General features: G+C 43.7%; 2 protein-coding genes across 4 annotated transcripts; both read left to right on the top strand.

Moving 5' to 3' along the window:
- Positions 1–18,764: 18,764 nt before the first annotated feature.
- ALG14 (ALG14 UDP-N-acetylglucosaminyltransferase subunit) lies at positions 18,765–46,050 on the top strand. Of its 3 annotated transcripts, none has more exons than XM_045028152.1 (5): positions 18,765–18,979; positions 23,621–23,772; positions 30,118–30,240; positions 43,521–43,553; positions 44,864–46,048. In XM_045028152.1, exons 1-5 carry the CDS (start codon positions 18,847–18,849, stop codon positions 45,092–45,094), a joined length of 672 nt encoding a protein of 223 aa, XP_044884087.1. In that variant the 5' UTR covers positions 18,765–18,846; the 3' UTR covers positions 45,095–46,048. The 3 variants fall into 3 exon arrangements, with proteins under 3 accessions (XP_044884087.1, XP_044884089.1, XP_044884090.1); XM_045028155.1 differs by lacking the exon at positions 18,765–18,979 and adding an exon at positions 19,285–19,418 and having other exon boundaries at positions 44,864–46,050; XM_045028154.1 differs by lacking the exon at positions 43,521–43,553 and having other exon boundaries at positions 44,864–46,044.
- LOC123376268 (10 kDa heat shock protein, mitochondrial-like) lies at positions 41,935–42,486 on the top strand. The gene has a single exon (XM_045028156.1). It carries the CDS (start codon positions 41,966–41,968, stop codon positions 42,272–42,274), a length of 309 nt encoding a protein of 102 aa, XP_044884091.1. The 5' UTR covers positions 41,935–41,965; the 3' UTR covers positions 42,275–42,486.
- Positions 46,051–58,811: the final 12,761 nt, after the last annotated feature.

Below are 58,811 nucleotides of genomic sequence, written 5' to 3'. Positions count from 1 at the left end.
CACCTTATAGACTAACAGACGTTTTGCAGCATGAGCTTTCGTGGGTGAATACCCACTTCTTCGGATGCAAGTCTTGCATCCGAAGAAGTGGGTATTCACCCACGAAAGCTCATGCTGCAAAACGTCTGTTAGTCTATAAGGTGCCACAGGATTCTTTGCTGCTTCTAGCATTGTCTACCTGACTGTTACTGTCAGTGGTATTATCTTTCCTCTTGTTGCCCATTCTCCCACCCTCTGTTGTTCCATTCTCCATTGCTGTATCCTCTTTTACTTGATTCCCCTCTACCCCCGTCAATATCAAAATCCAGCTTGGAAATTACATGAGCATCTCCCAACCATCTCCCCTGAATTCCTAGTTTAAAGCTTTTAGTCAGTTGTGTTACCTCCATCCCAGAAGTCTATTTCTCCCCCTATTCAGGTAAAGTCCATCCCACGAGAACAGTCCTCAGTCCATGAATGTTTTGGAGTAGTCAAACAGACCCTTCATTACAATGTCATTACCTCAGCCATCTGTTGATCATCATAATCTTGTTTCACCTTTGCTCTCCTCCTCTAGGGATAGGTAAAATATCACCTGAACCTCCATTTGTTTAAGCTAGGGTTGCCAGCTTTCTACTCGCAAAAAACGAACACCCTTGTCCCGCTCCCTGCCCCTCCCCTCTTCTGAGGCCCTGCCCAAGCCCCACCCCCTCAATAAGGCCCCGCCCCCACTCACTCCATCCCCCTCCCTCTGTTGCTCGCTCTCCCCGCTCTCACTCATTCACTCATTTTCACCAGGCTGGCTCAGGGGGCTGGGGTGCAGGAGGGGGGTGTAGGCTCTAGGGTAGGGCCAGAGATGTGGGGTTTAGGGTGCAGGAGGGGGCTCTGGGCTGGAGGGTAGTGCCAAGGGGTTTGGAGTATGGGAGGGGGCTGTGGGCTGAGGCAGGGGGTTGGGGTGCAGGGTGTATGTGAGGGCTCTGGCTGGGGGTGTAGGAGGGTGTTCCGGGCTGGGACCAAGGGGTTCGGAGTATGGGCGGGGGCTCCGGGATGAGGCAGGAGGTTGGAGTATGGGAGGGGGTATGGGCTCTGATCCACCTCCTGCACTCCGAATCCCGAATCCCCAGCCTGAATCCCCTGACCTTCTTTTCTCCATTTATCTCCTGCCCCATCTCTCTTTCCCCTACTTACTACTAAGGTTGCCATCTGCACTGGTAGGATTGTCTTAGTTATAAAAAGAACAGGAGTACTTGTGGCACCTTAGAGACTAACTAATTTATTTCAGCATAAGCTTTCATGGGCTACAGCTCACTTCTTTGGATGCATAGAGTGGAACACACAGACAGAAGATATTTATACATACAGAGAACATGAAAAGGTGGAAGTACCCATACTAACTGTAAGAGTCCAATCAATTGAGATGAGCTATCATCAGCAGGAGAAGAAAAAAACCTTTGAAGTGATAATAGAGATGACCCATAGAAGGTGTGAGGAGAACTTAACATGGGGAAATAGATTCAGTTAGTGTAATGACCCAACCATTCCCACTTCAAAGGCAATTAGTCTGCTGTCTTAATTGGGTTCAGCAAATTCCTGCTTGTTCTGGAACTGCCCCTGTTACCTTACCCAGGGAAAGGGGCCTGCTTAATCTGGGACTAATATATCTGCCTTCTATCACTCTTCTGTAGCCTTCTGGCCTGACCCTGTCATAGGGCATAATTGGTTATGTAATCCCCTGCTTGCTTGGAGTTACACTTTGTCCCTTCTAGTGGTGGCTAGGCCAGCTAGAGATTGATGAGCCTACTACAGCCCTGGCTAACAGGGATGTGGCTTTTAGCTCATGCAGTAGAGTCTAATGCCTTTAGCTCCAGAGGTCCCAGGTTTGATCCCACTGCCAATGCCTCTGTGTGGGTCAGCATTACAGTTATAAATATAGGATTTTAGAAACTTGGATTTGTATCTGTTAAAAACTAGTCACATTACAAAATTTTTGTGCTCTGTAACACTGAATGCTAGCAATTGATGTTGTTGAACCAGTAGAGCAAACTGTCTGATGCAATCCAAAACACACACACATACACACAAATTAAGCTTTCCACTCCCTTTCCTGTGATAATATGGAGAGAGGTTCAGAATAGACCATACACTGCTGTTGTAAAGTTAGTCAACTACAACAAAAACAGTCACTGGGAAAGTGAGAGGGGAAACAAGGAGCTATACAGGCCGGAACTGGCGGGGAGAGAAAGAGAGAGAGGGGGAAATATGATTGGGAAGGAGAGAGAAAAATCATAGGAACATAATAAAACATATTGACTGTCTACAGATATAAGAGCAATAATTAATTGTTCCTTGGGTACATGCTGTTCTCACCCTTCAGCTCAGCTCCACAAATTATTTTGCACTCAGACAATAGATACACATATACTAAAGTATTTAGTAGCAAATAGAGTCTGACTAATTGTGCAGCCTAAAGTTGGTAAATGGAAAACCGCTTGGATATAACTGAATACAAAATGTGCTATAACTATTAGTGTAATTAAACCTCTAGTATAAAAGTCTAGCTTTTTGCTTCTTTTTTAATGTCAGTGCTTCACTTTATACCTTTCATCTCTAATTATATTTTAAAATCTTATCATTTTAAAATCCCTTTTTTAAAAAGTGGATTTGTTCAGTGTTATAGAATCAAGTGCAAATACACATGTAATAAAAAATCAACAAAGAGTTTGCTAATGCTTTATAACTTGTTACAGATGACCTACTATGGATTTTTTTAATAATTGGACTGGTTTCCTTTTTTTGCTTTATAATATAGACCAGAATGTGTCCCTAGCATGTGTTTTTACCTAAGAAATATCATAGAAATGTAGGACTAGAAGGGACCTCGAGAGGTCATCTAATATTCTAGTTCATCCACCTCTCTCACTCCCTTGAGCAAGGCCAAGTATAGTTAGACCATCTCTGACAGATGTTTTGTCTAACGTGTTCTTTAAAACCTCCAGTGATGGGGATTCCACAACCTCCTTAGCTAAGTACTAGAATAGGTTACCAATCCTTATGGTTGGAGAATTTTTTCCCTAATATCCAACCTAAATTTCCCTGGTTGTAGATTAAGCAGATTACTTCTTGTCCTACCTTCAGTGGACACGGAGAACTTCAGGTAGGAGAAAAGCAGGCTTGTCAAGTCTGTCTTCTCTAGTTTTGCTGGAGGACCTCTCAGGATCTCAGAGGATTTACATTGTCATCTCTCACACATTAAATCAACAGAGTGGGGGCGCTGAATCATTAACAAAGAATCCTTCCTCCCAGTTGTTAGTCACTGATGCTTAATAGACATTGCCAAAACAGAGTTTAACAGTTACATAAAAATCCTCCACCTTCTTTTGGTGTAGACACATGCATAACTAGGTTGATGCAAACCAATTTTACATGGACCTAACTTTGTAGTGGAGACCAGACTTCGGCTGCTTAACATTCACTCACTTGACTTTTGTGATATTACCATTTCACTAGTTAGGACCTGAATTTCTAATGTTAAAGAAAAAATAATTAAACCCAACCACCAGCTTTCAGATTGTCTTTGTATAAAGAACAGAAAGGATACAAGCCCATTTTCCCTTTCCCTCTTTCTTGGCAGGTGGCCTTTAAGATTCTAAATCTACCATTGCCACATACAACTCATGAGAAAATTATTTTTTTAAAGAATTCAAGTTTACTGAAGCAGCCCAAATATCTTCCTGTACTTTTCAGACCACTTGTCCTCTACAATACTTATGTACAAAGTAAAGTTCCTGGGACCACTAATTCTATTGCAGCACCTCTTTTCCCAGGAATCCAGTATTGGCTCAGAAACAGTAATTTCCTAAATGGTATATTGCCCTTCACAGAGAAGTTTTACATTACTTGAAAAGAATCTAATAAGAAATCTTTTATTATACAGAAAAATATATTATCTATAGTTAATATATGGCTTAATATTAACATGAATCTGCTAAAAAGGAACACTCTCAAGTTAGTGTACAATAGTCAACCTACCATAAATCAGATCAATATATTTCAGCTTGAAATACAACAAAATCCAATGGAGCTAGCGAATATGACATTCCTAAGTATCTAAGAGGGTATTAGAAACAAAAGGTACTTCCACCTTTTCATGCTCTCTGTATGTATAAATATCTCCCGTCTATGTGTTCCATTCTATGTATCCGAAGAAGTGAGCTGTAGCCCATGAAAGCTTATGCTGAAATAAATATATTAGTCTCTAAGGTGCCACAAGTGCTCCTGTTCTTTTTAAAAGGTACACAGGCATTAATTGTTTCTTTCAACAGTTACTTATAATTTAATACACATTAAGCTCTCTCTTGTTCATACTTCTATAATGGAGGAACACTCAACAGTAGGTATTCAAAGCCCATTACAAGCAATCAACATTTAGCATGTTTCAGTTCCTTCAACAAAACTTTTCACTTACCAGTTAAACTGATATCAGTAAAAACTACCTCAAATTGTCCTAGGACTGTCAGGCAGTGGATCTGACCATTAGACAAGCAAAGTTATTTACAGCTCACTTTTTTTTTTCTCCTAGCAGGGTGAAAATACTTTCAGCATATTACATTTCTAGCTTTCCTCATTAGAGTCATAGGAAATTGTAAGTTGACTATGAAGAGGTTGAACTTGTCTCAATTTAATTTAACACTTACATACCAGTATAGTTTTACAGATAGATATTGAGTGTACTAGGAAGCTCTCTCAAGAAGTCGTCACATTTTGAAAAGACAACACTAGGTTTTCTTCTCCTGCTTTTTCCCCTCTTATCTTTGGACAACACTGCCTTAGGAGTGGGACATAAAACTAAGCCATCTTAGATCACAAGAGCATTTTTTCCATCCACTTGCTCTAAAGTGAACTGAATACATTAAGTATCACTTTCCTTAAAGACAATGCTGACTGACTTTAAGGTGGCAATGGTTTCTTTCTCCTAAATGAGAAGTTCAAAGCTAATTTCCTGCAGCCATGGCAGAGACTTTAATAGTTTAATAGACTTTAGGGTTCCTAAGGGTAGGGCACTTGGAGCTAGGGTTAGGGTAACTATGGGTAGGGTTTCCTGACCTAGGGTTACGGTTCCTATGGGTAGGACACTTTGAGCTAGGGTTAGGGTTCCTATGGGTAGGGCAGGTAGAGCTAGGGTTAGGGTTCCTTTGGGTAGGGCACTTGGAGCTAGACTTAGGGTTCGTATGGTTAGGGGTACCCGCCCTAGGGTTAGGGTTCCTAAGGGTACGGCACTTGGAGCTAGGGTTAGGATTCCGATTGGTAGGGCTTCCCACCCTACGGTTAGGGTCCCTGACGGTAAGGCACTTAGAGCTAGGGTTACGGTTCCTATGGGTAAGGCACTTGGAACTAGGGTTAGGGTTCCTATGGTTGGGCACTTGGAGCTAGGGTGAGGGTTCCTAGGGGTAGGGCTTCCCGCCCTATGATTAGGGTTCCTAAAGGTAGGGCACTTGGTGCTAGGGTTAGGGTTCCTTAGGGGAGGGCACTTGGAGCTAGGGTTAGAGTTCCTATGGGTAGGGCGCCCCGCCCTATGGTTAGGGTTCCTCTTAGTAGGGAACTTGGAGATCGGGTACGTTTCCTATAGGTAGAGCTTCCCGCCCTAGGGTTAGGGTCCCTAAGGGTAGGGCACTTGGAGCTAGGGTTAGGGTTCCTATGGGTCGGGCGCCCCACCCTAGGGTTAGGGATCCTAAGAGTAGGGCCCTTGGAGCTAGGGTTAGGGTTCCTAAGGGTAGGGCTCTTGGAGCTATGGTTAGGGTTCCTATGGGTAGGGCACTTGGAGCTAGGGTTAGGGATTGTATGGGTAGGGCTTTCCTCCGTAGGGTATGGGTTCCTAAGGGTAGGGCACTAGGAGCTAGGGTTATGGTTCCTATGGGTAGGGCTGCCCGCCCTATGGTTAGGGTTCCTGACGGTATGGCACTTGGTGATAGGGTTAGGATTCCTAAGGGTAGGTCGCTTGGAGCTAGGGTTAGAGTTCCTATGGGTAGGGCGCCCCGCCCTATGGTTAGGGTTCCAGACGGTATGGCACTTGGTGATAGGGTTAGGGTTCCTAAGGGTAGGTCGCTTGGAGCTAGGGTTAGAGTTCCTATGGGTAGGGCGCCCCGCCCTATGGTTAGGGTTCCTCTTGGTAGGACACTTGGAGCTAGGGTAGGTTTCTTATGGGTAGGGCTTCCCGCCCTAGGGTTAGGATTCCTAAGGGTAGGGCTCTTGGAGCTAAGCTTAGGGTTCCTATGGGTACGGCTTTCCGCCTTAGGGTTAGGGTTCCTAAGGGTAGGGCTCTTGGAGCTATGGTTAGGGTTCCTATGGGTAGGGCACCCCCGCTATATGGTTAGGGTTCCGATGGTTAGGGCACTTTGAGCTAGGGTTAGAGTTCCTATGGGTAGGTCTACGAGCCCTAGGATTTGAGTTCCTAAAGGTAGGGCACTTGGACCAAGGGTTAGGGTTCCTATAGGTAGGGCTTTCCTGCGTAGGGTTAGGGTTCCTAAGGGTAGGGCACGTGAAGCTAGGGATAGGGTTCCTATGGGTAGGGCGTCCTGCCCTAGAGTTAGAGTTCATAATGGTAGGGCACTTGGAGCTAGGGTTATGTTTCCTATGGGTAGGGCTTCCCACCCCATGGTTATGGTTCCTAAGGTTAGGGCACATGGAGCTAGGAATAGGGTTCCTATACGTAGGATTTCCCGCCCTAGGGTTAGGGTTCCTTAGGGGAGGGCACTTGGAGCTTGGGTTAGAGTTCCTATGGGTAGGGCGCCTCGCCCTATGGTTAGGGTTCCTCTTTGTAGGGAACTTGGAGATATGGTACGTTTCCTATAGGTAGAGCTTCCCGCCCTAGGGTTAGGGTCCCTAAGGGTAGGGCACTTGGAGCTAGGGTTAGGGTTCCTATGGTTACGGCTTTCTGCCCTATGGTTAGGGTTCCTAAGGGTAGGGTAGTTGAAGCTAGTGTTAGGGTTCGTATGAGTAGGGCTTCCCACCCTGGGGTTTCGGTTTCCATCGTTAGGACACTTGGAGCTATGGTTAGGTTTACTATGGTTAGGGCACCCTGCCCTAGGGTTAGGGTTCCTATGCGTAGGCCACTTGGAGCTAGGGTTAGGATTCCGATTGGCAGGGCTTCCCGTCCTACGGGGAGGGTTCCTGATGGTAGGGCACTTGGAGCTAGGGGTAGGGTTCCTATGGGTAGGGCACTTGGAAATAGGGTTAGGGTTCCTAAGGTTTGGCACTTGGAGCTAGGGTTAGGGTTCCTATGGGTAGGGCGCCCCGCCCTATGGTTAGGGTACCTCTTGATAGGACACTTGGAGCTCGGGTTAGGTTTCCTATGGGTAGGGCTTCCTGCCCTAGGGTTAGGGTTCCTAAGGGTATGGATCTTAGAGCTAAGATTAGGTTTCATATGGGTAGGGCACCCTGCTATATGGTTAGGGTTCCTATGCGTAGGGCACTTCGAGTTAGGGTTAGGGTTGCTGTGGGTAGGGCACCCCGCTCTAGAGTTAGGGTTCCGAAGGTTAGGGTACTTGGAGCTAGGGTTAGGGTTCCTATGGGTAGGTCTCCCAGCCCTAGGATTTGGGTTGCTAAGGGTAGGGCACTTGCAGCTATGGTTAGGGTTACTATGGTTAGGGCGCCCCTCCCTTTGGTTAGGGTTCCTATGAGTAGGGCATTTGGAGGTAGGGTTAGGGTTCCTAAGCACAGGGCACTTGGAGCTAGAGTTAGAGTTCGTATGGTTAGGGGTACCAGACCTAGGGTTAGGGTTCCTAAAGGTAGGGCACTTGGAGCTAGGGTTAGGATTCCGATTGGTAGGGATTCTCGCCCTACGATTAGGGTTCCTGACAGTAGGGCACTTGGAGCTAGGGTTACAGTTCCTATGGTTAGGCACTTGGAGCTAGGGTTAGGGTTCCTATGGGTAGGGCTTCCCTCCCTAGGGTTAGGGTTCCTAAGTGTAGGGCACTTGGAGCTAGGGTTAGGGTTCCTATGGGTAGGGCGCCCTGCCCGTTAGGGTTCCTATGGGTAGGGCGCCCTGCCCTAGGGTTTGGGTTCCTATGGGTAGAACACTTGGAGCTAGGGTTAGGGTTCCTATGGGTAGGGCTTCCCTCCCTAGGGTTACGGTTCCTAAGTGTAGGGCACTTGGACCTAGGTTTCGGGTTCCCATGGGTAGGGCATTTGGAGCTAGGGTTACGGTTCCTATGGTAGGGAACTTGGAACTAGGGCTAGGGTTCCTATGGTTGAGGACTTGAAGATAGGTTTACGGTTCCTATGGGTAGGGCTTCCTGCCCTATGGTTATGGTTCCTAAAGGTAGAGCACTTGGTGCTAGGATTAGGGTTCCTAAGGGTAGGGCGCCCCGCTCTATGGTTAGAGTTACTCTTGGTAGGATACCTGGAGCTACGGTAGGTTTCCTATGGGTAGGGCTTCCTGCCCTAGGGTAAGAGTTCATCTTGGTAGAGCACTTGGAGCAAGGTTTAGGGTTCCTATGTGTAGGGCTTCCTGCCCTAGGGTTAGGGTTGCTAAGGGTAGGGCACTTGGAGATAGGTTTAGGGTTCCTATGAGTAGGCCACTTGGACCTAGGTTTAGGGTTCCTATGGGTAGGGCACTTGAAGCTAGGGTAAGGGTTCCTATGGGTAAGGCTTCCCGCCCTAGTGGTAGGGTTCCTAATGGTAGGGCACTTGGACCTAGGTTTAGGGTTCCTATGGGTAGGGCACTTGAAGCTAGTGTTAGGGTTCCTATGGGTAGGGCATCCTGCTCTAGGGTTAGGGTTCCTGTGGTAAGGGCACTTGTACCTAGGGTTAGGGTTCCTATGCATAGGCTTTCCCGCCCTAGGATTACGGTTCCTAAGGGTAGGGCACTTGGAGGTAGGGTTAGGGTTCCTATGGGTAGGGCACCCCTCCCTAGCGTTTGGGTTGCTAAGGGTTGGGCACTTGGGGCTACGGTTAGGGTTCCTATGGTTAGGGCTTCCCGCCCTATAGTTAGGGTTCCTAAGGGTTGGGTAGTTGAAGCTAGTGTTAGGGTTCGTATGGGTAGGGATCCCCGGCCTGGGGTTTGGGTTCCCATCGTTAGCACACTTGGAGCTATGGTTAGGGTTACTATGGTTAGGGCGCCCCGCCCTAGGGTTACGGTTCCTATGGGTACGGCATTTGGAGCTAGGGTTAGGGTTCCTATGCGTAGGGCACTTGGAGCTAGACTTAGGGTTCGTATGGTTAGGGGTACCAGCCCTAGGGTTAGGGTTCCTGACAGTAGGGCACTTGGAGCTAGGGTTAGGGTTCCTATGGGTAGGGCTTCCCGCCCTATCGTTAGGGTTCCTAAAGGTAGGGCACTTGGTGCTAGGGTTAGGGTTCCTAAGGGTAGGGCACTTGGAGCTAGGGTTAGAGTTCCTATTGGTAGGGCGCCACGCCCTACAGTTAGGGTTCCTCTTGGTAGGACACTTGGAGCTAGAGTAGGTTTCCTATGGGTAGGGCTTCCCGCCCTAGGGTTAGGTTTCCTAAGGGTAGGGCACTTGGAGCTAGGGTTAGGGTTCCTATGGGTAGGGCGCCCTGCCCTAGGGTTAGGGTTCCTATGGGTAGAGCACTTGGAGCTAGGCTTAGGGTTCCTATGGGTACGGCTTCCCTCCCTAGGGTTAGGGTTGCTAAGTGTTGGGCACTTGCACATAGGTTTAGGGTTTCTATGGGTAGGGCACTTGAAGATAGGGTTAGGGTTCCTATGGTTAGGGCTTCCCGCCCTAGTGGTAGCGTTCCTAATGGTACGGCACTTAGAGCTAGGTTTAGAGTTCCTATGGGTACGGCACCCTGCTCAAGGGTTAGGGTTCCTATGGTTAGGGCACTTGTAGCTAGCATTAGGGTTCCTAAGTGTAGGGCACTTGGAGCTAGTGTCAGGGTTCCTATGGGTAGCGCGCCCTGCCCTAGGGTTAGGGTTACTATGGGTAGAGCACTTAGAGCTAGGGTTAGGGTTCCTATGTGTAGGGATTCCTGCCCTAGGGTTAGAGTTACTATGGGTAGGGCACCACTCCCTAGGATTTGGGTTGCTAAGAGTAGGGCACTTGGAGCTAGGGTTAGGTTTCCTATGGTTAGGGCTTCCCGCGCTATGGTTAGGGTTCCTAAGGGTAAGGTAGTTGAAGCTAGGGTTAGGGTTCCTATGGGTAGGTCTCCCAGCCGTAGGGTTAGTGTTCCTAAGCGTAGGGCACATGGAGCTAGGAATAGGGTTACTATGGTTAGGACTTCCCACCCTAGGGTTAGGGTTCCTAAGGGTAGGGCACTTGGAGCTTGGATAAGGGTTCCTATAGATAGGCCGCCCCGCCCTAAGGTTAGGGTCCCTAAGTGTATGGCACTTGGAGCTAGGGTTAGGGTTCCTGTGGGTAGGGCTTCCCTAGGGTTAGGGTTCTTATGGGTAGAGCAGTTGCAGGAAGGGTTAGGGTGTAGGGCTTCCTGCCCTAGGGTTACAGTTCCTAAGGGTAGGACACTTGGAGGTAGGGTTAGTGTTCCTATGAGTAGGCCACTTGGAGATAGAGTTAGGGTTCCTATGGGTAGGGCTTCCCTCCCTAGGGTTAGGGTTCCTAAGTGTAGGGCACTTGGACCTACGTTTAGGGTACCTATGGGTAGGGCACTTGTAGTTAGGGTTAGGGTTCCTATGGTTAGGGCACTTTTAGCTAGGGTTAGGGTTCCTATGGTTAGGGCACTTTTAGCTAGGGTTAGGGTTCCTATGTGTAGGGCATTTGGAGCTAGGGTTTGGGTTCCTATGGGTAGGCCACCCCTCCCTAGGATTTGGGTTGCTAATGGTAGGGCACTTGGAGCTAGGGTTAGGGTTCCTATGATTAGGGCTCCTAAGGGTAGGGTAGTTGAAGCTAGTGTTAGGGTTCCTATGGGTAGGGCTTCCCTCCCTAGGGTTAGGGTTCCTAAGTGTAGGGCACTTGGACCTACGTTTAGGGTACCTATGGGTAGGGCACTTGTAGTTAGGGTTAGGGTTCCTATGGTTAGGGCACTTTTAGCTAGGGTTAGGGTTCCTATGGTTAGGGCACTTTTAGCTAGGGTTAGGGTTCCTATGTGTAGGGCATTTGGAGCTAGGGTTTGGGTTCCTATGGGTAGGCCACCCCTCCCTAGGATTTGGGTTGCTAATGGTAGGGCACTTGGAGCTAGGGTTAGGGTTCCTATGATTAGGGCTCCTAAGGGTAGGGTAGTTGAAGCTAGTGTTAGGGTTCGTATGGGTCGGGCTTTCCGCCCTGAGGTTGGGTTCCCATCGTTAGGACACTTGGAACTATGGTGAGGGTTACTATGGTTAGGGCGCCCCGCCCTAGGGTTAGGATTCCTATGCGTAGGGCACTTGGAGCTAGAGTTAGGGTTCGTATGGTTAGGGGTACCCGCCCTAAGGTTAGAGTTGCTAAGGTTAGGACACTTGGAGCTAGGGTTAGGATTCCGATTGGTAGGGCTTCCCGCCCTACGGTTAGGGTTCCTGACGGTAGGGCACTTGGAGCTAGGGTTACGGTTCCTATGCGTAGGGCACTTGCAACTAGGGTTCCTGTGGTTAGGCACTTGGAGCTATGGTTAGGGTTCCTATGGGTAGGGCTTCCCGCCCTATGGTTAGGGTTCCTAAAGGTAGGACACTTGGTGCTAGGATTAGGATTCCTAAGGGTAGGGCACTTGGAGCTAGGGTAAGGGTTCCTATGGTTAGCCTTCCCGCCCTAGGGTTAGGGTTCCTAAATGTAGGGCACTTGGAGCTATGGTTAGGGTTCGTATGGGTAGGGCTTCCCACCCTATGGCTAGAGTTCCTAAGGGTAGGGCACTTGGAGCTAGGGTTAGGGTTCCGATTGGTAGGACTTCCCGCCCTACGGTTAGGATTCCTGACGGTAGGGCACTTGGAGCTAGGGTTACGGTTCCTATGCGTAGGGCACTTGCAACTAGGGTTCCTGTGGTTAGGCACTTGGAGCTATGGTTAGGGTTCCTATGGGTAGGGCTTCCCGCCCTATGGTTAGGGTTCCTAAAGGTAGGACACTTGGTGCTAGGATTAGGATTCCTAAGGGTAGGGCACTTGGAGCTAGGGTAAGGGTTCCTATGGTTAGCCTTCCCGCCCTAGGGTTAGGGTTCCTAAATGTAGGGCACTTGGAGCTATGGTTAGGGTTCGTATGGGTAGGGCTTCCCACCCTATGGCTTGAGTTCCTAAGGGTAGGGCACTTGGAGCTAGGGTTAGGGTTCCTATGGTAGGGCTTCCCGCCCTAGGGTTAGGGTTCCTAAAGGTAGGACACTTGGTGCTAGGATTAGGATTCCTAAGGGTAGGGCTTCCCGCCCTAGGGTAAGGGTTCCTAAGGGTAGGGCACTTGGAGCTAGGGTTAGGGGTCCTATGGGTAGGGCGCCCCACCCTAGGGTTAGGGTTCCTAAAGGTAGGCCACTTGGAGCTATGGTTAGAGTTCCTGTGGGTAGGGCTTCGTGCCTTAGGGTGAGGGATTCTTTGGGTAGGGCACCCCGCTCACCGATTAGGGTTCCTATTGTTAGGGCATATGGAGCTGGGGTTAGGGTTTCTACGGGTAGGGCACTTGGAACTAGGGTTAGGGTTGCTATGGGTAGGCCTTCCCGCCCTAGGGTTAGGGCTCCTAAGAGTAGGGGACTTGGAGTTAGGGTTAGGGTTTCTATGGGTAGGACTACCCACCCTAGGGTTAGGGTTCCTAAGGGTAGAGCACTTGGTGCTTGGGTTAGGGTTCCTATGGGTAGGGCGCCCTGCCCTAGGGTTAGGGTTCCTATGGGTAGAACACTTGGGGCTAGGGTAGGTTTCTTTTGGGTAGGGCTTCTCGCCCTAGGGTTCGGGTTCCTAAGGATAGGGCTCTTGGAGCTATGGTTAGGGTTCCTATGAGTAGGGCACCCCGCTATATGGTTAGGCTTCCTATGGGTAGGGCAGTTGGAGCTAGGGTTAGGTTTCCTATGTGTAGGGCACCCCGCTTTAGGGTTAGGGTTCCGATGGGTAGGGCTCCCTCCCCTAGGGTTAGGGTTCCTAAGGGTAGAGCACTTGGTGCTTGGGTTAGGGTTCCTATGGGTAGGGCGCCCCGCCCTAGGGTTAGGGTTCCTATGGGTAGAACACTTGGGGCTAGGGTAGGTTTCTTTTGGGTAGGGCTTCCCGCCCTAGGGTTCGGGTTCCTAAGGATAGGGCTCTTGGAGCTATGGTTAGGGTTCCTATGAGTAGGGCACCCCGCTATATGGTTAGGCTTCCTATGGGTAGGACAGTTGGAGCTAGGGTTAGGTTTCCTATGTGTAGGGCACCCCGCTTTAGGGTTAGGGTTCCGATGGGTAGGGCTCCCTCCCCTAGGGTTAGGGTTCCTAAGGGTAGAGCACTTGGTGCTTGGGTTAGGGTTCCTATGGGTAGGGCGCCCCGCCCTAGGGTTAGGGTTCCTATGGGTAGAACACTTGGGGCTAGGGTAGGTTTCTTTTGGGTAGGGCTTCCCGCCCTAGGGTTCAGGTTCCTAAGGATAGGGCTCTTGGAGCTATGGTTAGGGTTCCTATGACTAGGGCACCCCGCTATATGGTTAGGCTTCCTATGGGTAGGGCAGTTGGAGCTAGGGTTAGGTTTCCTATGTGTAGGGCACCCCGCTTTAGGGTTAGGGTTCCGATGGGTAGGGCTCCCTCCCCTAGGGTTAGGGTTCCTAAGGGTAGAGCACTTGGTGCTTGGGTTAGGGTTCCTATGGGTAGGTCTCCCAGCCCTAGGATTAGAGTTCCTAAAAGTAGGGCACTTGGAGCTATGGTTAGGGTTCATATCGTTAGGGCTTTCCGCCGTAGGTTTAGGGTTCCTAAGGTTAGGGCACTTGGATCTACGCTTATGGTTCCTATGGGTAGTCTGCCCCGCCTTAAGGTTAGGGTTCCTAAGGGTAGGGCACTTGGAGCTAGGGTTAGGGTTCATATGGGTAGGGCACTTGGAGCTACGGTTATGGTTCCTATGGCTAGTCTGCCCCACCCTAAGGTTAGGGTTTCTAAGAGTAGGGCACTTGGAGCTAGGGATAGGGTTACTATGGTTAGGGCTCCCTCCCCTAGGGTTAGGGTTCCTATGTGTAGAGCAGTTGCAGGAAGGGTTAGGGTTCCTATGGGTAGGGCTTCCCGCCCTAGGGTTTGGGTTCCTATGGGTAGGATACTTGGAGCTAGAGTTAGGGTTCCTATGTGTTGGGCTTCCTGCCCTATGGTTAGGGTTCCTAAGGGTACGGCACTTGTAGGTAGCTTTAGTGTTCCTATGAGTAGGCCACTTGGAGCTAGAGTTAGGGCTCCTATGGGTAGGGCTTCCCGCCCCAGGGTTAGGGTTCCTAAGGGTAGGGCATTTGGAGCTATGGTTAGGGTTACTATGGTTAGGACTTCGCACCCTAGGGTTACTATGGTTAGGACTTCGCACCCTAGGGTTAGGGTTCCTAAGGGTAGGGCACTTGGAGCTAGGATAAGGGTTCCTATAGATAGGCCACCCCGCCCTAGTGTTAGGGTTCCTAAGTGTATGGCACTTGGAGCTAGGGTTAGGGTTCCTATGGGTAGGGCTCCCTCCCCTAGGGTTAGGGTTCCTATGGGTAGAGCAGTTGCAGGAAGGGTTAGGGTTCCTATGTGTAGGGCTTCCTGCCCTAGGGTTACAGTTCCTAAGGGTAGGGCACTTGGAGGTAGGGTTATTGTTCCTATGAGTAGGCCACTTGGAGATAGAGTTAGGATTCCTATGGGTAGGACTTCCCTCCCTAGTGTTAGGGTTCCTAAGTGTAGGGCACTTGGACCTACGTTTAGGTTACCTATGTGTAGGGCATTTGGAGCTAGGGTTAGGGTTCCTATGGGTAGGGCACCCCTCCCTAGGATTTGGGTTGCTAATGGTAGGACACTTGGAGCTAGGGTTAGGGTTCCTATGATTAGGGCTCCTAAGGGTAGGGTAGTTGAAGCTAGTGTTAGGGTTCGTATGGGTCAGGCTTCCCGCCCTGAGGTTTGGGTTCCCATCGTTAGGACACTTGGAACTATGGTGAGGGTTACTATGGTTAGGGCACCCCGCCCTAGGGTTAGGGTTGCTAAGGGTAGGGCACTTGGAGCTAGGGTTAGGGTTCATATGGGTAGGGCACTTGGACCTACGGTTATGGTTCCTATGGGTAGTCTGCCCCGCCCTAAGGTTAGGGTTTCTAAGAGTAGGGCACTTGGAGCTAGGGATAGGGTTACTATGGTTAGGGCTTCCCGCCCTAGGGTTTGGGTTCCTATGGGTAGGGCACTTGGAGCTAGGGTTATTGTTCCTATGTGTTGGGCTTCCTGCCCTATGGTTAGGGTTCCTAAGGGTACGGCACTTGTAGGTAGCTTTAGTGTTCCTATGAGTAGGACACTTGGAGCTAGAGTTAGGGCTCTTATGGGTAGGTCTTCCCACCCTAGGATTAGGGTTCCTAATGGTAGGACACTTGGTGCTATGGTAAGTTTCCTATGGGTTGGGCTTCCCGCCCTAGGGTGAGGTTTCCTAAGGGTAGGGCACTTGGAGCTAGGAATAGGGTTCCTATGGGTAGGGTGCCCCACCCTAGGGTTAGGGTTCCTAAGGGTAGGGCACTTGTAGCTAGGGTTAGAGTTCCTATGGGTAGGGCTTCTCGCCCTAGGGTTAAGGTTCTTAAGGGTAGGGCACTTGGAGCTAGGGTTAGAGTTCCTATGAGTAGGTCGCCCCGCCCTATGGTTAGGGTTCCTATGGGTAGGACACTTGGAACTAGGTTAGGTTTCCTATGGGTAGGGCTTCTCGTCCTAGGGTTAGGGTTCCTAAGGGTAGGGCACTTGGAGCTAGGGTTAGGGTTCTTATGGGTAGGTTTTCCTGCCTAAGGTTAGGGTTCCTAAGGGTAGGGCACTTGGAGCTAGGGTTAAGGTTCCTATGAGCAGGGCACTTGGAGCTAGAGTTAGGATCAGGGCCGGCTTTAGAGCAATTCCACCAATTTCCCTGTATCGGGCCCCGCTCCTAAGAGGGCCTCGCACACAGGGGCAGGGCCGCCAGACGGGGCAAGTGGCCAAGAATCTCTTCCCTGGCTAGAGGCTGCTGGTCTTGTGCAGCACTTCGGCGGCGGGTCCTTCACTCGCTCCAGGTCTTCGGCTGCACTTCAGCGGCTGGTCCTTCAGTGTTGTCGAAGACCCAGAGCGAGTGAAGGACCCGCCTCCGAAGACTAGGAGTGCCGCCCAGTGAGTACAAGTCCCACATGTTTTTTAATGTGTTTTTTTTTTCAGTCATCCCTGCTGGGGCCCCGTTTCAAGTGTTCGAATCGGGCCCCGCACTTACTAAAGCCGGCCCTGCAAAGTAAGTAATGTGAGGATGGAGAAAAGAGGGAATCTGATGACCAAGTCTGACTGTCATGCTCTCACAGCTATTCACAGATTTCAAGACTGTTTCAACTTTAAGTAGCGGCTGCTCAATAGGCCAAATGACCAAAAAAAAAAAAAAAAAAAGGGAGGAAACTGTGTTGGAAAAAAATATTTAAATAAAACAAATCTACCTACCCTCTCTCCCAGTGACCTGCAACAAGAAGACATTTATTTTCATAGAAAGACAGTGTTTTCCTCTTGTGCATTGTCTACATATAAAATTAGCACTTAAATTGCTTTTAGTGCTAATAATTTTATTTTAAACGGTTAACATGTAAATATGGCACTTCTTGCTGAACACATCTGTTCCCCGTGCCTTACGTTAGGGACAAAAAATAAGCTTTTACTACTCTGTACTCCTGCTGGTGCTACATAGACAACAAAACTATGGAGAAGTGAGGAAGATTTTTTTTTATCTAGCTCATGTGTCATCAATGGCGTTTTTAAGTAAGAACGTGGTTGCTTCCTCCCACTGAAAAGCCATCAGCAAATGACGAGAGAGGAAGAAATCTTTATGAGGTCCTCTTCATAGAAATCTCCCCCCAAATATTCAGTTGGGATGGTGGAGGATCCATGCTTTTGTGCTCACTGTGTGTTCCTGATTTCTCGTACCCCAGCAGAATGACTGCAAGACGATTGGTTGCATTTGTGTATACATGGACAGGATTTTGCCTGGAGAATGATGGTGCATTAGCCAGAAAGACTCAACTTATTTCAGTTCCCGCAATGTAGACTGGCAATCAGAAAGCATATTTTTATTTGTAAATTGTAGATTTTATAAGGAATCCATGACTGATATGAATCTTTATTAAAAATGAGGATGAATTAATCTTCCAAGATTGACGGGCTGGGAGCACAACCCACAAAGATTCTACAGGGATGAACAGGTGATGGAGCCAGCCAAGAAGTAGGGTTGACAGGCAAGTGCAGGACTCTTTGGTCAACAGGAAGGCTGGGCCTTTCAACAGGGTATCTGCAGTAGGTGATATTTATTAATGCTTCTGCATTAATAAAATATCACCTACTGAAGTGCTACTAAAGTAAATACCTTTCTAAATACTAAAACCATGAAATATGTTATCTTAGTTTTATACATTGTTGTAAATTCAGGGGCATGTTAATTGCATGTACATATTACACAAACTGAGTGATAGTGTGGTTTGTGAGACCCTGAGGGAATCTGGACACTTCAGTGTAACTACATAGATACTTCAGAAAATGATGGATAGATGTCACCATTCAATTTCTCACAATTTGAGCAAATTGGACACTCCTTTCAGATGATGGCAATATGCACGCCGAAAAAGAGAAACTCACAAGATTGAATGGACATACTACATCTCTCATAATTAAATTCAGTAGCATTTATTTATACATGTTGCAGAATTTGTCACTGACATAGTGTAGCATTCCAGGAACTCACATAGCTTAGTAACTGTGGCAGTGAAAGCAGATGCCAATTGCTGCTGTTCTCATTAATAAATGAAAATACTTGTAATTTTGTATAGATACAAACCTACTCTGCCTTTTCTTTAAGCAAAGTCTATTTTATTGGCTTTTATTTAAAAAGTCTCTGACGTTTGTTTAGCAATGCCTATGTACTACCTCTGTGCACTAATTAAAAACAGAATTACAGTAAGTAAGGACATTGCTAAAACATTTTTTTGATTACTAAATTTCAGTGAAACTACTGCTTGAGCAGCAACTACACCCACAGAGTTTGCTGAATCAGTTAGGGTATGGACATTGCTATGCAAATGTGAAGAGCTAGATAGACATTATTATCCCCCTGAGCGCCCGCTAGCTAAAAATGACTCCAACTTTCTTCTTAACCAAGTGTGCTATCTACGGTGACCAGATGTCCCGATTTTATAGGGACAGTCCCGATACATGGGGCTTTTTCTTATATAGGCTCCTATTACCCCCCACTCCCTGTCCCGATTTTTCACACTGGTCAGCCTAGTCAGACAGCAAATGTGAAAAATCGGGACAGGGGGTGGAGGGTAATAGGAAAAGACCCAAAAATCGGGACTGTCCCTATAAAACCAGGACATCTGATCACCCTATATTGGACCCTGTGTTCAGTGAATACCGGCTGCTCCCATCTCTGATGGTCCCACTTGCTCACATACATCCGTCACCCACTGACTCCTTGTCAGCTTTTCACCCGCCCTCAACAACGGCGGCGCTGCAAGGCCCCCGGCGCCCCACAGCGAACCCTGGGCTCTAGCTTCAGCTTCATACTAGTTCACTGCGTGGGAGCCCGGCGCCCGCTTCCCCAGGGCGCGCTGGAGCCCGAGGGGAGGGCGGCGACCCTGCGCGTTGCAGGGGTCAGGCGCGGGAGGGCAGGGGAGACACTCCCTGGGGCGCGCGCGGAAGGACCTGTGTTGACTTTCCGCGGGGGCGGGGAGAAATGAGTTGCTCGCTCGCCACGTAACGAAGCGCATATACAGAAGCGAGTAAGTTTGAGCTGCTACGGCCCCCGTAGTTTTCGCGACGTGTCTTCCTCGTTCTGTGGATTTCCGTGTCCGCTCCTGTCGGGTTTGTATGGACGCCCTCCCGGCCGTGCTGGGCGCCGCTGCCCTGCTGCTGCTGCTCCTCACTGCGCGGCTTCTCCTAGCGAGGCGGAACAGCAGCCCGCGGACAGCTCCCCTCAGCCTCCTGGTGGTGGCCGGCTCCGGTGAGTAGAGATGGGGCCGATCCCTGTCCGGCCGGCAGAGGGCAGCACTGCGCACCGGCAGACTCCCCCGGGAGCGGCGCATGCTGGGAAGTGTAGTCCTGTAGGTGGCTGCTCGGCGGCGGGTAGGCTGGTGCATGCTGGGAAGCGGGCTCGAGCCTTGCACGGCGGCGCGGCCTGGCGGTGTAGTGTCCTCGCCACAGCTCTGTCCTGAAATGGAGAGTGGCGGCGGGGCGGGGCTCCTGAGGCAGCGCGGCCGCCTCGGCGGGAGGGATACAGGGAAGCAAGAGGCAGCTAAGGGAGGGCGGTGGAAAGCGGAGGTAGGCGAGTGAGTTCCGAGGGACAATATGCGGAAACTCGTGGGGGCTTTAACAGAGAACCCAGGGGGATGCTCACTGCTCGGAGATGCCCAGAGACTCATGGGTCCTGCTTCGGCAACCAGGTGGGCTAAAGAGCAAAACGCACCTGGGCTGGGGGAGGGAGGGAGGGCGCTACACCCCACACTGCGGAGAGTAATGCTATTAGTGCGGTGTTTTATGCTTCTGCTGTAATATGCAAGATCACTTCATCCACCACTAGGTGACAGAGCAATATTATATTATGTTAAGAGTGTAACCTTTCCATCGCTAGGATTGCAAAATCAAGCTCCAGTACTCATGGGGTCCTTTGCATGGTACCATCGTCTACTTAATTATTAATAATATTGACATGTATCCCCCGCTGGGATGGAGCTCTGTGGCTGTAATACAGCTTGGCAACACCACACATAGCTGTATGGACAGCACGTGAAGTATAGGATGTGGAGGGAAATTACATTAAATATGTCTTTTAAGATCTTGCTATGCTTTCAAGGGTTACGTCTACACTACGGGATTATTCTGATTTTACATAAACCGGTTTAGTAAAACAGATTGTATAAAATCGAGTGCACGTGGCCACACTAAGCACATTAATTCGGTGGTGTGCGTCCACGGTCCGAGGCTAGCATCGATTTCTGGAACGTTGCACTGTGGGTAGCTATTCTGTAGCTATCCCATAGTTCCCGCAGCCTCCCCCCGACCCTTGGAATTCTGGGTTGAGATCCTAGTGCCTAATGGGGTAAAAATCATTGTCGCGGGTGGTTCTGGGTAAATGTCATCAGTCACTCCTTCCTTTGGGAAAGCAACGGCAGACAATCATTTCACGCCCTTTTCCCCTGGATTGCCCTGGCAGATGCCAAAGCACTGGTTTGCCTTTTGTCACTGTCACCGTATGTGTACTAGATGCCGCTGACAGAGGCGATTCAGCAGCGCTACACAGCAGCATTCATTTGCTTTTGCATGATAGCAGAGATGGTACAGAACGGCTGATAACCATCTGCTTCCATTGTAAATTGACAATGAGATGATGGTTACCAGTCCTTCTGTACTGTACTGTACTCTCTGCTGCTATCATGGGTGCCCCTGGCTGAGGTTGGCCGGGGGCGCAAAAGACAAAAATGGGAATGACTCCCTGAGTCAATCCCTCCTTTATGGTATCTAAAAATAGAATCAGTCCTGCCTAGAGTATGGGGCAAGTGTACTAGAGCAGGGGTCCCCAACCCCTGGTCCGCGGCCCAGTACCGGACCGCGGCCTCTTACAAACCGGGCCGCGAACCGACCCAGTGGACCTCCCGCAGGCGTGCCTGCGGGAGGTCTACCCGAGCCGCGGGACGAGCGTTCCCTCCGCAGTCATGCCTGCGGGAGGTCCGCTGCTCCCGGGGACCTCCCGCCGGCATGACTGCGGACGGTTCGCTGGTCGCGCGGCTCAGCTGGACCGCCCGCAGGCACGCCTGCGGGAGGTCCACCGGCTCCGGTTGAGCTGCCGCAGGCATGCCTGCGGGCGGTCCAGCTGAGCCGCGCGACCAGCGAACCGTCCGCAGTCATGCCTGCGGCAGCTCAACCGGTCCCTGGTCCTGAAAAGGTTGGGGACCCCTGTACTAGAGAACCAGTGTATCAGAGAACCAGAAAGCACAGCTGATCCGTGTCAGATCCCGCAGAAATGATGAGCTGCATGCCATTCACAGGGGGTGCCCCTGCAACAACCCCACCTGTTGCTTCCCTCCTCCCCCAGCCTTCCTGGGCTACCGTTGCAGTGTCCCCCCCATTTGTGTGATGAAGTAATAAAGAATGCAGGAATAAGAAACAGTGACTTGTTAGTGAGATAAAATGAGGGGAAGGCAGCCTCCAGCTGCTATGATAGTCCAGACAGGACATTAAGCAGTGTGGGGGAGAGGAGCCCAGCATCCCGCTGCTATGATAGTCCAGGCAGAACAGAATCTTTTCTTTACACATGATGGAGCTCAGCCCCCTGTTGCTATGATGAAGATAGTTACCAGCCGTTCTGTACCATCTACTGGGAAGTAGTAGCACTCATGGACTGATGATGAGGACGGATACCAGTCCTTCTGTACTGCACCATCTGCCACAAGGCTGATGATGACGATGGATATCAGTCATATTGTACCATCAGCCACCAAGGAGGGGGGGCGAGGATGCTACAGTTCACTGCCGCAGCATCGCGTCTACCAGCAGCATTCAGTACACATAGGGTGATATTTAAAAGAGTCAAGAGACGATTTTTTTCCCTTTTCCTTCTGGGGGTGGGGGTGTGTGTGTAAATTGACGAGCTATGCCCTGAACCACCCAGACAATGTGTTTGACCCTACAGGCATTGGGAGCTCAGCCAAGAATGCAAATGCTTTTCGGAGACTGCAGGAACTGTGGGATAGCTGGAGTCCTCAGTCCCCCCTCCCTCCCTCCATGAGCGTCCATTTGATTCTTTGGCTTTCCGTTACGCTTGTCACGCAGCAGTGTGCCGAGTCCCTGCTGTGGCCTCTGGAGATTTTTAAAAAATGCTTTGGAATTTCGTCTTCTGTAACGGAGCTCTGATAGAACAGATTTGTCTGCCCATACAGCGATCACATTCGTACGGTCTATGCTGGAGCTCTTTTTGGATTTGGGACTGCATCGCCACCCATGCTGATCGGAGCTCCACGCTGGGCAAACAGAAAATGATATTCAAAAGTTCGCGGGTCTTTTCCTCTCTACCTGGCCACTGCATCCGAGTTCAGATTGCTGTCCAGAGCGGTCACAGTGGTGCACTGTGGGATACCGCCCGGAGGCCAATACCGTCGATTTGCGGCCACACTAACCCTAATCCGATATGGTAATACCGATATTAGCGCTACTCCTCTCCTTGGGGAGGAGTACAGAAACCAGTTTAAAGAGCCCTTTATATCGATATAATGGGCCTCTTAGTGTGGACGGGTGCCGCGTTAAATCGGTTTAACGCTCCTAAAATCGGTTTAAACGCGTAGTGTAGACCAGGCCAAGGAAACAAACACTAGCTGTATCACTTATTCTTAAGGCACAGAAAACTAAGTGTGAAAGACACCCTCTACAAGGAAATGTGAGGTTAAGAACAGAGGGAGTGGGCCTCTTCTGGAATGACAACAGAAGAGTATATGATACAATACACACAAATCTAAAGAGAAGAATTAAGAATGTGGTAGCATCTTTCACTCGTTTTTAGCTTCTTCTACAAGCCACCTGCAGGGCATACTTGGGATTTCTACTTATAATTTTTTTTCTTAAACTTCATTTTTGCACTCTTAAAAAAATACATTATATCTGCTATGTGAAAATCACATCAAACCCAGTTAAGGATTAAGGTGATTTAAAATAAATAAATAAACCACAGACAAAGATACGATTGAGTTTGAACCTGAAAGCCCCAAAGAATGAAAATGAGAGGTACCTACATTTTAAGACTGGCCCACCAAAATTTTGGTACCCAAAGTTGTCATGTTATTAATGTATAAATGAGGTTACATATATAGAGTTCCATGAGGTTCTATTAACAGGCAAATTTACTATTTCAGGGATGATATGACAGTCCTCCAACTGTTATAGTTGTCTTACCTTGACATACAGGACCAAACTTTGTTTTAACCATATTATTAAAATCACTTTACAGCCCAGTGAAGATCAGGCGCTAGATTAGTTACACTGGTAGAAGCTAGTGAAAAGCAGCTGGCAGGGCAGAGTTGGAGTAATACAAGGATATTTGTAATCACAGTATCCCACGTTGCTTCCAGATGGCCAGCATAGACCCAAAAGTGTTGGTGCTGGCTGGTAAGGGGATCGTGACCAGGAATGGCTTGCATATAATGATAACATGTCCAAGGCTTTAAATCTGACCATAGGATATAGTTAAGACAGGTGACAAACCCCATCCTCTTTGCAAATTGCAAGTGTGCTGTAAACAGGTAAAGATTCAACTGTGCTATAACCAGAACAGTTGTATATGCCACAAATACAGCTAAGACAGAACACTGGAAAACAAAGACTCTACAGTATGTCCTCTGTATGGGCCTGGTCCATCTCCCATTTAAAATCAGTGAGTCTTTCAATTGACTTCAGTGAGAGTTGAATGGTCTCCATATTACCCTAACCATCACAAACAGCCCCTAATTAAATTCCCAGCTCTCAGAGGAGGGTGAGTGATGCTAATATTAACAATGTCTCTCAAAGGAATAAGTGACCCCCAGCAGCATGTTTTCAAATGGCAGCTGCTAAATATTTCATATACTAACTAGCTCCGATGGTTTTTTCCCACCCCCAGGAGGACACACAACAGAAATACTGAGGTTACTCAGCAGTTTGTCCCAGTCATACTCTCCTCGACATTACATTTTTGCAGATTCAGATAAGATGAGTGAAGATAAAATACGTACTTTTGAACAAAAAAGAGCTGAAACTTTCTCCAATTCCCAGGTAAGTTAAATACATAGTCATAAGAAAGCTTGATCATTTGTACATGATATAGTACAGTAGACCCTCAGAGTTATGAACACCAAAGTTACGAACTGACTGGTCAACCACACACCTCATTTGGAACGGGAAATACGCAGTCAGGCAGCAGCAGAAACCAAAAAAAAGCAAATACAGTATGATAGTGTGTTAAATGTAAACTACAAAAAAATAAAGGGAAAGTAGCAGCTGCCAGTGTGATTGTATCATTACAATAGGAGCCTCCAAATGTAAGTGAAAAATGTTTTTCATAAGTCTGTGGTGAACCTAAATGAGAATAATTTAGCATCTTGTTTCATTGGCATATTTTGCTGGGAATTTATATTAGATTAAGGGAAGAGTCATTCTGTCTTAGCAATTGCCTTTTCCCTTCTACTTATTTAATGCAGAAGTGAGGTGGAAGAAAGTTTTTCCTTCTTTAGAACAAAATACAGTGTCTAGATGATAATGTACAGTGGGATGAAGAGAAGATTTTTGGAGTAAACTTTATGTTTAAAGTCCCTCTCATGGCCACTCAACTGATAAAATAGTTGGATAATTAGCATTCTTAATACAAATAGTTTTGGAATCTTGATATTATGCAGCATTTTGCTAGGGTGTTTTTAGCCAAACACTGTAAGCGTTCCCCTGTCGGGCGAGGGGTCGCTCTTCGCCCTCTGGGAGCCTGGGGACCAGGCCGCCTCACTACACACGAGTAGTACAGTCTATGAACCTATAAAGCCCAAGCCCTGGCTCAGGGCGGGGCACAAACAAGTACAGGGCTCAGACCCTCAGACAGGGCTGAGCAGCAGTTCAAGTCTAAAGGCCTCCGCAGGCCAGGGAGAGGGAGACGTCTGCCACCCCTGGAAGGGTGGCAGGTGGGGATGCAGGCCTTCCCACTCCACTGCGTCCCAGCCCAGGGCCCTAGCAGCAGCAGAAACTCGCTGCTGTCAGTGGGGATCCAGGCCGCTTCACAATGACATCGGTTCTGGCAGTGCTGCAGCCAGACTGGGGTCGGCTGCCCCCGGCTACTTCCACCTTCCCCCTCCTCAAGTACCTGAGTCGTCGTGGTTTCGACAGAGGGTTCAACCACCATCGGCTCCTCAGGGTAAGTGTGCTCGGGTGGGCTCAGCGGGTCCTCGGGGTTGGCAGCCACCGTCAGGCTCGGCCAGTCCTCCTCCGGGTAGCGGGGCAGGCTCGGCCAGTCCTCCGGGTAGCGGGAGTGGGGGAGGCTGGGTCGGCCGCTGCCTTCTGCGGCCTCCCCAGCGGGAGCTCGATCGTGGACGTCCGGCCTTGCTGACGGCTGGGGCCTTACTGAGCCTGGAGGGCCCGCCTTTGTACTTCCGGGCCGGTGCTTGACCCTTTGTGGGGCGGGCCCCGTAGCTCCGCCCAGTCTGGCATCCAGCTGGGCTCCTCGTCCTCCGGGGCGCCTGGGGACCAGGCCGCCTCCCTACAAACACATAAGTAAAATAAATATAGTTGTTCTCTAAACAAGTTTGGTAGTTTTGTTGGTTTGTTTGTTTTGGGGGGGGGGAAGGTTGAGTCGTCCCTGTCTACCCACCACCCCCCCCCCCCCCCCCCCCCAAACACACACAAATATTATTGTGTTTTCCTTGAAGGTTGAAAGTAGGAAGAACCCATTTGTGAGTGTCTGAGGCTGACCTTTTGGTAACAGATGTTTTTTCCTTTGGAAAAAGAGTCGACTCTTCTGAGAAATGTAGGTTGCCCACTCTATAAACATATTCAATGTGGAGAGATGGTAGAAAGACCACCCTTACCTGCAGCATAGATGACTCACCTTCAGCCAGCTGAGGAGCACACCAGCACAGAGTATGGTTTCAGCCTATCACTTGTTCCAGCATGTGGAGAGGGGGCAGGAAAAGCTTGAGGGATTTAACATGTTCTCTTTTGAGTGTACACAGATTAAAGCTCTCCTGCTCCTTTGCATACAATTGGAAACAGTGAGTTGTATCTTGCAGAGCTTCCCCCTCATTCTTCTGTCAAGGGGGTCATTTTTCCTCTTCCTAAGGAAGGCTGGGAATTGAATCACTGTCACAGGGTGTATCTGCCCTATAGTACACCCTTCCAGCTGAGTGGTACTGTAGATGTTTCCTGCCTCATTTCCTCATGTCTTCAATAAGGTCACCAAGGCTTTATATAGGGAACAAAGACCAAATAAAAATATAAACAAGCTGTGACGGTATCTCCCATAAGGCTCTATGGAAATATTCTTAGAATGTGTTTTATGCTACATATGCCATGTAACATATCCCGTAAAGGTTATGATCTACTGAATGTATTAATCCTATTTGCATGCATGTATCATTTTTGTATTCGACATTATGAATGTTGGCTGGCTTGATTTCTAAATAACCTTAGTAGAGCATTTGGTCAGTTCCTGGTGAAGGGAATGTTGAAATTAAGGACCTAATCAAGAAACACTTAAAGGACAATGGATCTTGGAATGCTCCAATCCACATAAGAAGTCTACTTGAGAACATTCAAGGTAGCATGTAAACAATGGATGCTACCTGTAAAAACTGAGTCATGCATGGCCATGTGACTTGCCCAGGTGACTCCTAAACTCCATCTTGGAGCTGGACTTTGCATAGGAGTGAGGAGAGGGTCTCCACCCACAACAGAAAGTCTATTTAAACCCCTGGGAGACCCCTCCATTTTGTCTTCAGCTGGCCAAAGAGAGAGCATCTCCACCCCTCAGGATACTTGGAAGAAATTGGAACAAAGGGTAGTGACTGCAAGGGGTGTGAGTGATTGCTGGACCCAGGCTAAAAGGAGAGTAGTCTGTAAAAAGGAGTATTCTGGAACTGTCTTCAGTTTGATTAGACATAGATTTGCGCATTTTATTTTATTTTGCTTGGTAACTTACTTTGTTCTGTCTGTTACTACTTGGAACCACTTAAATCCTACTTTCTGTATTTAATAAAATAACTTTTTACTTATTAATTAACTCAAAGGTATGTATTAATACCTGGGGGAGCAAACAACTGTGCATCTCTCTCTCTATCGATGTTATAGAGGGCGAACAATTTAAGCTTTATACAGGGCAAAACAGATTTATTTGGGTTTAGACCCCATTGGGAGTTGGGCATCTGAGTGTTAAAGACAGGAACACTTCTGTTAGCTGCTTTCAGGTAAACCTGCAGCTTTGGGGCAAGTAATTCAGACCCTAGGTCTGTGTTGGAGCAGACAGAAGTGTCTGGCTCAGCAAGACAGGGTGCTGGAGTCCTGAGCTGGCAGGGAAAGCAGGGGTAGAAGTAGTCTTGGCACATCAGGTGGCAGCTCCCAGGAGGGTTTCTGTGATCCAACCCATCACACAAGCTTTCACCCCTATGTCTTAGTTTTTGTTCCCACCTAGTTTTACCATTCCTTTCCAGCAGTGTTCTTTCAGCTCAGGTCCCTTTCCTTGGCAAGAGTCCTTCTGCACAGATCTGTCAGCTGCAAGTCTTCTCTGGGACAGCATGTAGTTTCTGACAGGCTTGGCTTCCTTCCATCATTTAGGAATTCCCTGTTCCTCAGAGCACACCTTCCCAGACCCCTCATCTGGTGAGCTTTTCTGGACACTCCTCTCATCAGGAACTTCCTGTCTGTAGAATCCATCTCAGCTGAGCCTTGGTAACCCTTTATCAGGCTCACTAGCTAATCAGCTGACAACCAGCCAGGGCATTTAATTACTTCCAGGTGGGTTTGAGTTGGCTAGTTCTTCCTTACAGGAGTGTGGCTCAAATAGGCTAGTCCCCGACTCTTTTTAAAGGGCAGGCCCCCATGACAGTCACCATATCAGTTTACATGGATTGAATAGAAATAAAACAGCAGTAATCAACAGGTTCTTACAGAAAATCTCCTTAGTCATTAAATAAACAAGTTATTTTGCACAAAAGCAAACAACCAAAATCCCTTCCCCAGTATCTAATTTCTTTGGAAGGATTACAGCATGTTCAGTTGAACACACTATAATGGGCCATGGCAATGGCAAGCTTTCTCTACCTCTCCTTACATGCTTCGGCAAAATAATAAAAAAGTTACTAGATAATAAAGGGCTACAGCATTGATGTTTAAACTTACAGTTCTCTAGTCTCATCTGTTGTTGAACTTCCAGTTTCGACAATTTGATGTCTGACCAACAATGAAAAGGTCTCTATGCGCAGAAAAAGCAATTATAAATAAACACAACCTTATAAAATCATATCGGAGATGAAAAAGACCAATTGGTCCATATCTGGTATATGAGCATGATATGTTGACTTCCATTAAAAGATGCATCAGATTTAAGTGCTTACTGTTAGCCTTTGTATCATAGTAGAGATGGAACATGTTACTGCAAGAATTAAATTTCTAAAAAAAAAAAAAAAAAAATAGGTCAGGGCTGGTGGAAATCATAAGTTTAAAACTTTCTTAGTTAACTATGTGTAGATAAGCTTTCTACGGTTTTTCTTAAGGAATGTCATTTCTGAAAAGCATTCCATACAGCCATTGTGTCAAGTTCCCTCATACGCTATGGTAACTGTCATTTATTTATATGACACTGTGCAGTTCAGTGCTTTCAGCACAAGTCTCCCTTCTAGACAATTCCATGTCAAGATTTAATACAGTCTATAGTTGTTAAACAGAATGTTTTCACAAAATGTCATAACACATCTGACTCAAAATAACAGTACTTAAAGAAAAAAGTTTGTGACAATAATGCAAGTTTGTATTTAAAATGTGTAGCCACATTAGAAAGTCTATTGGAATAATGATATATTCTGTCACTTCTGCTGCTTTTTAACCATTCTTTCCAACTCTCTGTACAACTTTTCTCTTTATCTTTAGTTTACTTTTTTTTTTTTTTTTTAAAGTAACTGTCTTAAAACTTTGGTCTCTCCTAACTTCAAACCACCACTCATCAGGGAAACATGATTTTAGCTAAGACTGGTGTATTTAGAATGAGTGGAGACTTTATGGTTTTGGTGATCAGATTAGGAACGTTTTACTTCCAGGTCATCAGTTGGAATTCTGCCAAGTTGATGGTGACTGAGACTCGTTAGCATTTGATAACTGTTTGGTGGCCTTCATGAAATGAGTTAGCAGCTTCTGGCCAGTTCTTAGGAAATAGTTGCCCACCTCACTAAAACTGCTATTACACATGGCACGTTTGTTTGGAGTTTCACTGGAGGTCAACTTTTCAGTGTGCATAGACACTGACTTTTGACCCATTTGTGTGTTCTAGAATTGTTTCCATCAGGTCCAAAAGCCTACGAGCAAGGATGTGTGGAATCTTAGTACTGTTATTCATGTGCTATCTGTTTGGGGGAGGAATACATTTCAAATTCTGCGATTCGGTATCTTTCTTGATTATTGAATGTTCTCTCCCTCCCTCCCTTGAATTTACTAGTTTCTAAAGAAATTGACAATATGACTTTTCTCAATTATTAATTTCTTTATTCAAACACTTTTCCTGTCAGTTTTGTTGCTGACCCATTCATTTAAAGGATAGGAATATCATTTATTTAATAAAAAATTTTTGAAATCATGATTAAAACAGCAGAGTATGCCAGCCACAGACGCATTAGATTCTCTTCTTGCTTACCTCAGTTTTTACATTACTATAACTCCACTCCCACTTTACACTTGCAAAAGTCAGAAAATTGTATCTGAGTATAAACATAATAATATCTTAACAATGCTTTGTGTTGTCCACTAGGTGGGGCACTAAGTTAACATACTGCAGATGAGGTTGCTCCTTATGTGTATTTTAATTGAGCTAGAAGTGTTTTAAAGTAATGTGGGATGGGACGGGAGAGCAGAGTTCTGGTATTGTAGTTCTGGTATTCTGGTATACAAGACACATTGGTTTTTTTACAACACCCCAAAGTGTGCTATTCACTTTATACAACAAGTAGCAAAGAATCCTGTGGCACCTTATAGACTAACAGACGTTTTGCTGCATGAGCTTTCGTGGGTGAATACCCACTTCTTCGGATGCAAGCAGTGGAAATTTCCAGGGGCAGGTGTATATATAAGCAAGCAAGAAGCAAGCTAGAGATAACGAGGTTAGATCAATCAGGGAGGATGAGGCCCTGTTCCAGCAGTTGAGGTGTGAAAACCAAGGGAGGAGAAACTGGTTCTGTAAACTGGCTACCCCTCTGATACTTTATACAACAAGGTTCTTGACCAAAGGGTTTGCACTCCAGATTTTAGAAATAACAAGTGCATGTAATAAGGAAACATACAAAATGAAGGACAAACGTTTTTATAGTAACAGATATATATGCTGTCACATATTCTGCAGAAGGAATGTAATTTAATTCAGTTTATCCTACTCTCTTCCAGTTTACCCTTAATCGTATTCCCAGATGTCGGGAGGTGTGCCAGTCTTGGAGCTCTTCAGTACTGACAACACTCTACTCCATACTTTACTCCTTTCCTTTGACTTTCAGACTAAAGCCAGATTTGGTATGTAAAACAAACCTTGTTAATGGTGAAATGCTAATCTGTTCTAAAAGGGAGTAGCTGTTTGGGTTATCAAACCATTAATGAATATACAATGTGTGTACACTTAGGCTTACCGTCCTTACTTGAGTAAAACTCCCATTAAGAAAGGACCTCAGGATCAGGCTATAATGGTATGCTAGAACAAAATCCATGCTCCTCCTTACCAATCCAAAATTCTGTGTTTCTACTTAACAGTAGACTAAATTCTTAAACAGCTGAAGCTGTGCAGTGCTTTCACTCTCTGCTATTAAAGATGCCTATGATATCATCTACAGAGGCAACAGAATTTTGAACTGATGTCAGGGAAGATAGTTCTCTGTAGTAGGATATCTGAGTAATACCCTGACTATGCTTAATAGAGAACCTTTGGCATTATAGTAAGTAGTGCAGTTGTCAAATATGACTGTGTGGCTTCACAGTCAGGAACTGCATGTTGGAAAGGACACCCTGAGGATTTCTTAGTAGCCACTAAAAAGAAGGGAAGTGTTTAAATTTTATCCTGGAATATCTACAGTTAGTCTCCGTGGCTGGGGCCCTGTAAAATATCTGTAGTCCTGTGGCTGTGGAAGATAATAATTATTGACTTTAGCCTGAAATGTGGCCTAATTACTTACTGAGTGATGTATGGCAAAGAATATTTTATGAAATTTGCCAAATTTAATTGACATACTGTATGTAATTTTATATATTTTAAAGTAAAGTGAATCTTTGTAATTGGCACTTTCAGGTGTCAAGTAAATGATTGTCCCAGTTAAGTTTTTTAGCAGTATATCATGCATATTCACTTTAATGAATTACTTAGTGTACTAAGCACCTAAGAATATATTAAAGTAAGTTTAAATCTCTTGTCATCCATATTAGAATAGGGATGCATCAGGAAACAAACATAGGGTTGCACATTAGAAATCTAGGATACCAATAAAGAATCCTGTGGCACCTTATAGACTAACAGATGTTTTGCAGCATGAGCTTTCATGGGTGAATGCCCACTTCGTCGGAACATGCCAATGGAGTGGGCATTCACCCACGAAAGCTCATGCTGCAAAATGTCTGTTAGTCTATAAGGTGCCACAGGATTCTTTGCTGCTTTTACAGAACCAGACTAACACGGCTACCTCTCTGATATAGGATACCAATGTATCCCTTTAGGCTTGCAAGGTAACTTGGTAACAAGGTCATTTGTAAGGTAACTCTCTTCTCTTCATGTGTCAGTATATTTATCCCTGTATCTGTAATTTTCACTCCTAGCATTTGAAGAAGTGGGGGTTTTTACCCACGAAAGCTTATGCCCAAATAAATCTGTTAGTCTTTAAGGTGCTACCGAACTCCTCCTTGTTTTTGTGGATACAGACTAACACAGCTACCCCTCTGATACCTTAAGTTTGCAAGTAACTTAGCAAACTTCATTGAAGCTCATTGCATTCCTTCCATCACGCTGGTAGAAGCTGACACAGTCCAGATAGCAGGTACTAGTTGATGGTTATCTCTGCAAGGTGTAGGAATGCAGTAGCACAAGCTACCTGCAATCCCTGTTCTTTAGCCTTGAGAGTGGGTGTGGCCCATGTAGGCAGGGCAGGTTCAGACCAAACAGTACTTCACTTGAGCAGTACATGTCAATAGGGTTCTGACTAAATTTTAAAACTGCCCTGTTTCTTTATTTCTCTCTTTGGCACAGAGCCTTGGGGCACTTACTGGCCAATCTAGCTTCAGGTGTCCATTTACATGGACTTTTCAACTACATGTCAATTTATTAAATTTTAGAGTCACTAAAATTAATTACTTAGCCTGTTCCCTGGCAATGATCTCATTTAAGCGGCTATGCCACTTACCAAAATGTAGATTAGATGTAACCTATTGTAGTAATTTTTTTCATTTGTCCTCAAATATGTAAATTCATGCTATTTAAAGCCAACATATTTCTGTTACTATCACCCAGTGCATTTTAATAAATCATAAGCATTCAAAATTTTGTCATTCTTCCATTTATGACTATATTTAGTAAAGATGCACCCACCACAAAAATTTAAATTGGAACCTAACTTTCCCAAAGTTAGTGTGCTTGGATTCAGGGTTTTGGTTCTGACCCATCTCTAATATAATCTTCAGTTATCTAGTATAGTAATTCTAAATAGCATCAAGATTAACTACATATGCAGTACACTGCAACAAGATAGTTTCTGTAAATCAGTGGTTCTCAACCTCTCCAGACTACTGTACCCCTTTCAGGAGTCTGATTTGTCTTTTGTACACCCAAGTTTCACCACTTAAAAACTACTTGCTTACAATATCAGACATAAAAATACAAAAGTGTCACAGCACACATTTCTGAGAAATTGCTTACTTTCTCATTTTTACCATATAATTATCAAATAAATCAATTGGAATATAAATATTGTATGTACATTTCAGTTATATAGAGCAGTATAAACAAGACATTTTCTGTCTATATGAAATTTTAGGCTGAACTGACTTCTAGTGCTTTTCATGTATCAGATTATTTGGGTTGGAAGGGACCTCAGGAGGTCATCTAGTCCAACCCCCTGCTCAAAGCAGGACCAATCCCCAACTAAATCCCTAAATGGCCCCCTCAAAGATTGAACTCACAACCCAATGTTCAAACCACTGAGCTGTCCTCTTCCCCCCCCTTATGAAACTAGGCAAATATCTAGATGAGTTAATATATACCCCTTGGAAGACCTCTGCATATCCCTAGGGGTACATGTATCCCTGGTTGAGAACCACTACTGTAAATGATCTGTTTATGGGCCTGATCCTGGTCTCATTGGCTTAATTGGTGTAGAGAAGTTTGTGCACAGCAAACCTCACACACAGTTTAAATAAAACAGAAGATCAAGGAGAAGTCATTGTGGAGCCCCCTGCTATACTCTCCACACATTACCTTTTCTTTTTTAATTAAAGCGCCTTTTATCCAAATTAAATGGACAGCCTGTAGGAGATCAGAGTAATGAGTGCATTAGGAAATTGCCTTGCTACAGTAGTGGTTTCATTTAATGAGTATCAATTTTATCGAGTTATCATTATGAGTGAAATTGACTGGAAAAATCTAACTGAGCAGCTTAATATGCTACCAAAGGAGCCAACATGGAAAAATCATATGAGAAGAACACTGTGAAGTAACTAACTGTTATATAATTCAATTGATCCTTTGTTTGTAAGAGGAACTTAAAATGACTGTGACATTTGCAGCAGACTCAGAATTGTCAGAACTTATGTTAAAATTGCTGATCTATTGATAGTTTAGTACTCATGTAATGCTTTTGACATTATAAAAAAAAAAGTCTGTCTTGATAAAATGAATAATAGTTTAAAGAAAGATTACATCTTTGCCAAGGTCCATAAGCCCTTTGCACTGAAATCTTCCACACTTATTTATTAAGAAAATTGAAGAACATTGTAAATTTGTAAATGTCATAGATCCGTGATCACTTCAAAATACGTGAGAATAAAAGTCAGAGTGCTTGTAAAGATTATAGAATAGTTACAAGGGCAAAAATAGAGACCAAAATGCCTTTTTTGCCAATAAAAAGATTCTAGATGTGTAGTACGTGAAACAATTGCTTATATTTAACTTTCCTTGGGTGAAAGTGTGGTTAGTGGACCGCAGCTCCCTACATTCTTGGCAGAATATCATGTTCCTTAGTTTATAAGACTTAGGAGTGGGGAAAATGAATACTAGAATTGAGTTGACAGCATTTGTGTAAGATTTCTGATATAAAAATCAGCACCCAAAAATTACTTTGCTTAGTGTTCCTAAATTTATCAGATCAAGTCAAGAACTAAGTATTTGTAACACTGGAAGCTATAGAGACTCTAGGTTTTATAAGTGTAGGCAAATATTTTTCTGTTGTACTTTTTCTTGGGAAAGAGGAGGAGTTTGGAATACTTCTAAATCATTTATATATAGGAATGACTTATCCTACAAATCCTTGTGCACCTAAAACCCCTGTTGACTTCAGTGGATGTTTTTAGGAGCATGAGGAATGCAAAATCTGGCCTTCATGAAGTGAAAGATGTCCTGGGCATCAGAAAGCCCCAAATGCAGCAGAACTGATGCAGTTCCACTCTTCAGTAGGTGGAGGACAAGGGGAGTCCTGCAGTGAGCTCCCTGTGTACCACAAAGGCAAGCTTTGCAGTGGGTAGACTTACGATGACATAACTAGTGGGTCCATGTACCAAAAAAAAAAAAAAAGGTATAAGGGAAGCAGCAGACTCAGCTGCACTGGTGTTACGTGCCTTGTGTCTTAGTTGTGAGGAGGCTATGGCTACATTAGCGCTTCAAAGCGCTGCCGCGGCAGCGCTCCCGCAGCAGCGCTTTGAAGCGCTAAGTGTAGTCAAAGCGCCAGCGCTGGGAGAAAGCTTTCCCAGCGCTGTCCATACTCCACCTCCCTGTGGGGAATAATGGACAGCGCTGGGAGCCGCGCTCCCAGCGCTGGGGCTTTGACTACACTGGCGCTTTGTAGCGCCGCAATTTGCAGCGCTGCAGAGGGTGTTTTTTCACACCCTGCTGCAGCGCTGCAAATTTGCAAGTGTAGCCATACAGGAGGCACTCAGTACCTTTCCAGCTCAGGTGCTTGGTTTAAAAAAAAAATCTAATCCTTTTCAGACAGATTCTGTGGCTAAGATTTTCAAAAGTGACTAGTGATTTTTGTTGTCAAACTTGAGACATCTTAGAGGGGCCTGATTTTTAGAGCTCAGTGCTCATCACTTTTTTGAAAATTACATCCCTTTAAAGCAGTGGTTCTTAAGCTGGGGTGCATGCACCCCCAGGGGGTGCGAGATGCCCTTTCTGGGGGTGTGAGATGTGCCAGATTTTTTTTAGAGGGTAAATCATGAAAAACACAAATTAAGCACAGGCATGTGAGTACAACTACTTTGTTTCATCAAATCCATGTATTAACATTATACATTTTTTAACGATTACTGTAATATACAAACAAAAAAATATATCTAGGTTTAAAGAACTGACCTACTTCAATGATTTTTGATAAGGGGTGCGAGAACATATTTTGAGAACCAAAGGGGTGCAGGCTGCAGTAAAGGTTAAGAACCACTGCTTTAAAGTGTTATATCAACCAAAATCACAAGTCACTTCTCAAAATCTTGACCTATATTTTTATATCCAAGTACAATACCTTAGAAATAATTAAGCATTGTAAAATGCCCAGTTCTTAAGCTAGTTAAGTTCACCATAACAAACGTAGATAAATGCTCACATAATGAAACTGTATGAAAGGAGACCTTTATTTCACTTAGCTAAGATTTTCCATTCTCTGTAACATGTTCAAAATGTCTTAAGTTCACAGCACTTGAGCAAGTTGCTATGATGGACAATAAGTTATTGTTTCTTTATATCATGATTCTCATTAGATCTTTGTGGTAAGCCTTTCCTATTTTTCACTTTTTGAACAAGTGCACTGTGTGTGATGCTGCTAGTAGGGGGAATCTGGTAACTTGTTTTGTGTGCCAAAGCATCTCCCCCCAATAGTTTGTCTGGTACTGTATTGTTTTTATATTATGTCTCATCTACTATTATCCTTTTTTTAGATAAAACACTTAACATGTACAAGAGAAACCAAAGTAGGAAAAGGAAAAAGGTCGGCTGTGTAAGTTGCACAGTATAAAAAAGGAAGGAAAGTTTAACCACACAAAATTAAGACTAAGTTCTCTCCCAGGATTTACTAAAACATGGGGGAGTCTTCTGTTCTTTTTTTTTTTTTTTTTTTAATACTTTACACATATATAGACCTTTTCATCTTCAAAGCACTGGGGAGCAGTGGGGGCAGAAAACCTAACTGGCTTCAAGACTGAGCTTGATAAGTTTATGGAAGGGATGGTATGATGGGACTGCCTACAATGTCATGTGGTCCATTAGCAGCTGCCAGTAGCAAAAATCCCCAATGCCCAGAGATGAGACACTAGATGGAGAGGGCTCTTGAGTTATCTGGGAAAGAATTCTCTGTAGTATCTGCCTGTTGGGTGTTGCCCACATGCTCAGGGTCTAACTGATCACCATATATGGGGTTGGGAAGGAATTTTCCCCCAGGTCAGATTGACAGAGACTGAGGGGTTTTTTTGCCTTCCTCTGCAGCATGGGGCACAGGTCACTTGCAGGTTTAAACTAGTGTAAATGGTGAATTCTCTTTAACTTGAAGTCTTTAAACCATCATTTGAGGATGTCAGTAACTCAGCCAGAGCTTAGGGGTCTATTACAGGAGTGGGTGGGTGAGGTTCTGTAGCCTGAACTGTGCAGGAGGGCAGACTAAATGATCATGATGGTCCCTTCTGACCTTAAAGTCTTTGAGTCACTTTACCATTGTTGACCAATTCTTACAACAACATTACCAATGACATAACTCAGGTCTCCAGAAGGAGACAATGTTGGGGTTAAGGTTAGAGCTGAGTTCCTGGCTCCCGGTCCTATGGTCAGCCTCTAGATTTAACTTCTTTCTAGGTTTAAATCTATCTCACTCATCCTCTACCTCATGAAAATAATTAGTGGTTTACTTTTCCTCACATCACATAGTTTTTATATGTAGCATATCAATTGCTATCTTATGAGCATGTTTATATGCATATAACAAAAGTCACATTTAATTACCTCAAAAATACCTTTTTCAAAGTTTCTGATCCATACTAATGAAAGCCACATTGAGAATTGTGGTTTTTAAAGTTCAGTTGTAGGGTCGTTGTTAAGCAAGCATACGTATATACAGTTTTTAGGTTTTATTATCCTTTTTTCTCTTTGGAATAGGAGGCTAGGGAGCAGTCCAATACGATAATGGTTTACTTTGAGGGAAGACAGGCCCTCATCCTCTAAACTAGGTCTACAAACTGATCTAGAATTTCCTGGGATTTCTAAGCAGGAGATCGTTCACATACAGGCTCAGCTAAGATGCCATTCAGAACCTTGGGGACATGCTGAAGGATGACTTAGAGAACGTGACAAAGAAGAGCCATGTCCCTGTCTGCACTTAAGATTGCCACTAAAAATCAGCATTCGAGCAACTGGTGTCTTATAGCAGACCACACTTACCAGCAAATAATAATTGAGATTGTTGAATTCCTGGAGCACTCTAATTAACCTCTGCAATCTTTCTGCCATTTATGAATCATCCTTCTGATGATAATATGACCGGATCCGCACACAGTGTTTTGAATGCAGTTTCATTTGTGCCATAATGTCTTCTGATCCATATTCATTTTCTCTATGTATGTATTACAGAATTTTGTTTGTTTACTGTTATTTCCACTACATGCTTTATGAAAGGTTTACTTTCTAATGCTATTTTTTGTAAGCTCCACATATTGTAATTTGCTGTTACATATTATAAAACTTTTTATTTAAGTATTTTTATACAGCTCCCAACAGTACAGCATATGGGTGCCTCATTAGTTAAAAACATGCAGTTAAAATAAACTGAACACAATAATACTGCACACAAATGGCAGACTGCAGCTGCTTTAGGACAGTGGCTGCCTTCTCTGGTGGATATCTGTCTTTTGAAAATTAATTCCAGAGTCTAGCTAGCCAGTTGCACCTTACAGTGGGCCCTAAAGGCCGCTAAACTATGGCTCTGGTGATCTGTTTGAAGTAGTGAGTTCCATAAGTGAATGTGAAAGCCCTCCACTGAAAAATGCTGTGGGCTAAGAGGTTTGGTCACTTTCAGTCATTCTAGTTTCTTGATCTCATTGAGGATCCTGGTTTATTTTGGTATTTCTCTTCTTTTTCTCTGTGGAAACTGTTTTTTTGGCATTTCTTACCAGTCCTGCTTTGAGAATACTGAGACAAACAACTAAACTAAACACTTTTAAAGTAGTCTCTGTTAGTCTATGACAAATTAGTAATATTTTAAAGGCCCTATTTTTTCTTGCTGACTTCTTGTTCCTTTTGTACTTGTAACTTTTCTTACTACTTCTTAAATGCAGACACAAAGGCTCTTTAAAAAAATAACTGGGATTTTGACTTTTTTGATTCTTTATTATGTATAAAAAGAGGATATCCAGGATTTTCTCCCCTTTCGTTTCTTATTCCCTTCCTTCCCTCGTCCTGTGCTTGTTTTTTACCTTTAGAATATCAGGAATGTCAATTTGGGACTTCCCTAGCATTTCTGGAGGCCGATGGGAGGATCTCAGAAGTTTGTGAGCTTTCACACTTTAACTGAAGTGGCTGTGGTGTTAAAGATTCAGCAAATACTTTGTCTCCCCCCCCCCCCCCGGCCACCCCAGGACATCAATTTGCTATTGAACTGTATCAACAAAATCAAGGAGTTTTTAAATAGTCTAACAAAGTCAGTTATTTGCACAGATTCTCAGCTTTCATTCTCTTGGCTCTTCAGAGATAGTCTGGGTTTTTGTTCAGTAATTCTACAGTTTTCCAATCTAAATAGTCCCTACAGAAATTTCTAATATAAAAACCAAAACACAGCAGATTTAAAAAAAACAAAAACAAAAAAACCTTTCAGGCCTCCATTGTTAAGGAGCAAACAATGAAGCAAAGACCCAGGCCTATTTTTTTCCCTTTGCAGGTTACCTTTAAACTCTTGTTAAATTGTCCTTTTATTTTCCAGTGATAAGGTTTCACTGCAGATGAGTGATGTCATGTCAAAATTAGCATTAAAACAAAGAACCAATTGACAGGCATTTTTCATTTATAATAAAATGATAGAGCATGACATTGCTTTATCCATCCATGAGGATACTGTTTATCCATCCATGGATACTGTTTCTCAAGGTTAAAGAGTAGTATTTCCTCTTGATCTCTTCCTATTTTGTTGCACTGGCATGACGTAATGTGTTGTGATAGTTACGTATTTTACGGTATTTAATAAGCAGTGATCAAATACTGAATTTATAGAAGTGAATATCTGACTTGTTATTAAGATTTAACTCTTTCAGCCTAGCCTTTTTTATAATAATCACTATAACATTAAAACTATATTAGGTACTTTACAGACAAATTTGAAGACAAAGGGTAAAATTTTCATAAGCGCCTCAGTCCCATTTTCAAAAAAGTGACTTAGGAATACAAGTCTTATTGACTTTCAGTGACAGTTCAGCTCTTAGGGTTAGATTTTTTTTAAAGATATTTAGGCACCTGTACATTGAGTTAGCTTTGTATCACCCTGGTGGCATAAAGAAGTCTGGAATCTTTGGGTGACAGAGCCACTGTAGCACTCTTCTGCCACCTCACTCCTGTCCTGATTAATTGTGCAAGCAATGAATTGGGAAAAGGAGGCATGGCCAATGCTTTCTTAGGCCTGGCTTATCCCCAGTTGCTATAACATCCCTTAGGGTCCATTATCAGTTAGCATAAATGGGAAACGCCTGACGCCTACTCTAAGTCATATAGGCCATTATGGAGAAGCAAAATGGATTCTTTGCATCAGTCTCCACTGCAGAAGATGTGGGGGAGATGCCCAAAAAAGAATAACTCTGATGTGGGTAACAAATCTGAAGTACTGTCACAAACTGATGTGTCAATATAAGAGATTTTAGAACAAATAAATAAACTGAATAGTAATAAGTTACCAGTTCCAGATGGTATTCACCTAAGAGTTCTGAAGGAACTAAAATGTGAAATTGCAGAACTACTAATTGTAGTATGTAACCTAGCTCTAAAGTTAGCATTTGTACCAGATGTCTGAAAGGTAGCTAGCAAAATGCCAATTTTAAAAATGGGCTGCAGGGGAGATCCTGGCACTTACAGTCCAGTGAGTTTAGGCTCAGTACTGGGCAGATTCGTTGAAACAATAGTAAAGAACAGAATTGTTAGACACTTAGACACGATTTGTTGGGGAAGACGCAACACGACTTTTGTAAAGGGAAATCCTGCCTCACCAATCTATTAGAATTCTCTGAAGGAGTCAACAGGCCATGGAAAAGAGTGATCCAATCAATATAATGTACTTGGATTTTCAGAAAGCCTTTGACAAGGTACCAAAGGCTCTTAAGGAAATTAAGAAGCTATGGGATAAAAGGGGAGGTATTACCTCACCACCTTGTCTCTCTAATATCCTGGAACCAACATGCTAAAAACGCCACTGCAAATGAATGAAATTATTCAAAATCATTAACTCCTTGCATTCTGCTTTGGACTTACAGAAGGATCTCTCAAAACTAGGTGAGCGGGCAACAAAATGGCAAATGAAATTCAGTGTTAAGTGCAAAGAAATGCACTGTGTGGTGTGGGGGGAGAATCCCAGCTAGACAGACAGACAGACACACGTTCTAAATTATCTGTTACCACCTAAAAAAGAGCTCTTGGAGTCTCAGGGGATAGTTTTCTGAAAACTTCTGCTCAATGCACAGCAGTAGTCAAAAAAGCTACCTGTATGTTAGGAACTGTTAGGAAAGGGATAAAAAATATAATGCCACTACATAAATCCGTAGTGTGCCCACACCTTTAATATTGTGTCTAGTTCTGATTGCTCCCTCTCAAAAAAATATAGTGGAAGTGGAAAAAGTTTGAAGAAGAGCAATAAAGGTGATCAACGGTATGGAGTGGCATCCATTTGAAGAGATACTAAAAAAATTAGGGCTGTTTACTTTAGAAAAGAGATGACTAAGGGTGGGATACGATAGAGGTCTATAAAATCATGAATGGCGTGGGAAAAGGTATTACTTACATTTTCATGCAATACAAAAAATGAGTCTCTTGATGAAATTAACAGGCAGCGGGTTTAATATAAACAAGAGGAAGTACTTTTTCACACAGTGCACAACTAATCTGGGGCACTCATTGCCATGAGATGTAATGGCGAAAAGTATAACTGGGTTCAGAAAAGAACTGGATATGTTCAATGACTATTAGCCAAGATGGTCAGGGATGCAACCCTGAGCTTGGGGCAATCCTAAACGTCTGACTACCAGAAGCAGGGAGTGGAAGGAAGATGGGTGGATCACTCCATAATTGCCATGTTCTGTACACTTCCCCTGAAGCTGTGTTGGTGACAGGATACTGTGCAAGATGGACCATGGTCTGACCCAGTATAGCAGTTTTTATGTTCTTATGCCAGGAGCTAGTCAAGCAACTAGACAGCCTCAGAGCTGAGTGCACAGTTGTCTTCAATTCACCTTTGTACACTGCCTCCAAGTTATGATGAGTGTTTCCCTGCCATGGAGCAGACTCTATCCCAGAATACAGAAAAGCAATGAATTTCTCTGATGTTGTCAGGCTCACAAAGAGCAAACTCTGTGGAATTTTCTAACAGAAATAAGAGACCAGTAGCTATTGACAGGCCTTATGCAAAACAATCTTGCAATAATTTTTCAAATTTCTACTAAGGTTGTAGGGACTTTGTTGTCCTTCTTTTGATTACTGAATTTTATGAACATCAGAAGTGCTGAAATATGTAATTAAAGGTATAAATTAGAAAAATAAACTAAATATAACAACTCGCAAGTTCTCTGCTTTTGTTGGTTTTTGTTTTAGCCCTTTGTCTGACATTTAATCCTTTTATGGGTGTGAGCTGTTTTCTGTGTTTTAGTTAGTAAATGTCATTCATTCTAATACATTGTTGCATTCACTTACACTAAAGCAGCTTTCATTTGCAGTGGCTGCCATGTGTCAGAGTTCACTCTGCGCTAGTGGGGGGAGGGAGGGAAAGACTACAGGTCCAGCTTGATGCCTTTCAACAGGGTGGTGAGCGGAGGGACTCGGCGCGCCATGGCAGGGAAAGCATTTAGGAAGTTTCTTCCCCTGTTTGACCATGTTCTGGTTGAGAGATGTGCGGCTGAGACTGTAACCAAAGGAGGCATCATGCTTCCGGAAAAATCTCAAGGAAAAGTGCTACAAGCAACGGTAGTGGCAGTTGGATCGGGATCCAAAGGAAAGAGTGGAGAGATTAAGCCAGTTAGTGCCAAAGTTGGTGAGAAGATTCTGCTACCAGAATATGGCGGTACTAAAGTAGTACTGGAAGACAAGGAGTATTACTTATTTAGAGATGGTGACATTCTTGGAAAGTATGTGGACTAAATTTCTCAAATGGCTGCAGTATCATGAAGTTGTCCATTCCACTAAAGTGCTGAAATCTTTTTCCATCATGTAAATAATTTCCTGTTCTTTATTTTATAATAAACAGATAACCAGTCTCTCTGAAATAACTCTTACAGTCCCATTGTAGTGATCCAAACACTTCAAAATAAAAGAATGTGTACAGTCAAAAAAAAAAGCCATAGAAAATGTCTAAAAACAGGTAAAGCTGTATTAAGCCGAAGTGATCTTGGACTGTTTCACTGCTGTCCTTAGAATTCTGAATAGCAGAGATGAAATTTACCAGATTATGCTCCTGCTGCGATGCTGTGGGCTAGTCTACATGGCAACACTAACACAGCCTGTGTAGTCACGACAGAGTGCTGGGAGACAGCTCTCCCAGCGCTCTTAAAAAAAACCACTTCCATGAGAGCTGTAGCTACCAGTGCGGGGGAACTGTTTACACTGGTGCTTTACAGTGCTGAAACTTGCTGCACTTAGGGGGGTGTTTTTTTCACATCCGTGCGTGAGAAAGTTACAGCGCTGTAAAGTGCCAGTGTAGACAAGCCCTGTGTCTGTGTGCAGACTTAGGGAGAGCGTATCAGTTTACACTTAATTCACATTTGGAAGATTTTCTTTGTAACCATTCGGGGGTAGAACTTTTTTTTAAATGAAAGCTTAAATTCTGTAGAAATTATACTTCAGCATTCATTCTCAACAGTTTGGAGAGTGGATTTTCAATCCCTGGCATAAGTACTTGATATCTAGCGCAGCAGCAGCTTTGAAAGTACAGCATATTATTTTGATTTAAAAAATCAGATGTGCAGAATTGTTCTCAACTGAATCTCATCTTAACCAGATACGGGCTGGTATGAAAAGAATTGCAGTTTAATTTTATTATACAAATATATTTAATTTTGTTACTGCTGACATGTAACAAAAACATTTCATGGTGAATTGGTGCACTGCATAATAGTCAGTACTTCTGACTTATTATTTCAAAGATTTACAGAGTATAAAAAGTGTTACCCATTAAACTGTCTTTCCCCGCTGTAAATAAAGTTTAATGAAACTCAAATGTGAATAATTAATTTCTGTAAGAACCACACTAAAAAGTGACATTCATTTATTTTGCATATAAGCTTGATGGCTGTTGATTCACACGAGAAAATGTTGCCCTAAACTGTGTCATCCAAAGACTACCAGATGCCTATCAAACTTACTATATGTAACTTTCTACCCAAAACAGTCTTTAAGAGTTGGAGAGCTGGGAAAACAAAATGTAAGTGCCTATTTCACACAAACTTTAAGGGTCTGATCCTGAGAGTGCTGAATTAATGGGAGTTGCATGTGTTTTTTAATTAGTTTTGCTGACTGGAGCAGGGGATGGGGAGCCAAGACTCCCAGGTTCCGTGTTCCTGGCTATGGGACAGCTGTTTGATCTTAGCCAAGTCACTTTTGGCCAAAATTTTCACACCTGAGTGCCTAAAGTTTGGCACCTATATTGATATTTAGGTGCCAAACTTTAAGTACTTAAATAAAAGTGGCCTGTTTCTAAGATGTACTGAGCACCCATAGGTGTGAGAAATGCAGGACTGAGTCTATAACACAGATTATGTGACCCTATTATCTAAAATTATTCCTATTTTATATTACATCCCAGGGAAATAAAGCTGTTTTAGCCATAATAAAACACAGTGTCGCCATTATTTACCAAACAATCTGCAACTGTTCCAAATGTGTTGATAACAGTCTCATTCAGTTTAGTAACCCTGACTCCCACCCCTGGAATCAGGCTACTTTTACTTAGGAAACTAAATGTGGGTTAGATGCCTAAAGGCATCCTAGTTTGAAAATGTTGGCTTTAACTTCCCTGTTCCTCATTTTCCCAATCTGTAAAATAGAAATAATCTTTACTTCACTAGAGTAATTAATGTTTGTAAGGCACTGAAATCCTCTGATGACAAGTGCAAAGCATTATTATTAATTATATGCATGTAGCTACAAAAGAGCATAATGGTAACAAGTTTTGGTAAAAACTCCCAAGTGCTTACTAGAAAACCCCCAATAATTCAGCAGATCAGCTAAAAAGCCTTGATAAAAGCCCCAATTCAGCAAAACATTTAAGCATGTACTAAGTGTTTTGCTGACTCAAGGCCAAAATTCAGGAGGTTTGTAACTGTATTGCCAGTTTTAAGAAATCCTAATTAAACTCTTCGGGCTTTATTGTGCCCTAAGCCCATGCATGGAACTCGTGTTGTCATCAATGAAAGCTCTGCCTGAGGCCAGTATTTGACCCCTATGCTTTGCTAGTAGTGTTCCTGAAAGCTATTGAATTTTGATCCCTACGCAAAAAAGCCCCTTCTAGGAAAGAAGCAACACCTCCCACCTTACCACATTTGACATTTAAAATATGTTTTTTGGCAGCTGGTTGTTTTGTAGTAAACCCTATGTAAATTTGCCTTTGCTTTTTGTTTAGTTTTAATAAATGTCTTTTTTATAAACATTGTTTATGGAAATATATAAGGTCTCTATACAGTATAAAAAAATCTGATATTTGACTTTTGTTCTAAAATATTTTGTTTCTTTTAGATATTATGCAATGGACCAGGAACATGTGTTCCTGTCTGTATATCTGCCCTTCTTCTTGAGATACTGGCACTAAAGAAAGTTATCATTGTGTATGTAGAGAGCATCTGCCGAGTGGAAACTTTATCCCTGTCTGGAAAAATTCTTTACTACTTTTCGGATTACTTCATTGTTCAGTGGCCTGCTCTGAAGGAAAAATATCCCAAGTCTATATATCTTGGTCGAATAGTGTGACAACAAAAGGCTAACTTTATTTATAATGAATTCACATTTCTGTAGGTAGCTCCTCTTTATAGTTAAAGGATTATATTTATTTTTTCCACAGGTTCTTGATTTGAGATTTACTGGTTGTTGCAAACCAAATGTGTAAGTCAAACAGCTAAGACTTGAAAGCAGACTGCAATAAAGTTACATTAAGAAAAAAAACCCATATTTCTGCATACACATTTATTGCCATCATGTGGATTTATTCACCAGCTTCCCTTCACACTTGTAAGGGAATAGCATTGAATCTTCTCAGTGCCTGGTTTCACCTAATTGTCTTGTGACATAAACAGGAAGATTTGTCTACAAATAAATATGAGAGTTTGTCTGAATTGTAACATTTCCTATAAAGGAAACTTTTTGTAGTGTTCTAAAGGGTAAGAAACATGGTCTTGTTCTAATACAACAGACTGTTTCCTGTATGCAAGCAGCAAAGTCCCTAGCGAATCTTTGGAATATAAAGAAAACGGTTATATTAAGTTGGCTTCATTACAATTAGCACTCTACAGTCTTCCAAAACCCTGAACATTAAACCAGCATAATTTTTCCTCTTGATTTGTCAAAGCTGCTCCTACTATCCAAAACACACCTCTTGTTTAAATTAAGATAAATAAGGTGACAAACATCATGAGACAGATGCAGTATTTGTATAGTCAAAAGATACATGCTTCAAAATGTACATAAAAATATCCTTCACAGCTTTACATCACAGACAAAACTGTCACCGTGGAGTATTGAGCTGTTTTGGCCCAGTTTGCTGCCACATGTGTAAAGACTAAAATGAGTATTAATGATGGTGACAGAAGTGGGGGGGGAATACCTCTCTCGCTTGGTGAATTTGATTTCTGTATATTTTGTTTTGTCTGTTTAAGAAAAGAATCTCTATTTCAGCAATACAATGCACATTTAATAAAGAAGGGTTTTTTTGTGGAAAATGGCAATTCATATCAGGCAAAATTTAAAAATTTATTTTGTGGGAGAATGAAGTATGTGTAAGTGTACTTTAGTCTTTCAAGTTCATCTGGCAAAATGTAGTCCTATACAATGTTCCATTTATAAAGCAATATAAACACATCTGTCATCTGTATATATACACACACGTATGTTTCTGGCTAGAGAAACACATACAGGGAAGAAAGCTCATAGAAGAGTGGAAATGCTTTATAGAGACTGTATGAACTGACTACAAGGAGGCTAAGCAGCAGCTCCTCAAGCAACCACATGGGGATAAAGTTCTGAGGCCTTTTCCACTATGCCAGAGGTCAAAAATGTCATGGAGGTTATTTTGGTAACTGGAGCAGGGATTGGTTTATTTCCACAGAAATAGTGGTGCTGCTTTTTGGAAATAAGGGTGTGAAAGGACATTTAACCTGTTCCCTGAAAAAGTGGTATCCTGATATGCTAAGTCCTGTATGAGTGCCAGGTGTTGCATCCCATCAGCAGGTTTAATAGTTCTTAGCTGGGGTAGGAATATACTTGCAAAGATTCCATTAATTTGGTCACAAATGTGTTTCAGAACCCTCTGTATTTTACAGGGTCTTAACATGAACAATGACTAACATGAAAGGGGTGCTAATGGATTAGAGATTTGTATGAAGACATCTTTGTGCAGTTTGTATGAATCACCACTTAGGTCCTTGAAAATGACCTGATGTGAATTATGCTGATATGTGTAAGTTTTTCCCTTACTAACTGGAATGAGGACCATGTTATCAGGACTTTCTGCACAACTGTAGATTAGTAAGAAGGGAGATGCTGCTTTATTATGGCTAAAACCACTTTGTTTTATAGACGCAATACCTAACTTATTCTGCGAGCTGGATGGCACCCTCCACTGTAGTAAGGCACTCGAGTTGAGGGGGTGAGGGCGTAGAGACCCTCTTACCCTACTCTCTCGAAAAGCAGCAGTGCAGGATCTCTCCCTAGAGCAGCGGTCCCCAAACTTTTGATGGTTATGCCCCCACCATCCATTTCAACCACCCCACAGGGCCAGGAGTGGGGCCACAGCTCTAGGGTGAGTGGGGGGAGACATGGACAGAGACTGGGAGCGGGGCCAGGGCCGGGGTCGGGGTCAGGCCAGGATTGGAGCCATGCCCAGGCTGGGGATGGGGCCAGGTGTGGCGGTGGGAGTGAGGGATGTGTCTGAGAGTGGGACAGGAGCAGAGCTGGGGGCAGGGAGTGGCTGGGTGATTCTCTTCCGTCACTCCCCTCCCCCTGTGGGGACTTGCCTAGGTCCTGCTATGCCCCCAAATGTTCCTCCATGGCCCCCAGGGGTGTGTGCTCCAAACTTTGGGGACCTCTGCCCTAGAGCTTAAAAGCCCACAAAAGGACTCAATGAATGTTCCCTCTTATGCACCATGTCCTCAAGGCACTATGGCCTGATGACTAGAGGGTAGGTCCAGCCTGGCGCGCACACATACATACACCACACACAAAAAAATAAAATCAGGACCATGCACTGCTGGGGTCACACGCTGTTCCTATTTAGAGCAGCAGAAAAGTGTACCCCACCACACCTCTGACAAGCTTACCCCATGGAATCCTCTGGTGAGTAGGAGCTGTGAACTGGTGGGTGTATTATGAACAACCTTGTTCCTGTTTCCAGCACTGCCCAGGGCAGCATTTTGCCTTCTGTGTGGATCATCAAACCCTGTGTGGATGAACTGTGAGAGTCTGCCTTTAAACAGAACCATAGTTTCAAACAATGGTATTCATCTGCACTCTAAATGAGAGTTGTTGGAATTAAAGAAAATCACTAGCCTCTCTCTACTTGTAAGTTCCCATTTAAATGCTCTGGTGTATAACAGGTACACTCAAGAGGTTTTCATGAAAAATGAACTGCTTCAGTCTCTAGGCCAGATCTTGAGGAATATCACCATCACCTTCTTCAACTGCTTAAGACAAGTCCTTGCTTCCAGGTCAGTTGCCCAGCTTACAGGGGAGTCAAGCCTCCAGCTATCTTGAAAAGAACAACAAAGGCTTTAGTGAAACCCTGCTGCACAGTATCAGGAATGTCCCAGAAGTCTAAAGCTAGAACTGCATGAAGATGACAGCCAGGAGGGGAAAGATCCCAGCTTAACTTTGAAGCCTCCAACAAAAATTGTTTTAGTAATCATACCAGCTCCAGCAAAGATGAGTGTTCAAATCTTTTCAAGGAAAAAAAACAAAACAAAAAACAAACATCAAATGACTGTTCTAGTTCTCAAAAAAAAAAACCCTGCAGAGCTGAAGTATATGAGCATTCTCATTTTGTGTTTATAGTACATGGGTATAACCAAACAATTGTTTTTAAAGAGCTTGTATCAGTTGTCCTACTTCCACCAGTGCTGCCCCATGACTTCAGTGGAGTTGAATGAAGGTAACAGAGGAAAGTGTGACCTATTTTATCTCATCTTTATAGAAAAGTAGTATTCTTTTCAATTACTGTCTTAAATGGCTGTCTCTTTTTAAAATTACTTATCTGCCTATATGCTTGCTGGTTAGTAATCATCCATGTAAGACCTCTGCATCTTCTCTTATGGGTGGGAGGGAACAGTAAATTACTATATTCTGGTTTAGCTAATGGGTTACAGAGAAGCAGACACAGCACAATTTACATTCTGTTATAAATTAAGCGTGGGTGATGACATATGCTTAGTGGCTGAAGCCGGTATGTATGATAAATCAAAGTTAATAATATGAATAGCAGGTTTTGGATTGAAGTAATAAAAAGAGGGAGAGAGCGCAAACTATAACAACAACATTTATCCAAACTGGAAAAAGCCTATTTCAGATCCTAATTATACTTACAGTAAGCTCAAGGACAGGGATTTCAATAGAGAGTTTGGTATATTTGTAAAACGGGTGTCACTTTCCCACCATAAACCCCATTTAAAAGAGTTTATCGGGTCTTTGCGGGGGGGGAGGGAGGGGAGAAAGAGAGCTCTATACTGAGCTTAGCCTTCATTCCTCAGTCAAGTCCCTTTGTGCTATTTGCAAAATTCATCCAAAACTAAAGGCTTGATTCTATTGTCCTTAGGCAAAAATCCCACCAAGAAAATTGAATTGAGCAGCTTCAGAAGTTTATTCAAAACTGTGACCAAGATGCAGTCTCAGGGAAGACTCCAATGGAAGCCAGTGGGAATTTTGCAGAAGTAAGGGCCTCATAATCAAGCCCTCAGTTTGATCATCAAAAACAGATATGCCGTCTGCATGTGTACATTAAATCAAACATCCCACTGATAATCAGTAAATTTCCAAGGCAAGATTGAAAAATGGCCACTTTAAGAAACCCAGTGTTTCAGATTATAGTTCTGTTTCTAGTATTGTTTAGCAAATCATTGGAAAAAAGTAAAAATACTTCAAACCTATTACAGGGATTATTTGTGTGTGGACGTATGCGCACGCATGTGCAATTGCCTAGATTTGTACCCTGAGGTAAGGCTGAAGGTCAAAATGGAGGCACCTGAGAAAAATGAAGTGAATATGAAATAGTGAATGAACTTTCACTGAGTCTCTTAACTTGAAGTGCTGTACCCAGTAAATGCCTGACAGACATTAAAATCAGATTACACACTTCATAAGTGTTAGGAGGAGTCAAAAATCTGTGTGTTACATTTTGTAACAATCCAATAAAAATTAAAAGAATATCAAATTATTCCTTTGTTTGGAGAGCTGTTGCATATTTTAAAATGAGTGGATATATGCAGTAAACATTTTTCATAATTGTTTTTAGCAGCACTATAATTGTTCAATAGCATGGATTATGTTAGTGTCTTTTCAGTGATGAGCTACTAATCTGGACAAATGGATGAGTCTCTCTCATCTGAGGGAAGAGGCAAATGGTAACCAATTCAGATGTAGGATTTTTACCTCTAGTCCCTCCTCCTCTTGACATTCAGGCAGGCTTCTTCGCTTTATGCCCATTTAATCTTTCTCTGCAAAAATGCCAGTCATGATGCCAATTATTCCTCTGAATTTTGGGATGCAGATACAGAATAGGGGAGTTCACTAGAAATTAGAGGCCACTGCACCTGTGGCACCAAACAGCAGTATCAAATGGTAATAATCTTCAGTCACTACTGTCTTGGACTGGATTTGAATTTAAGACCTAGAGGTAAAAGGCTGTATCCCCATTCTGAGTTCGGTAAGACATCAATTCTTTAGGGTGAAAATTTTTCATTAAGATTACAATTCAGAGCAAATAGTATTTAAATTGTGGAAAAGTTGTGACACATCAAGGATGTATTGTATGAAGTTACTACAACGGGATCACTCAAGTTTAGCTAATTAATGGAACAGGATCTGCACATTGTATTATGGGGGGAAAACAAAAACAAAACACACACCAATTCAGATACTTCACTATGGAAAACAAAAGGGTTTTCAAAACTGTGTGTTCAAATAAACTTTATTCTTTGATGGATTTGGCACTCATGAAAATTAAGAACTTCTATACTGGTTAAAGCAAGTCAGCACAAACTGCAAGCTCTCCTAATGCAGCTCTGACTAACTGTTTCTCATTCATGGTCTTCAGGATCCTTGATATCACAGTTCTGGCCCTGTTCTGTGTTGAGACTGCCTATTGTATTGATAATGATGTTTGAGGTGGGTAAAGATAGCAAAATGGAAGTTAATTTGCTTGTCAGACAGAAGGATTTGAACCCAGATCAATTCTGCTCTTCATCAGCTTGCTTTGCTTTCTCACAATAAGAATGATAATCCTCTGATAGGACGTGTGAGCTCAGTGTCAGTACTTTGCTCTAAGATGAATTCTGATTCAGCACACCCTCATCTTGAATTCTTGTGCAAGATCCATGTTTCTTGTGAGCCAAATCCATGATTTGTTTCTTACAATAATGTTATGGATGGTACAGAAGATAGTATTATTCATCTCCAGCAACACAGCTTATACACTGTAGTGAGCACTGAAGGGCCAAGAGCAGCTAAAATGCAGTATAGATTCACAACAGCTCTTAGCTTAGACAAAAAAAACCCCACAACAACCACCACCACCACCCCCACACCTTTTCCAACTCAAACAATGTAAACATTACACTATACATTCCATAATCCTTCTGAGTACAAATATGATTCAGTGTAATATTATTTGTTCCATAAAGAACTAAACTCTAAGAAAATTTATATACATACATATACACACACACACATATATTATGCAGACACCCCTTTCTCTTGGTATATTCACCTGTATTTGTTATTAGTAAATTTTTTATTCTTAATGATGTCAGACATTAGATATCCACAGATTTAGGGTAAGCTTTTTTTTGCTCAGTGAAAACATGGGATCATATCAGTTCCTGATAGCGTTATTATCTTTGCTCATACACAAACTTAGAGCTGGAATGAAAGTATCTGAGGTACCCATCATTTCTTTAAATTAATTTGGAATGTGGAGCCAGAAGTGATATTTTGTGAGCCAGTCTGAACAAATAGTGTTACTTTGGTGTGTAATATTTTGGACAGCAAGTTGGTAGTACTGGCCATATTGTTTGGCATTTCAGAGGAATCATAATACAATCCTCATGGGTAATATAATATGCATTTGAGTGAATCTATTGCAGATTGATGTCAAAGGCTCTAGCCAGTCAGCCTCTGATATTTCTGTATCCATGTCCTTGTGCCAAGCTTGAGGCAGATGATAGATTTCATCCATAGCATTTCATAGGGAAGATATAAAAGTTGGAAATCAAATGTTTGTGATATTTTGTATGTTGAAGGTGTAACTGTCTGTTGTATGAAATGAGAATAAACAGCTGGATCAAGATTTGGTGTAAAGTCTCTTAATTGTAGGGACATGTGAAATTGCTTTGTTTCTGTATTGTGCAGTTGATCAGAAAGCATAAGAATATTGAGGCATCATTCAAAAGGATTATAATCCTTTTATCTCAGATTTTTTTTTAAGATGTATTTTCAGCTGCAGGGTGAAATTGAGAAAGAGTCTAAAGCATTTTAAAGGCTCACTCCATAAAGGACAGAAGGGGAAGAGTAGATATGAATATATAGTCTGATCAGTCTGTCTCAGATGCGCATGTTCCATCTACACATTAACATCTAGCGAACATAATAAACATCCATGTGAAGTACTGAAGCATTAGGACATCTATATATTTGCAAGTCATGTTGCACCTGACTTCATTAAATCTACATGGTTTTTATATTATAATTAAAAGAAGAGCTGGATCTCTGCTTGTTTGATACTCATTAAGACTCTGCAATAATGTGTTTTAAATTCTAATTTTTTGCTCACAGTGGTTCAAAGTTTAATACTTCCAGCTTTATTGTTATACTTTCCAACCAAGTTCTGTTGCCTTGAATTTTATTATCTAGTTTGGGATAGTAATTGACAGTGAAAATTGAGCAAGTGTCAATCTCAAATTCAGTGACTACTGCTAAATTACTTCTGGGGGTTATCTAGGGGAGGAACTTATTCACCAAATCTGTTTGATGAAGAGGAACACAATGAATCAGGTATGAGCATTTACTGTCTTTGGGACGAGCTGTGGTTAAACTCCACCAACTTCAATGGAGTTACATGAAGCAGCGCTTGGCCCATTCTTTTAGTCATTTAAGCTTCTTACTTGATCTTTTCCTAAGGTTCACTGCTGAGGGTGAGGAAGTCCAGAAATGAGACCACAAGTAAGTTAGTGCAAAGAGGATCAATATAAACATTAAGGCATGGATTCTACAAACACTTGCAACCCTTTAAGCATATGAATAAAGTTAAGTACATTGTGGCAAAGTACCTCCTTCTCCTCAGCAGGCTCAGTCCTTTTTAGCCTTGGAGACACAGGCTTGGGCAAGGCAAATCCTTACCGGTAGCACAGGGTCCAGCTATTCCTTTCCCCAGTCAGTTCCTTATGCTTGTTTTCCTTCCCTTCTGCAGGGGGGGAGGAAGTGCAGCCTGCCTGGAAGGGTTCAGTGTCTTGCTGTGCCCAGTCTACTGGCAGCTTCTCTCACCCCAGACACATCCACACGGGGAGGGTTTAAAAAGGTCACAAGCAGTTGGAGCCAGCTGAACCTAATTAGTTCCCTAGTAATTCCTTTTCCAGCTGAACCTTATTTCCCAGTGGTTCTCTCTCCTCAGTGGATTGGGACAGGCCTTTTAGCCCCCTGGGACTAATTACTACCCCCACCCCTTGTTTGTCCTGGGTTTACCACAACATGCATAAGTAGCTGTACTTGGACTTTAGCTAATATAATCCTCTACATAAAGAGCATACAAATGCCCATACTGGACCAGACCAACGGTCCATCTTCTCTTCCAACAGTGACTGATGCCAGATGCTTCAGAGGAAGTGAACAGAACAGGGTATTTTAATCAGGTGATCCATCCCCTGTTGTTCAGTCCCAGCTTCTAGCAGTCAGAGGTTTAGGGACACCTGGAGTATTGGGTTGGGTCCCTGACCTTCTAGGCCAATAGCCATTGATGGACCTATCCTCCAGGAATGTATCTAATTCTTTTTTTAACCCAATTATACTTTTGGCCTTCACAATGTCCCCAGGCAACAAAGTTTTGTTATGTAATATATTACATATTAAAACTAGGGCTGTCAATTAATTGCAGTTAACTCAAAATTATTTGTGATTAATCACACTTATAATAGACTACCAACTGAAATTAAATATTTTTGGATGTTTTTCTACATTTTCAATATTGATTTCAATTACAACACAGAATACAAAGTGTACTGTGCTCATTTTATATTATTTTTATTATAAATATATACACTGTAAAAATGACAAACAAAAGAAATAGTATTTTTCAATTCACCTCATACAAATACCATAATGCAATCTCTTTATTGTGAAAGTGTAACTTACAAATGCAGATTTTTTTGGTTACATAACTGCACTCAAAAACAAAACAGCATAAAACTTAGAGCCTACAAGTCCATTCAGTCCTACTTCTTATTCTGCCAATTGCTGAGACAAACATGTTTGTTTACATTTACAGGAGATAATGCTGCCTGCTTCTTGTTTACAATGTCACCTGAAAGTTAGAACAGGCATTTGCATGGCACTTTTGTAACCAGCATGATAAGCTATTTACATGCCAGATATTCTAAACGTTCATATGCCCCTTCTATTCCAGAGGACATGCTTCCATGCTGATGATGCTCATTAAAAAAAAAATGCATCAATTAAATTTGTGACTGTACTCCTTGGGGGGGGAGAATTGTATGTCTCCTGCTGTTTTGCCCACATTCTGCATATATTTCATGTTATAGCTGTCTCGGATGATGTCCCAGCAAATATTCGTTTTAAGAACACTTTCACAGCAGATTTAACAAAATGCAAAGAAGGTACCGATGTGAGATTTCTAAAAATAGCTACAGCATTCGACCCAAGGTTAAAGAATCTGAAGTACCATCCAAAATCTGAGAGGGACAAGGTGTGGAGCTTGCTTTTAGAAGTCTTAAAAGAGCAACACTCTGATGTGGAAACTACAGAACCCAACCCACCAAAAAAGAAAATCAACCTTCTGCTGGTAGCATCTGACTCAGAGAATGAAAATGCACTGCTTTGGATCGTTATCAAGCAGAACCCATCATCAGCATGGATGCATGGCCTTTGGAACAGTGGTTGAAGCATGAAGGGACATATGAATCTTTAGCACAGCTGGCACATAAATATCTTGCAACGCCAGCTACAACAGTGCAATGGGAACACCTGTTCTCATTTGCAGGTGACATTGTAAATAAGAAGCAGGCAGCATTATCTCCCACAAATTGTAACCAACCTTGTTTGTGTTAGGCAATGGCAGAATAAGAAGTAGGACTGAGTGGACTTGTAGGCGCTAAAGTTTTACACAGTTTTGTTTTTGAGTGCTGTTATGTAACTCCCCCCCCCCCCCAAAATCTGCATTTGCAAGTTACACTTTCACGATAAAGAGATTGTACTTTAGTACTTGTATGAGGTGAATTGAAAAATACTATTTCTTTTGTTTATCATTTTTACAGTGCATATATTTGTAATCAAAAAGTGAGCACTGTACACTTTGTATTCTGTGTTGTAATTTAAATTAATATATTTTTAAAAAATCATGATTAAACAACAATAGAATACCATTTATTTAAATATTTTTGGATGTTTACTAAATTTTCAATCACTTAACAGCCCTAATTAAAACCAAAGTTTTAAATCAATCAGTTGTACAGAGATTGCATCATAATTAACATTGACTAATCTATTGTTAATTGTTTCTGGCATAAGCTTTGAGAATCTGGCTGAGAAGAGGTACTAAGGACCACATTTAAAAAAAAAAAAGGTATGTAGGCACCTCAAGTTACAGATAGACACTTTTGAAAATGCCAATGGGGTGGGATCCATAGAAGTACTTAGGCATCTATGTCCCTGTTTTGGCTGCATTGTGAATCACAGAACTCCTGCCAAACCCTGTAGGTGCCTAAACTCTCTTGGCACATATGTTTTCCAGGGTAAAAGTTCCTGCAGCATCCATGTTATTGCCTCTGCAGATGAACAGTGCTGCCTCCCTCTAGGTATCCAGGCACCTATCTCCTGCCTTAGAGATTAACTATGAAGATGATTGATGAGATGCAGGCACTGAGTTTTATTAATACCATGATCAATATAAGTAATCAAAAAAGTCACAGAACTAGAAAGACAACAGCAGAACCTGCATCACATGCTCACCAATCCACAGGGCTGTGGGTTCCCCTTAAGGTGAGGTAAGTATTAAGGCTGCAACTGTGCTGCCATCCCCGGGTTTCCCCAGGGTGTGTGTGTGTGTGTGTGTGTGTGTGTCAGGTTTGATTCCTTTTACACTCCTAGTCCCAACACTGTATTTGATGAAGTCTTGGCCTCTTGTCCATATTTGTCATTCCTGCTACCCATTTTGGGGGTTCCAACTACTGTTATAAACATTTACACAGACAGCTGGTTTGTTAGTTAAGGAAGAATGGCTAAATAAAGCTTTTGTGGTTTAAACAGTCTATCACAAGATATATATTCCCAATTCTTCTGACCCAAAGTTAGTTATTTATGCTTTTATTAGACCTAATGTAGCCTTATGCTAACTATTACTACCACTAGGCTTCAGGCTAGCATTTTAAAGTAATTTTTAATGGCGTTATAGCTTTAGTTTCTTTTGCACTACTCAGCAAGCATTGGAATTCTAAGACATAAGTGACTGCTTACCTGATCACAAGAAATGAGTAAGGCTACATTTTAGTCATGGGTATTTTTAGTACAAGTCATGGACAGGTCATGGGCAGTAAACAAAAAATCATGGCCCGGGACCTGTCCATGACTTTTACTATATACCCCTAACTAAAACTTGGGCGAGGAGCAGTGGGTGCTGGCTCGGGACCCCACAGATGCTTGGGTGGGAGGGGCGGGTGGCGGCACACAGCTCAGGACCCCTGCTGGTGCTGGGAGGGTGGGGTTGGTGGGGCTGGCAGGCTCCCTACCTGGCTCCATGTGTCCCTGCAGCTCCTAAGAGGGGTCGGGGGCTCAGTGCACTGCTCCCGCCAGAAGTGCCGGATGCGCATCTCTGATTTGCTGGGAACTGCAGCCGATGGGAGCTGTGGGGACAGGGGCTGTGGGCACAGGCAGCATGCGGAGCTCCCTGACCCCTCCGAGGAGCTGCAGGGCCATGCCGGTGAGAGCCAGGAAGCCCCCCACCCTGAGGTAAGCACCACCCCACACCCCAGCCACCTGCCCCTGAGCCCCCTTCCACACACCCAAACTGCTGCTGCTGGCTCTGGGGCTGCCCAGCTCAGGCAGCCCATGAGCCAGCACAGGCCACTGAAGAAGTCACAGAAAGCCATGGAATCCATAACCTCTGAGAGACTCTCAGCCTTAGTAATGAGTCATTCTCTCTTGCTCAGTGACTGTTCCACTATGGAGAAATACCTGAATAGTGATTGGGGGTGAGAAAGAGACACACACACACACACACACGCAAAAAAACCCTTTTATTACATTAAAAAAATCACATTTAAAAACTATTTAAAATGTTATAAAGTTACAATACATACATAAAAATAGGAATAAAGTCAAACACAACATTAAATATGGACCACTAAAGCACTAGCACCACCAAGTTCACTCAAAATATTGTTAACACATCAAGTCAACCAAAAAGCATGCAAGTCACAAGTCCATTTATAAAGATGTGATCAATCTGCAGCCAGGCCACAGACAGTGTGCTGAACAGCCCTAGTACATCACACCCCTCTATCCAGCCACTCTGTTCTTGTGAGAGTCAAAGCTGCCAGTTTTGCCTGACTCAGCAAAGAGATAGGTAGGAAGACGGCCAGCTGCAAGCATTGCATCTCACTCCGAGAGCAAATAGGAGTGTGGAGAAAACCAGTCCCAAACTGAAAAGCTACCAAAAAAAACACCCCAAAAAAACAAAAAAAAAACCAAACACCCCCCCAAATGGGGGCAACATAGGTGAAAATGAAACACCATGTCTGAAGCCAAACAGAAGGGGCACTGTGTAGACACCTCAAGAGTAATATAGTTCACTAAATGATTGGTTGCTATATAATATGCAGCATCCTCCACTGTAAGTCACCAGAGCACCTAGGAAGAGGCTTGTACAATGTTCTCTAGGGCAGGGACAGGGTCACTCAGAAACATAAGCATCCTCCAGGCTGTCTCAGGGAGATCAGAGAGGTTTGGTCAGCCGGCCAAGGATGACGGACCCTCCTCACCCCCTTCTGGGGGATACTGGGAGGGGACCATGGCATAATGCCACACATGCCATAGAGCTGCTTCTTGGTCATGGTTGCAAAAAGAACATTTACCAAATTTTCAGGACAACAATCTGCCTGGTTACACAAGGTTCTCATCCACATAAGAGAAGCAACTAGTGAAGGCAACACAGGATTCTCCCCTGGAAGAACAGTCCCTGCCTGTTCTGCAAATACTGATCAGCCCTGTGAGGGAGCAATGTCTGGACTTCAGCAAGGACCTTATCCAAAAAGCCCACAGACTGGATTCTAATCTGAACAGCAAGAGCTGTTGCCAACTTCCATCTTGACCAACTGGGAACAATCAGGTGGGACAGCTTGGTCAACCTGGCCTGGAAAAAGACCATTATAGAATGGAGGCAAATTAAGACCCTGTAATCAATCAGGTACCAACAAAAATAGGCGAGAATGAAGGAGAGAGGAGGCAAGGAGATTTCTGGCCAACAGGAAGTCAGAGTACAACTGCTGAACAGACCAAAAGCAAAAGGCTGCTACCCTGCTGACTAAGCCACATCTACACTTACAGCTGTGCCATTGTGAGATTACTCGTGTAGCTGTGTTGTGCCGACAGGAGAGAGCTCTCCTGTTGATATCATAAAACCAGCTCAATGAGTGGCAGTAGCTATGCTGGCAGGAGAGCATCTCCCTCTGACACAGCACTGTGCACATATGCCAGGAAAACTTAAGTTGCTCAGGGGTGTGCTTTTTCACACCCCTGAGCCAACAAAGTTTTACTGACATAAATGGTAGTGTAGACATGGCCTTAATCAATGAGCCCCTGAGCCCTCTCATCTAATGGCAGGAACAGCAAAGCAGGGCACAATAAGTGGTAACTATTTTTTTAAAATGGTTAATGTGCCTCTAAATCTGATCCAACATGCCTGGGGGAAGCTCCAGACACACTAGCCAGTGCCACAACATTGAGGCCACATGGTTGTTAGCAATCAAAGTCACCCCCCGAAAAG

The sequence above is a fragment of the Mauremys mutica genome, chromosome 8 (assembly GCF_020497125.1).
Source record: "Mauremys mutica isolate MM-2020 ecotype Southern chromosome 8, ASM2049712v1, whole genome shotgun sequence".
NCBI classification, from domain to species: Eukaryota; Metazoa; Chordata; order Testudines; family Geoemydidae; genus Mauremys; species Mauremys mutica.
The sequence above is the reverse complement of the archived record's forward strand: the minus strand, read 5'-3'. Positions and strand labels throughout refer to the sequence as shown.

Excerpts from the sequence above, each read along its gene's own strand:
- LOC123376268 (XM_045028156.1), top strand. The coding sequence starts at position 41,966 with ATGGCAGGGAAAGCATTTAGGAAGTTTCTTCCCCTGTTTGACCATGTT.
- ALG14 (XM_045028152.1), top strand. The coding sequence starts at position 18,847 with ATGGACGCCCTCCCGGCCGTGCTGGGCGCCGCTGCCCTGCTGCTGCTG. Across the intron at positions 23,773-30,117 it reads AAACTTTCTCCAATTCCCAG|TTTACCCTTAATCGTATTCC; the intron begins GTAAGTTAAATA and ends ACTCTCTTCCAG. Across the intron at positions 43,554-44,863 it reads GAGAGCTGGGAAAACAAAAT|ATATTATGCAATGGACCAGG; the intron begins GTAAGTGCCTAT and ends TGTTTCTTTTAG.